Source organism: Mobula hypostoma, chromosome 3 (assembly GCF_963921235.1).
Source record: "Mobula hypostoma chromosome 3, sMobHyp1.1, whole genome shotgun sequence".
Lineage (NCBI taxonomy): Eukaryota > Metazoa > Chordata > Chondrichthyes > Myliobatiformes > Myliobatidae > Mobula > Mobula hypostoma.
Window position 1 is genome coordinate 28751299 of NC_086099.1, and position 60948 is coordinate 28812246.

At 42.7% G+C, this 60948-nt stretch overlaps 1 protein-coding gene across 1 annotated transcript; it reads left to right on the forward strand.

Moving 5' to 3' along the window:
* The first annotated feature begins 8577 nt into the window (after positions 1-8577).
* LOC134343905 (gamma-secretase subunit Aph-1b-like) lies at positions 8578-60504 on the forward strand. The gene is made up of 7 exons (XM_063042814.1): positions 8578-8962; positions 25835-26005; positions 35272-35345; positions 38355-38477; positions 54806-54933; positions 55916-56039; positions 59954-60504. The coding sequence occupies exons 1-7, from the start codon at positions 8850-8852 to the stop codon at positions 59968-59970; spliced, it is 750 nt and encodes a 249-aa protein (XP_062898884.1). The 5' UTR covers positions 8578-8849; the 3' UTR covers positions 59971-60504.
* Positions 60505-60948: the final 444 nt, after the last annotated feature.

A 60948-nucleotide genomic window follows, 5' to 3' on the forward strand; every position in this document is an offset into this window, starting at 1 on the left:
AAATTTGTGCACCTGTATACCAGATATGAGATGCCCACATTTCAGTGGGAAATGGGCATTCAGGGAAATTGCTCACAGTTAAATTTGGAATTTGAATTTAACATTTTGGGAAGACTGGAACATTTGGGGAGCAATCCTAAAAGTTATTTTACTAACAAGAGTGCTTCTTTTACAGAATATAAAACATGTTGCTCAAGACTTTTGACATATTGATTTTGAGTTTGAGATCCCTTGGAAAAAGCAACCAGTGTTTTGTTATGTAAATTGTAAATGGAAATTCAATTTAAATATTGGACTGGTCCAAACAGTATTTCAAGGTTAATTCCTTCACCATCTTAAAGCACATATTTATCTAGCTACTGCTGGATGTTTGAGTTAAAATGTCTTAGTTAGTCAGCCTTGGCACCGCAGGGTTGAGATGTAGCTGTAAAGGTTATTAAAAGTTTCTGTCTTTCTTGCAGATAATCTTCATTGTACTGGAGAATCACATGGGCATCAGGATATTATAACAAATGATCCCAAGGGACCACTTGCATCAAAATAATAAGGGGGGACGTGGAAGGAGATCAGAAAGGAATACCCAAGAACAAAGACACAGACAAAGGAAAAACAAACAAAAAGTGCTGGTGAACACAGCAGGCCAGGCAGCATCTATAGGAAGAGGTACAGTCGACGTTTTGGGCTGGGACCCTTCGTCACGACTAACTGAAAGAAGAGATAGTAAGAGATTTGAAAGTGGGAGGAGGAGGGGGAGATCTGAAATGATAGGAGAAGACAGGAGGGGAGGGGTGGATCTAAGAGCTGGAAAAACGTTGATTGGCAAAAGGGATACCAGACTGGAGAAGGGAGAGGATCATGGGACGGGAAGCCTGGGGAGAGAGAGAAGGGGGGAGGGGAGCCCAGCGGGTGGAGAGCAGGCAAGGAGTTAGTGTATAGTGAGAGGGACAGAGGGAGAAAAAAGAGAGAAAAGAAAGAGGGAAAAATATATATTAAATAAATAAATAACGGATGGGGTGTGAAGGGGAGAAGGGGCATTAACAGAAGTTAGAGAAGTCAGTATTCATGCCATCAGGTTGGAGGCTACCCAGACGGAATATAAGGTGTTGTTCCTCCAACCTGAGTGTGGCTTCATCTTGACAGTAGAGGAGGCGGTGGATAGACATGTCAGAATGGGAATAGGATGTGGAATAAAATGTGTGGCCACGGGGAGATCTTGCTTTCTCTGGCGGACAGAGCGTAGGTGCTCAGCGAAACGGTCTCCCAGCCTGCGTCAGGTTTCGCCAATATATAGAAGGGTGCACCGGGAGCACCAGACGCAGTATATCACCCCAGCCGACTCACAGGTGAAGTGTCGCCTCACCTGGAAGGACTGTCTGGGGCCCTGAATGGTGGTAAGGGAGGAAGTGTAAGGGCATGTGTAGCACTTGTTCCGCTTACACGGATAAGTGCTGGGAGGGAGATCGGTGGGAAGGGATGGTGAGGGGGGGGGGAACGAATGGACAACGGAGTCACGTAGGGAGCAATCCCTGCGGAAAGCAGAAAGGAAGGGGAGGGAAAGATGTGCTTGGTGGTGAGATCCTGTTGGAGGTGGTGGAAGTTACGGAGAATAATATGTTGCACCCAGTGGCTGGTGGGGTGATAGGTGAGGACAAGGGGAACCCTATTCCTAGTGGGGTGGCGGGAGGATGGAGTGAGAGCAGATGTGCGTGAAATGGGAGAGATGCATTTGAACACCACTTTAACATTTTTGAAGATGGCGTACAGTACAGATGGGTGAGAGAACTGGGTGCGGTATATACATGGAGAATGGATGTGGCCAGGAAAGGTATAGAATAGCTTTAAAGTTACTAAATATCATGAGTGCACAGGCAGCAGGAGTGACAGCTGTGGCATTTGTGGTTAGCCACCAAGAATGTTTTCCGTCCGGATCAGTCATATTTTCTGCTAGTATGTACATTTGTAATAGCCTTACGTAGCACTTGGCTCTGTGAGAAGCAAGAGGGTTTGCTTCAAGTGATGGAAAGCCCTTCCGAAGCTGTGGTATATATTTGAAGAGAGAAAGATGCTGTGCTGCAGTATATATTTGAAGAGGGAAAGATGCTCTGCTGCGGTATATATTTGGAGTCATAAAGGGGAAAGCCCACTCTAAATTATCTCCTGAGGGAAATAGGAAGATTGTTGAATTGGCGAAGCAAGCTGCTTTAATTGGGCAAGAACGTCAGCTACATATTGGGGAGATCAGAAGGCAGAAGAAAAAGCAGATTAAGGTAATGGATTTAACTGAGGAGAAAAAAAAGATAAAGAATTATAAAGAAATGTAAAGAAAGGAGCTCTCTTACATACCAGACCAGTGGAAGGGCCTTGGACCAATTTGCAGAGAGATTATGTTGGATCTTTGCTACCCACCCCAGGAGACTACAAGTATATTTTTGTAGTTGTAGATACTTTCACCAAGTGAGTGGATGCTTTCCTGACCAAGATAAACATGGCCAAAGCCATGGCAAAAATCTTATTGGAAATGGTCTTTACTCACTAGGGATTACCTTGGAGTGTGGAATCGGATTAAGGCACTTATTTTTCAGCCCAGATAATGCAAGATGTCATGGGACTTAAGGATCGAGCAGAGATTTTATATACCTGATTGATCACAGTCTACTGGAATTGTGGAAAGGATGAAATGAATACTCAGAACTATGATTGCCAAAATGGTGCAGCAGCATGGAACAACAGGGCAGGTAGTTTTGCCTTATGTATTGATGATAATAAGGAACACAGAAATACAGTACATCAATGGGTTACACCCCTTATAAATTCATGACTGGAAGAGATATGAGAAGGTTGGAGGAGGTGCTAGAATTAGACTTGTCAAAATCTGAAATAGATGGGATTGAGTCAGAAAAATGGGTGCAATAATTGGTACTGATAGTGAAGGAGGCCAATGATGTGGCAGCCCGTCAACAAGGAAAGAAAAGTCTGTTTTGACTCAAAAATTAGTCCCATAGAATTGGGTCAAAGTCAAGGAGTGGTGATCAGAATACACTAACCCACCTCATTTTTAAGTCCAAGGTCTGCAGAACCCCATAAAATTAGACAAAGCAAGTCCATCAGTATATAGGGTCCTGATTTCTCCAGATAAATTTGAATGGTACCATATCTACTACTACTACTACTACTACTACGTTGACTCAAGCCTAGGGGGCTGGTGTCGGGCACAATGATGGACTCTCCACTTCTCCCTCTCCCTCATCAGTGTGTTCAGTTCATCTACATTAGCCGCGCCGCTGTCTTCTAGGAGCATGTTGACCATAGTCTTCGGAGGACGCCCAGGGTTCATCCTCCCATGCTTGGGCTCCCATATGTTGACTACGCTGGCAGGTAGCTCGGGGTGGCGTAGACAGTGCCCTGCTAGTTGCAGTCTTTTCGCCTCGATTTTAGTGGTGAGCATCGGTAGGTCGTCATAGAGCTCAGCGTTCATCATATACTGTTGCCAACTCACGTCAAGAGCCATCCGGAGCATTCGTGTATAGCAACCATCTAGAAACTTCCGCAGAGTCTTGGTGAGTGTCCACGTCTCGCATCCGTACATGAGAATGAACTCTATGACTGGTATAAAGATCCTCTTTTTAAGCCCTCTGGTCAGGTTCCACTTCCAGATTTCCTTCATGTCGTTCATAGCCCTCCACGCCAGTAACATATCAATCAGTAAATAAATTGGTGGGGGAGAAACAGGAATGTTATCATCATTGGCTGGTAACCATTGATGTACATGATGATCCTCATTTCAGAGACTTGAAAATCAATGTACAAAATAATCCTGATTTGGAAAATTTGGGGTTGAAACAGCTGTTCCAAGAAGATGGCAACAGGTATGACCGAGGGGTAGTTTTTCTGTTCCCTCAGTCTGAGAATCAGGGGAGTTTTGCCAAGTAAATAAAGAACAGGAAAAAAAACATTGGCTTCTGTCTCCTCTATACAGAAACAAAATTGGGTGAGAAAAAAAAGATGGATGGCTTGAGTCCAAAGAAATTGGGAGCCTGGACTGAATGGACTAGAAAAACAGACAGAAAATGTGGCCTTAAAATAACTTAAGACTGAGACTGGAAATAAGAGCAGAAATTACACTTGTGTGTTATAGGTTTTAATTCGATATGATGAGAATAATGTAAAATCAACCACCCCACAACCTCAGGAAATGGAACTTCACCAGAGCCTAAATGTAGTGAGATGAAGGGTAAAATAAAAGGGGTAGGATTGGTGTTAGAAGATATGGGGGAATTTGTTACTTTGGTACCAGGATACCAGCACATGTAGGTCATTTTTAATCTAACTGAAATAATGGTGCCTGAATGGTGCTTACTGTATCTACAATGAGAGCAGAATGGAAATAACATCATCTCTCCGCTGATGATCATCACCTCAAAGATGCGTGCTTAACTCATTGCTCTACTCTCTCTACACCTACAACTGTGTGCCGAGGCACTGCTCAAACAGCATTTGTAAATTTGATGATTTCAGATGGTAATAAGGAGTTGTACAGGAGTGAGATAGATCAGCTAGTTGAATGGTATTGCAACAGCAAACTTGCACTCAGTGTCAGTAAGACCAAGGAATTGATTATGGACTTCAGGAAGGGGAGGTCGAGGAAACACACACCGGACCTCAGTGAGGAGTCAGCAGAGGGGAGAGTGAGCAGTTTTAAGTACCTGGATGTCAACATCTCTGAAGATCTATCCTGGGCACAAAATATTTTGGCAGTCACAAGGGCACAATAGCAACTATATTTCATTAGGAGTTTGTGGACATTGGGTATGTCACCAAAGATTCTTGCAAATTTCTACAGATGTACCATGGAGAGTATTTTCACTGGGTACATCACCAGCTGGTACGGAGGAGCCACTGCATATGATTGAAAAAGTTGCAAACTCAGCTAGTACTATCACTGGTACTAGCCACTCCAGCACTGAGAACATCTTGGAAATGTGATGCCTCAGAAAAGCGGCATCCATCATTAAGGACCCCAATCCAGGACATGCCCTCTTCTCGTTGCCAACAGCAATGAGAAGGTACAGGAGCCTGAAGGCACACACTCTATGTTGTAGGAATAGCTTTCTGTCCTAGATTTCTGAGTGGAGAATGAGCACTCACCTCACTACATAAGTCACTATAAATGTTTGCTCTCTTTTGCATGACTTATTTATTTATGTACATTTATATTTCTTATTCTAGTTTTTTATTATGTATTTCAACGTACTGCTGCTGCAAAACAACACATTTCACAACATAGCCGTTGATATTAAAACTGATTCTGAAGTAGTTGATACAGCCCAGCAAAGACCTCACCACCACTGAGTACATTGACATGGAGTGCTATCACAGGAAAGCAGCATGTATCATTAGAGACACGCACCATCCAGGCCGTGCTCTCTTCTCGCTGCTGGCACCAGGGAGGAGGTGTAGGAGCCTCAGAACCCATAGCACCAGGTTCAGGCACAGTCATTACCCCTCAACCATCAGGCTCTTGAACCAGAGGGGATAACTTCACTCACCCCAATTCTGAACTGTTCCCACAACCTGTGGCTTAATTTCTTCTCATGAGCAACACACACAAAATGCTGGAGGAATTCAGCAGGTCGGGTAGCAAATATGAAAATGAGTACACAGTCAACGTTTCGGGCCAAGACACCTCATCAGAACTGGAACGGAAGGGGGAAGATGCCAGAATAGAAAGATGTATGGGAAGAAAGACCAGCTTGGAAGGTGATAGGAGAAGCCAGGTGAATAGGAAAGGTAAAAAGCAGGAGAAGAAGGAATCTGATACGAGAGGAGAGTGCATTATGTGAGAATGGGAAGAAGGAGGGGCACCAGAAGTGATGGGCAGATGAGGAGAAGAGGTAAGAGGCTAGAGTGGGGAATAGCAAAGGGAAGGGGGAGGGGAAGAGGGCCTAACTGCCCATCACCGCCCTCTGGTGTCGCTCCTCCTTCCCTTTCTTCCACTGTTCTCTCCTATTAAATTCCATTTCCACTATCACCTCCCAGCTTCTTCTATCCCCCTTCACCTGCTAGCTTGTACTCCTCCCTCCCTCTCCCACCTTCTTACTCTGTTTTCTTCCTCCTCCTTTTCTAGTTCTGATGAAGGATCTTGGCTCAAAATGCCAATGTTTATTTCCCTCTATAGATGTTGCCAAAGTTCAAAGCTCAGAGTAAATTTATTATCAAAGTATATATATGCTACCATATATAACTCTGAGATTAGTTTTTTTGTGGGTATACTCAATAAAATCCATAATAGAATCAATGAGAGACCGCACCAACCAGGGTGTTCAAACAGAGTGCAAAAAACGTCAAACTGTGGAAATGCAAAAATAATAATAATAATAATAAATATCAAGAACATGAGATGAAGAGTCCTTGAAAGTGAGTCCATAGGTTGTGGGAACATTTCAGTGATGGGGCGAGTGAAGTTATCCCCTTTAGTTCAAGAGCCTGATGGTTGAGAGGTAATAACTGTTCCTGAACCTGGTGGTGTGAGTCCTGATGCTTCTTTACCTTCTTCCTGATGGTAGCAGTGAGGGGAGAGCATGACCTGGGTGGTGGGGGTCCCTGATGGTGGATATTGCTTTTCTGCAACAACGTTCCATATGGATGTGCTCAGTGGTGTGGAGGGTTTTACCCCTGAGGGAATGGGCCGTATCCACTACTTTTTGTGGGATTTTCCATTCAAGGGCATTGTTGTTTCCCTACCTCCACCACACATCCTTAGAAGTTTGTCAAAGTTTCAGATGTCATGCTGAATCTTCGCAAACTTCTAAGGAAGTGGAGGTGTTGCTGTGCTTTCTTCATAATTGCACGTATATGCTGGGTCTCTGAAATTAAAACATTGAGGAATTTAAAGTTGCTGACCCTCTCTAGCTTTGATCCCCTGATGAGGACTGGCTCATGGACCTCTGGTTTCGTCCTCTTGAAGTCAATGATCAACTCCCTGGTCTTGCTGACATTTAGTGAGAGGTTGTTGTTGTGGCATCATCAGCCAGATTTTCATGCTCCCTCCTGTATGCTGATTCGGCCAACGACAGTGCTGTCATCAGAAAACTTTAATATGGCATCAGAGCTATGCTTAGCCACACAGTCAAAAGTGTAAAGTGAGACAAACAGAGGGCTAAGCATCCAACCTTGTGGTGCACCTCTACTGATGGAGATGCTGGTGCCAATCTGAACTGGGGAGGAAATCGAAAATCTAATTGCGCAAGGAGGTATTCATGCCAAGGTCTTGAAGCTTTTTGATTTGTTTTGAGGGGATAATAGTATTGAAAGCCAAGCTGTGGTCGAAAAGAGCATCCCGATGTATGTATCTGCTGTCCAGATATTCCAGGGTTGAGTGAAAAAACAATGAAATCTGCTGTGGAACCGTTGTGGTGGTAGGCAAATAGGAGCAGATCCATGTCGCTTCTCAGGGAAGAGTTGATATGTTTCACCATCAACCTCTCAAAACATTTCATCACTTGCTGAGTTCCTCCAGCATTTTGTGCGTATTGCTGATTTACATTCTGGGTGTCTGCTAGTTGTGAAGGTGTTGCAAGAATGAAAACCACCAAGTGTTTGCACATTAATTGGGAAGAACAACTTGTAATCATATTGAGGCAGCAAAGGCACAAGACAGAGCAGATGCTGTTCTGCTATAAGAACTCAGGGGTCCAGCAGCATCTGTAGAGGGAAATAGACAGTGTCATCTCAGGGGCAGACTTTTCACCCAGACCAGTAGAAGAGTAAAGGCTGATTTGTGCGTACGGGCTACACCATTGTGAGCATTTATACTTGTGCGTTGGTGTGTCTGCGTCGCTCTGCAATTCACCGCCAAACTGCTAGCTGGTGGTGGGGTTCTATGCCACTGTGTTGAGATTCTTCCTGCACTTCAAACAATGGCGATTGAGACTGAGCACATCATGTTGGAGTTGGAGCTAATAAATGTTGAACAAGTTTCTTTTATTTAAATTACTGCAATGCAGAAAAGAGAGGAGACGTCGGAGGAGATGGCGAGTACAACCATTCAACGGATTGAGGAAATGCAATGCTATCAAGCGGACCAAACACAGTTGTTGCGGTCTGCGTTGTTGCGATGCGTAGTTACATTTTAGGAGAGGTGTGCGTTAGGCTACAGCGTAGGGTTCGGCATAGGATACGCGGCTATGCCGTACATTTGACGCAGAAGTATAAATTGGGCTTTAGGTCACCATGTCTGCATTCTGGAGGATGCCATTGTTTGGTTTACTGATTTTCTACCTAGAATTTGACCTTAAGCTAGAGATGTGCCCAAAAGCAGTCCTGATGCAGGGTCTTGACCCAAAACGTCGATATTTCCCCCATTCAAAGACTGCTGGACAGGGCGAGTTCCTCCAGCAAAGTATACAGATTCCAGCACCTCAAGTCTCTTGTGTCTCCAGGTCCCCGAGAGAAGCTGGAACTCCCTTACAGAAGTACAGGTGACCCCTCAGTAACCTGAGGCGATCTCTCCACTCCTTTCACCCTCCCTCACATTCTCACACCAGCTGCGCTCCCTCACCTCTGAACCACCACGTGATGCATCAGGCGGGGTGACGGTGGCCGCGCCGCCCGTCTCCGTGTACTGGTTCGCGTTTCGGATTCTTCCTGGGGACCGACATCGTTTCGATCGGAAGGGTCAGCGGCCGAAATTCATTTCTCCCGCCACCGGAGGGGCGAGGGGAAATCGAGAACCCCTCAGCGGGCGGTACGGCGCCGGTTGTGCGCTGTCGGAGCAGTCGGGTGTGGTGAAGTCATGTTCCGGGTGGCCTGGGGAGTCGGACGGATCTGCGCTGGGACTCGCTGCTGACGAGATGACCGTGGCCGTCTTCTTCGGCTGCACTTTCGTTGCCTTCGGTCCCGCTTTGGCCCTGTTCGTCTTCACCATCGCCAAAGACCCGCTGCGAGTGATTGTCCTGATCGCGGGGTAAGCCGGCTCCCGGCCGCACGCCGGCGCAGCGAGCTCTTTGTTTGTGCCTGCCAACCCCCGTGTTGGTGAAAGGGGGACAAAACGCGCTGACACCGAGCATTTAACAACCTTTGCTGGGGTGTGGAGTTACTTTGTCCGCACCACTGTCAGTGTTCGCCGTTGTGTGCCTTAAGATAAAGGAAAACTGAATGTTTGAACGCAAACGTTCACGTCTTCCTTCATTTCCCCAATAGTTTGTGTGTATGTGTTTCCTGCTTCATAACTCGGTCCCACCCGCCTCTTCCCACACTCTGGTCTTTGGAATTTCATAGAGCCATAGTTTACGAGCGTGAAGGAGGCTGTTCTGCCCATCGCATTCTTACTGATATACGCAACCCATTCGCACTTTCACAATCCGAAAAATTGAAACTCATTGCTAATATGAGAAGTGGTGATGCTGTCACCAAAATCGGACAATACGCGAAAGTACCAAGAAAGCTGGAACCCTAAAAATAGAAAAGAAAACGCAGCATTCCGAACGATCACATGCTCTTTTTCTCCATTGTTCATTGAAAGCAGTTACTTTTTTTTGGCAAGGAAACTTATTGCTTTCTGGTCGTATACCATTTCTATTCCAGTCAGCCTCTCACTGCCCTGTTTTTATACTTGTTTTATCTTAATCAAGTTTGATTATTTGGATTGTTCGGATTCATGACATACCTTTTCTATGATGGGAAAGAATTCTGAAATTCAGCCACAGGCAGTTGTGGGGGCCACACCTTCTATGTATATTTAAGGCAGAGGTTGATAGATTGTTGATTGGTCTGGGCATGAAGGGATTTGGGAAGAAGGTAGGAGATTGGGGCTGAGAGGAAAATTGGATCAGACATGATGAAATGATGGAGCAGGCTCGATGGGCCAAATGGTCTAATTCTGCCCCTATGTCTTATGGTCTTATAGTCTTAAAATTTAAAAAGGAGTTGAACATGTCTAGTACATGATGTTGCTGGATCAAGTGCTGGTGTGTGAGGAAACCTGAGAGATTCAGGTGTCAGTGGAAGAACGCTTGGACCCGGTTGGGGGGGGGGCGGTCACAAAGTTTAGAATATTTTTGCTGAAGGGTAATGAATAATTTAAAATAGTATTTCAAAATTGGTAAATTTAGTGGGATAATTGGAGATTTAGCTGAGTGAAATGAGAACACACTGGAAAAATTTGACAGTGGAACACATTTTTTAAGGAGCTGGCTGTTGATTTAGGTGCAGGTTGTGTACATTTTTACAGGATGGAAGGATATCAGAAACAAAAGTAGGACTCATTAGGTAACAAAGAAGATCAGAATCAGCTTTAATATCACTGGCATGTGTCTTGAAATTTGTTTTATGGTAGCAGTATAGTACAATACATAATCAAAAACTACAAATTACAGCAAATAAATAAATCATTAAGTTAGTAAGTAGTGCAAAAAGAGAGCAAAACAAGAATGAGGCAAAGAATGATGCAGATCAGGTGAAGTCTTCCAGTGCAAATTGGGGTAAATACAATAAATTGAGGGAGAAAATAAAAGAGAAAATCAAAGAAAATAGAGATGGTAAAAAGAGACTATGGGAATAAAATGACAGTTCATGTCAAGGAACCCTAAGCTACTTTACTAGCATTTGAACAGTAAGTGTGCAGGAATATATGGGACAATACATAAGAACATAAGAAATAGGAGCAGGAGTAGGCCATCTGGCCCATCGAGCCTGCTCCGCCATTCAATAAGATCATGGCTGATCTGGCCATGGACTCGTCTCTACCCACATACATCAAAGTTGCTGGTGAACGCAGCAGGCCAGGCAGCATCTATAGGAAGAGGCGCAGACGACGTTTCAGGCCAAGACCCTTCGTCAGGACTAGGTTAGGACTCTACCCACCTGCCTTTTCCCCATAGCCCTTAATTCCCATACTATGCAAAAATCTATCCAACCTTGTCTTAAGTATATTTACTGAGGTAGCCTCCACTGCTTCACTGGGCAGAGAATTCCACAGATTCACCACTCTGTGTGAAAAGAAATTCCTCCTCATCTCTGTCCTAAATCTACTCCTCTGAATTTTGAGGCTATGTCCCCTAGTTCTAGTCTCACCTACCAGTGGAAATAACTTTCCTGCCTGTATCTTATCCATCCCTTTCATAATTTTGTAATTTCATACCTACTGAGAATAAAGAATTTGATGTATTTGTGGAAGATAGGGTAAGCACTTATTGAGCACTTTGCATCTTTTATTAACAGTGAAGAAAATACTGACAAGGGGATTTAAAGTGCTAACATGTGGAACTGAATCCTGCTTAACCTTCAACCTAATTTACTTGGTTTACAAAAAAACCACAACTGTCATGCGGTGTTACAGTCATGATAGAATATTCTCAACCATGTATCATAGCTACCATAAGTCGTTAAAAAGTCATTGATCTGAACAGTCAACTTTACGCAATTATCATTCATTTTGATCAGCTTTTACAGGTTTTTAAACTTTTGTCAAACTGTCCTTCTTGAGTGTTATGTGTGTTGTTTTCTGATATGTGTGATGTTTATGATGCTCTGTGTTATTGATTTATAGAAATGAATATTATCTGATAGAAACATAGGATAGAAAACCTACAACAAAACACAGGCCCTTCAGCCCACAATGCTATGCTGAACATGTACTTACTTTAGAAATTACCTAGGGTTACCCATTGCCCTCTATATTTTTAAGCTCCATGTACCTGTCCCAGAGTCTCTTAAGAGACCCTATCGTATCCACCTCCATCACCGTCGCCGGCAGCTCATTCGACGCACTCACCGCTCTGCATAAAAAACTTAACCCTGACATCTCCTCTATACCTCCTTCCAAGCACCTTAAAACTGTGCCCTCTCGTGTTAGCCATTTCAGCCCTGGGAAAAAGCCTCTGACTATCCACACGATCAATGCCTTTCATCATCTTATACACCTTGTTCAGGTCACCTCTCATCCTCCGCTGCTCCAAGGAGAAAAGACCGAGTTCAATCAACCTGTGCTCATAAGGAACACTCCCCAATCCAGACAATATCCTTGTAAATCTCCTCTGCATCCTTTCTATGGTTTCCACATCCTTCCTGTAGTGAAGTGACCATATCTGATCTAATCTTAGAGGAAAATATTTGTATTCTTTGGCTGATGGTCAGGTGGAAAAACCAGACTGTGAGTATTAACTAGTCCTTATTTTAGAATCAGAATCGGATTTACTATCACTGACATATGATGTGAAATGTGTTGTTTTGTAGCAATAGCACAATGTAAAGCCTTAAAAAATGACTATAAATGATAAAAATAGAATTGTATAGTGCAGAAAGAAAGGTAGTGTTCATGGACTGTTCAGAAATCTAATCATGGCAGAGGGGAAACATTGGGTGGGTTTTCAGACACCTGTCCCTCCTCCCTGATGGTAGTAATGAGAAGAGGACATGTAATGGATGGCACGGGTCCTTAATGATGGGTTCTGCCTTCATAAGCGCTACCACTTGAAGATGCCTTCGGTGGGGAGGGTTGTGCCCAGGGAGCTGGCTAGCCATAGCCTTCTGCAGCCTCTTGCGATCCTGTGCATTGGAGCCAATAGGCTATGATGCAGCCAGTCAGAATGTTCTCCACTGTACATATATAGAAATTTGTAAGTCTTTGATGACACATGAAATCTCCTCAAAGTCTTAACAAAGTAGCACAAACGAGAGAAGGTGCAGATGCTGGAAATCCAAAGCAACACACACAAAATGCTGGAGGAATTCAACAGGCCAGGCAGCAAGAACGGAAAAGAGTAAACAGTGGATGTTTCAGGCTGAATGAAGTAGAGCCTTCTTTGTGATTACATCAATGTGTTGGGCCCAGGACAGATCCTCTGAGATGTTGACACCCAGGAACTTGAAACTGCACTCCCTTTCCACTGCTGACCCCTCAATGAGGACTGGTGTGTGTGCTCTCTCCTAACTTCCCCTCCCTGCAGTCTACAATCAGTTCCTTGGTCTTACTAGTATTATGTGCAAGTTGTTGTATCACCACTCAACCAGCTGACCTACCTTGCTCCTGTGTCTTCTCATCATCATCTGAGATTTTACCAGCAACACTGATGTCATCTGTGCATTTATAGATAGTGATTGAGCTGTGCTTAGCCACACAGTAACGAGTATAAGCAGTGGACCAAGCACATACCTGTGAGGTGCTCCTTTATTGATAGTGAGGGGGGGATGCTTTTGCTGTTCCACACTGACTGTGGCCCCCAATAACAAATTCGAGGACCTAGTATAGAAGCCCAGGATTTGAAGCTTGGATAGTAATACTGAGGGTTTGATGGTGATGAACACTGAGCTGTTATCAATAAACAGCAGCTTGATGTATGTCCTTCAGTTATCTATGTAGTTACTATAGCGTAGGTAGAATTGTAACTGCTTTCTTTTACTAACATAAAGGGGAGGCTACAACTGAATTTGGATGGAGAACTCTTGGAGAAAAAAAAATTCTTTTTGTCTCTGTAGTTTTAATAATTTTCAAACATCATGTTGTCGTCTCTTTGGACAGTCTTTTACCCTTTCATGTGACTTCCACATGTGATTCTACACACTCACTTTGTGTGTTTGTAGTCAGCAGTAAAAAGTTAGTAATTGAGTAGTCAGGTTACAAAAATACACAAAGAAATAAAATGTCAACTGTAATTTTGATCTATTATAGTTCTCACAGTGAAGAATAGATATATATTTGCATTTGGTTTTAAAAAAATTTCACTGTTTAATTATATAGAAGAAAGATAACTAATATTGAATTTTAACAAATAGAAGCATAAGCAATCATTGAAGAATTAAAAACTGATAATTTCATTTCTTTGCTCGAGGAAAAATTGCATTTACATTTCTGATTTGACATTTCCGTGAATGAATTAGGAAATGATCATTAAAAGGTGAATGAGATCACCGAGGGTTAAAAGATCTGCTATCCATTGGTGTAGTTTATATTAATCAAGGTGATGCCAGTTTAATGGATGCATAGTTGAGAGTGGACCTAATTCAAACGAAGTGAGGAGGATAATAATCGGAAGTTTCAATATGGTGAAATGGGTAGTTTAGTGCAGTCAGCTGTGAAGTAATGGACTTGAAAAGTCTATTACAAAAAGTTTGTTACAGACATTAAGTATAGAGATTACTTAGGGTAATAAAAAAGATATTGAATATAGAAACATTGAGATTAGTCCGACCCTTCTAAATTATTGATTAAGCTCCAGTGCTCACTGTTGTGAATAATCCTGTGTTATATGTCAGGAAGAATTTGAAGGACAGGAGATGTATCAAGTACACTATGGGTTAAGAAACCAAATATATTAGACAATGGAAAAGAGAAGACTAAGGTGTGTATAAGATGATTAGAAAATTACAGTTTGTAGTTAAAGGAAAATTATTCACCCAGGAAGTATTGATACTGAGGATCTCATAACCACAGAATATGAGAATATGAATGCTGGAAGTACGTTCATACTGAAGAATTTCAACTCTTGGGAGGCAAGGGATTGTCCTCTTTTATGGGTGGGGATTGTTCTCCATTGTGGGAATCCCTTTTGATATTCAGGCCCTTCCTTGCCTTGGAGAGGTCAGCAGACTCTTGTGAATTCTATTCTCGCGTGCATTAATTGATTCTTGTAAGTGCAGTTGTGGAATACACCTTCTGGTGCTACTTGGACATGTCTTCAGTGATGAACCCGGGGTCATAGGATGTTTTGGGTCTTTAATTATCAGACACCCTTGCCCGGTCGACCCAGCTGGGGGTGATCAGCCCCCGACTTGTGTCCAAGTGGCTCACTAATCCAAGGATCCCCCCTCCGGATCCACAGCCACCGCGAGGCCTTTTCAGCAGCCTTCAGAATATTCTTGGTGGCTGTTCTGCACTGCAGTCCTCTAACCCATAGAACATAGAATAGTACAGCACAGTACAGGCCCTTCAGCCCACAATGTTGTACCGACCCTCAAACCCTGCCTCTCATATAAGCCCCCACCTTAAATTCCTCCATATACCTGTCTAGTAGTCTCTTAAACTTCACTAGTGTATCTGCCTCCACCACTGACTCAGGCAGTGCATTCCACGCACCAACCACTCTCTGAGTAAAAATCTTCCTCTAATATCCCCCTTGAACTTCCCACCCTTTACCTTAAAGCCATGTCCTCTTGTATTGAGCAGTGGTGCCCTGGGGAAGAGGCACTGGCTACCCACTCTATCTAATCCTCTTAATACCTTGTACATCTCTATCATGTCTCCTCTCATCCTCCTTCTCTCCAAAGAGTAAAGCCCTAGCTCCCTTAATCTCTGATCATAATCCATACTCTCTAAACCAGGCAGCATCCTGGTAAATCTCCTCTGTACCCTTTGCAATGCTTCCACATCCTTCCTATAGTGAGGCGACCAGAACTGGACACAATACTCCAAGTGTGGCCTAACCAGAGTTTTATAGAGCTGCATCATTACATCGCGACACTTAAACTCTATCCCTCGACTTATGAAAGCTCACACCCCATAAGCTTTCTTAACTACCCTATCCACCTGTGAGGCAACTTTCAGGGATCTGTGGACATGTACCCCCAGATCCCTCTGCTCCTCCACACTACCAAGTATCCTGCTATTTACTTTGTACTCTGCCTTGGAGTTTGTCCTTCCAAAGTGTACCACCTCACACTTCTCCGGGTCGAACTCCATCTGCCACTTCTCAGCCCACTTCTGCATCCTATCAATGTCTCTCTGCAATCTTTGACAATCCTCTACACTATCTACAACGCCACCAACCTTTGTGTCGTCTGCAAACTTGCCAACCCACCGTTCTACCCCCACATCCAGGTCGTTAATAAAAATCACGAAAAGTAGAGGTCCCAGAACAGATCCTTGTGGGACACCACTAGTCACAATCCTCCAATCTGAATGTACTCCCTCCACCACAACCCTCTGCCTTCTGCAGGCAAGCCAATTCTAAACCCTTGGAACTAATCAGGTGCCAATCAATATTAGGGAAGTTAAAGTCACCCATGATAACAACCCTGTTATTTTTGTACCTTTCCAAAATCTGCCTCCCAATCAGCTCCTCGGTATCTCTGCTGCTACCAGGGGGCCTATAGAATACCCCCAATAGAGTAACTGCTCCCTTCCTGTTCCGGACTTCCACCCATACTGACCCAAAAGAGGATCCTACTACATTACCCACCCTTTCTGTAGCTGTAATATTATCCCTGACCAGTAATGCCACCCCCCTCCCCTTTTTCCGCCCTCTCTATCCCTTTTAAAGCACTGAAATCCAGGAATATTGAGAATCCATTCCTGCCCTGGTGTCAGCCAAGTCTCTGTAATGACCACTACATCATAATTCCGTGTATGTAGCCAAGCTGTCAGTCCATCACCTTTGTTCTTGAACTCCAAGGAGTTTTAGAGTCCGTTGTAATGAATGGCCAGCAAAACCCTGGCACCCAACTTCGACTGGCTCACAGCGAGCTCTCTGGCCATTGCTCCAACATTCTGCAACAAGATCTGTGTATTTAGCCCTCTTGTACTTGTTGGCCTCTATACTCCGGTCTTCCCAGGGGACAGTAAGTTCCAGCAGGACCACTTGCTTTGTAGACTCCGATATTAACACCATGTCCGGGCGGATCGGAGTGGCTGCGATGTTCTCTGGGAACTTGAGCTGCCCCCTAGGTCGACTTGGAGCTGCCAGTCTCGTGCAGTGGCAAGAAGCCCTCCTGTGGTGCTAGGCCGATGTTGAGTCTTCTCCCCCGCTCTTATAAAGGTGATGGACTGTTTGGGAGTATGCTGATTTTTGCTGTCGTGAATTGCTGTGCTGATTGCGTCCGCCATAGGCCTTAGGACTTGGTTGTGGTGCCAGCGGTATCGCCCTTCCCCAAAGTTTTATTTTCCTAAAGCTGCCATTGTGGGAGCAGGTATTGGCATTGCACAGCTGGTGCTAATGGGACTTGGCAACTTCTCTGCTATTGCTCTGCTGCTGCGATCCTGCTTCAGGTCAGAGTGGCTGCTGTGGATACAATGCCATCAGCCAGTTTCGTTGCTTTTAGCTGTTGATCAGGGTCTGTGTTGCTCACACTGTCGTTAGCACAGCTGAGACCTTGTGAGGTAATCTGATCAAAGACTAACGTGATTGTGTGTAACAGCAGCAATTTGTATGTTTCACTGCTTGTGCATACAGATGCAAATATTCCAAACCTTGAGGATAGTTGGTGTGGTTATTTGCCTAACCAGGCTTCAACACTGAACTCTCACTTGTGAAGGAGGATGAAGTTGTGGCAGTTTCTTACTACTAATATCTGGCAGGAAGTACAGAAGCCTTAGGTCCCACACCACCAGGTTCAGGAACAATTATTACCCTACAACCATCAGGCGCCTGAACCAGTGTGGATTACTTCAATCAGCACTACTCTGAACTGATTCTGCCACTTACAGACTCACTTTCAAAGACTCTTTGCAACTCATTTTCTCAGTTTTTTTAATTTGCAGTTTGTCTTTTGCTTGTGCGAAGGGAAGGGCGAGGAAGTCATTGGGGATCTGATGTTTCTATCATTCATTCTATATGGCTCCTTGTTTCATGGATGTCTGTATACACCATATATTCTCTAATATTAAATGAACCTTTGACCTTTTGCACATTGGTTGTTTGTCAGTCTTGGTTTATGTGTAGGTTATCATAAAATTCTATTGTATTTCTTTTTCCTGGAATTGCCTTCAAGAAAGTGAATCCTGCAGGTAGTATATGATATCTCAAAGTTCAGCACTTATATGTTAAGTATTGCTCCATCCTTTCCCTCGCACACCAGCATTTTATACTGGCCATCTCCCGGCTTTCTTTCCAATCCTCCGGAAGGGTTTTGACCTGAAATGTTGACATTCCACTTCCCTCCACAGCTGCAGCCTGACCTGCTGTGCTCCGCCACCACCTTTGTATGTCGTTGGATAAGTCTGAGTTAGATTTTCAGAATGTTTGTATCTAAGCATTTAAACATTTTGTTTAGTTTTAAAGCATTGAACAGTATTTGAATGTTTCCAAAAGTCATAACGGCTTATGTAGCTATCAGAACTTTTCTCAGCAAGTATAGAGTTTTCCTTGTTCCCACATTGCAATGTGCTTTGCTGAAGATTCTACTAACTCATAGAGCCTGCAACAAAACAGCCCATGCAACTTTGCTCAGAGTTGAATGCTGGTTATGGAGGAGGAGCATTGAAGGGGGACTCTTACGCTGCCGAACTGGACAATATTTTGTCTTCACAATCATCACTTCCTTCTCTGCCACTATTACTTAACTGTGGAGTGACCAGCTCTTGAAGTATTCTATCTACATAACTCTCAGCCTTACAGATGCAATCGTGATGCCAGCATAAAGCATCAAGCTTGAACTCATCCAGCCAAAGGGACCTTTTGCAAATATGGTTGTCATGGATACTATCCAACTTCTGAAACAGGTTGTGTGTATGATGTGCCCTTCCATAACTTATCAATTTAGTAGAGCTTTGTCTTCACGTGATTTTTTTTTTGTTTTTATTCTTTAGTAGAGTCATTAATTAGTTTCTGTATCACTTGTAATAACCTTTATTAGCTTTTTAAAAACACTAAAACAGCATTTTAAAACCTACTTAAAATGACTCAAATCTACTTCCCAGTCTGTATTAATTCTTATGCAATCCAAATGACCACATAAACTCTCTTTTTAGTTTGCATTACATTCAAGTTTTTTGCATGCAACATTTTCTTTTGAAAAATCACAGAAAAAATGTACTGAAACAATGTTAGCCATCGTTGGGGGCTGGTGCTTGCATCACACAAAGAAGTGACACCAGCCCTGTCCTTGACATCAACATTGACAGACAGAGCAGACTTTATTTTTCACTGGGGTAAAATATTGACTCTGTTGATCTTTGGCTTTTAGAAATGATGAACGTTTTCTTTGGAACAAGTGTGTTTGCTATTGAATAAATTAAGTATAGATTTGCTTCCATGGAAACTGCCATGGAGTTCGGGTGATTACATTCGGTAGTCATAGGAATTGCATATGGCATTCTTTGAAATGTTTCTGTACGCTGGTTCAATTAGCTTCTGAGTCTATTAACTTTCTAAAGTTCCTCTATAGTAACCAAAAATTTAAAGCTGACTGTGAAACCTGCCAGTATTGTAGTCAGGTGAAAGAATGAAATAAGCTTAACAAGGCTCATTGAGAAAAAATGTGGCATAGCCAGCTGTTTAATGCTTTACAAGGGAGATTATGGTTTTGAATTTTTCATTGTGATCCTCATCTGTTTGAGGAATAATTAATTAATCACCAAATAGCCAACTGGTTGTGTTAATCCTGAACTAGATTAAGAACTGGACCTGGGTTGGCATGATTGCTTCCATAAGACATAGGAGTAGACTTAGGTCATTTGGCCCGTCGAGTCTGCTCCACTGTTCAGTCATGGCTAATCCTTTTCTCCCCTCCTCAGCCCCACTCCCCAGCCTTCTTCCTGTAACCTTTGATGCCGTGTCCAATCAAGAACCTATCAAACTCTGTCTTAAATACACCCAACAACCTGGCCTCCACAGCTGCCTGTGGTAATAAATTCGACAAATTCACCACCCTCTGGCTAAAGAAATTTCTCCGCATCTCTGTTTTAAATGGACGGCCCTTTATCCTGAGTCTGTTCCCTCTTGTCCTAGACTTCCCCAGCATGGGAAACATCCTTTCTACTTCCACTGTGTTTAGGTCTTTCAAAATTGTAAGGTTTCAATGAGATCCCCCCCCCCACCTTCTAAATTCCAGTGAGTCCAGACCCAGAGCTATCATACATTCCTCATATGATAACCCTTTCATTCCCAGAATCATCCTTGAGAATCTCCTATGAACCCTCTCCAATGCCAGCACATCTTTTCATAGATGAGGGCCCCAAAACTGTTCACAGTACTCCAGCTGAGGCCTCACCAGTGCCTTATAAAGCCTCAGCATCACTTTTTGGCTTTTGTATTCTAGACCTCTTGAAATGAATGCTAACTTTGCATTTGCCTTCGTCACCACTGACTCTACCTGCAAGTTAACCTTTAAGTTGTTCTGCACAAGGACTCCCAAGTCCCTTTGCATCTCAGATTTTTGGATTTTCTCCCTGTTTAGAAAATAGTCTGCACATTCGTTTCTGCTACCAAATTGCATGACCATACAGTTTCCAACATTGTATTTCATTTGCCACTTTCTTGCCCATTCTCCTAATCTGATCAAATTCTTCTGCAGCTTACCAGTTTCCTTGACACTACCTGCCCCTGCACCAATCTTCGTATCATCTACAAACTTGGCAAAGAAGCCATCTATTCCATCATCTAAATCATTGATATACAGCATAAAAAGAAGTGGTCCCACCACAGGCCCCTGCAGAACACCACTACTCATTGGCAGGCAACTAGAAAAGAATCCTTTTATTCCCACTCGCTGCCTCCTACCGATCAGCCAATGCTCTAACCATGCTAGGAACTTTCCTGTAGTAAAACTGGTAAAACTGACGCTTTATCAGAAAGTGCACCTTCAACCCAACCCAAACTTGACTCAGTTAGGCAGGTAGTTTCCCTTCTATAACATTTCTGTCAGCATTGTTCGTGTATGTAATTGGCTGGAATTTCATTATTATACATAAAAAAAAGTTTTGGGTAAGGATTGCAAACTAATAGAGCAGAGAGGAGTCTGATTACTTGGTTTTGGTTCATAAAACACAGTTCCTATGTCTGCTTTTAGCTTCCTAAATTTAGAGCAAACCATTGATTTTAAAATGATGCAGACCTTGAAGGATTGTTCTAATTAGTGATCTTGTAGAATATTTAATGATGTAAAATAAATGATCAAAGACTACGGTTGTGCAGTGCAATGCTACGTTTGCAGTAAAGCCATCAACTTCTTGGTGAAATTTGCTTAGGGAATATTACACAATTACTTTTTCCTGATTCAGAGGCATGTGATAAATATACTGCTTGAACTATTCTAATGATTGCCAATGGGAAGGAAATGTTAGCAGTAAGATGGGTTTGTTCCTCTCATGTAATCAGGAGCATATCTTTATTTAATGTATTTAAATATCCAGAGATTTTAACTAATGTTTTTAAGTCAGATTAAATTATGCTTTTGCTGACATCATGGGTAACTATTAACAAGCCCATTCCTTTATCATCCATTTCTGCTATTTGATGATAAACATTCAATTAACAGAAGGAAAAACTGCAATTATCTTAACTTTATTTCAGTACAATGACAACATGCATTTATACAGTGACTTTAATATAACATGCCTGTTGTTTTGGGCCTTCATCAGATCAGAATTGATCCTGAAACACAAAGAAGTATTTGGGCAAGTGATCAAACTTAGGTGCTAACTGATGTTTTTTTAATGTGGAGTACTTTGATAATAAATTTTAATTTTACATATGCGTTGCTATATACTACCTTGAGATTTTTTTTTGTGGGTATTTACAGGAAAATAAAGAAATACAATAGAATTTACGAACAAAATTGATACATGAACAAAGACTGACAAACAACCAATAAACAAAAGAAGACAAACTGAGCAAATATTTAAAAAAAGACTGAAACAAGAAGATGTAAGGAGAGAAGTCCAGATTTTAGTGACCAGCTAACAGTGGAGAGATTAATTTGGATAACCAAAAGACCAAATTTAGAGGCGTTTTAGCATGGTTATTAGAAAAATAAGGAAGTGTGACCATGGGTGAATTTGAAAATAAAGAAGAATTTCTTGGGTTAATTGACCTACAGTGGTTAATTGGGAACCACTGTAGGTCAACACCATGAGTGATTTCAGTAGAATTAAGAGTAGCAAAGATAATGTGTGCAAAAAGAAATAAATATGTTGCTCCCTTTTGGAGCCAAGATTGTTAAAGTAATTAAATTTTTGGCTGAAGGCTTTACTGTCATTGAAATGAAAACATCTTTCAATTAGATTTATCTTTGAAGTCCTGTATTAAATTATATTTCTGCCTTTCACATCATTTAAAAAACATTAATTTTTATGTCAGAAGAAATGTTGTACAAAGTCTCATCCCTGAAGAAGATGGCAGAGATTGTCATCGAAACATCGGTTATAATCAATACCTGTATCCAGCTGGAAGCCCGAGAAGAGTTTATTCGTGATATATGCTGGGAAAACACGATCCTTTTGCTCATGTGAAGAGTTTTGCATATGCAGCTGACCTCATGGGATGGGGAATAGAGAGTCCCATAAACTGATTTCTTTATGCACTCAGTGTTCATGTTATTAGGTATCTTCTGTACCTAATAAAATGGCCACTGAGTGTATGTTCGTGGTCTTCTGCTGCTGTAGCCCATCCTCTTCAAGGTTCGACATGTGTATCCAGAGATACCTTTCAGCACACCACTGTTTTGTAACGCATGGTGGTTTGAGTTACTGTCACCTTTCTGTCAGTTTGAACCAGTCTGGCCGTTCTCCTCTGACCTCTCATTAACATTACATTCTAGATACAGAACTGCTCCTCACTGGTTGTATCTCTGGTTTTTTTTTTGCACCATTCTCTGTAAACTCCAGAGACTGTTGTGTGTTTCTGAGATTAGCAGTTTCTGAGATACCCGAGCTACCCCATTTGGCACCAACAATCATTCCATGGTCGAAGTCACTTAGTTCACATTTCTTCCCCATTCTGCTATTGGTCTGAGCAACAGCTGAACCTCATGACCATGTCTGCATGATTTTATGCATTTGAGTTGCTGCCTCTTGATTGGCTGATTAGATATTTGCATTGATAAACAGGTGTACCAGATAAAGTGGCCACTGAGTGTATCTTGACTTCTTTCTGGTATTGTTCTGCAACATCCTATGTACACAGTCAGCATTACTGATATCCTCTATCCACAGTTGGCCCCAGTTGTCTCCATTTTACCCACTGTGGCTTTGTGACTTTGAGGATTGAGGGCCTCATTGCAGTCAGCGATTGATCATTGAAGTTTGAAGGCTGGCATTTGAGTGTAGTGCTGATGGAATGCTATGTTGTTAAAACATCAATTTTTTCAAATGAAATTCTAAATGTTAAACCCAGGGTGCATCTGCTTCCTCTAATAAACAACACTTCAAAAAACTGGAGGAGCGGTGCAGTTATTTCTGGTGTTTATTTTTCAGTTAAGGGCTAAAAAGGGTCATCTCTCTATCTGTCCACCTCGCACAACAGACAACATGGAACTACAGGCCGGTAGACCTGACATCAGCAGTGGGGTAAATTACTGTAGGGAAATCCGAATGTCAGGATTTACCAGCATTTGAATAGATAACTGATGAGGGCCCATCAACACAGCTTTTTGCATGGGAGATTGTGCCTCAAAATCTTTGAAGTGCTAATCAAGAAGATTGATAAGGGCAGGGGAGTGAACATTGTATGGACCTCAGCATGGCCTTTGAGGTCCCGCATGGAAGACTAGTCTTTAAGTTTGTGGGATCCAGGGAGAGGTAACTAAGCACATACATGAGGAAATCTGCAGATAGCTTCTTGGTTAGGAGTTGAGGGTGTTGGACTGAAGGCTTGTGACTAGGGATGTGTCATGGGATCAGTGCTGGACCTATCATTGCTCATTTGTATAGACTAGATGAGAATGTTAAGGCATATGAATGGTAAAAGACATTAGTGTGAGGTATTGCATTTTGGGAAGTCAAACCAAGTTGGGGATTTCACAGTGAATGGCAGGGCCCTGGGGACTGTTGTGGACCTCAGGGTACAAGCACATTGTTGGCATTGGTGGAATTACACATAGACAGGAAGTTGAAGAAAGCGTTTGGCACTTTGACCTTTAGTTAGGGCATTGAGTATAGCAGTTAGCACATTAGGATGCAGTTACAAGAAACTGGTGAAGTGGTTCCTGGAGTTCCTGGAGTGTTGTGTACAGTTTTGGTTAACTTGTTATAGGAAAAAACATCATGAACCTGGAGATAACGACTATTTATTGTTACGTTGCCATTTACGGGAACCTGCTCTATTCAAATGGGAGTTGTATCTCCCATTTTATAATCATGACTACACTTCAGAAGAGTAAGTCCTTCTGACTATCATTGTCATCAGCGTTTGAAAAGGAAGACACTGGTTACAATCTGAAATTGACAGAAGTCAGCGTTCAACCTGAAATGTTGCAAATTGCCTACAACTTTACTCCGTTGTCTCTACTCCTCTAGTTTTTTTTAACCCATTCCCACTTTGATATCTTGATACTTTTGCTTATCACTGAAGTTCAGTGTAACCTCAGAGGAGAACTTCTGTGCTTGATTAAGCACGACATTACATTTTGGGCCCAACACCCAAGTTTATCAGTTTCAGAACTGAATTTTTTTTGTCAAACAGCTGGTGCTAATGATTGTGCTTTTCCCATTTCAAACTGCTCCAAACCCTTTCTGTTTCTTTACTTGTCCTTATTTCTATTCTCCTTTGTCTTGCATTGCAGCTTAATCTCACCTACCTTCTACGTTATCATAGGACCGGTTGGGCCAAATTGCCTGATTTCATTCCCTGTTACTGACTGACCTATTCTCTGAATTTGTGCACATGACCTGTTAATATTTCTAATTTTTTCCAAGTTTGATTAATTTGATCTGAGATGTTTCTCTTTCTGCAGAAATTACTCAAAACTACCTGATGCGATAGCATTTTTAGCATTTTCTATTTTTCAGATTCAAAGATTCAAAGTACATTATTATCCAAGTATGATACAGATTACAACTCAAAGGTTCATCCTCTTGCAGGCAGCCACAAAACAGAAACACCATGGAACCTGTTCAAGAAAACACCAAGCACCCAATGCGCGATAAAAACACCGGATTGCGCAAACAGCAAAAAGTGAGCGAGCAACACATAGAATATCAAACATCGAACCAGGAGTCCTGTAGTATTCAGTTTAGTAATTTTGATAATTTGCATTATTTTATCTTGAAGTGCATAGAACATGGAACTACAATGTCCATACAACTGTGATGACAGTCGAACAACTTTGCCGCACAAGATCCTTGTCTCACTCTTTCCTGCCTGTTTTGTGTGTGTCCAAATGCTTCTTAACCATTGCTATTTGTTCCATTTCCCATTGTTGTTTACACTTCTTTACGGAAGTTGCCTGTTGTGTTTCCAGCATTACAATTTGAAGTTGACTTTATTGTCATGTGCATAAGTACATGTATGCACAGGTCAGTGAAAACCTCACTTGCAGCAATTAAATCAGTGCTTCAAAGGGAACTTAATGGCTCTAAACAGTTTTGAATTATTCTGAGGTTGTGAAAGATGCAAATACAAATGATTTCAATAATTTAAAAGCCTACTTCAATAATCTAGATATTGTGAAGTGTTGCAATAGGGTACGGAAATGTTAATTTTCTTGTAGTTTCCCTTTCCTATGCTTGCTTCTATTTTTTATGTAGTCACCTACAGTATACTCATGTAATTGTTCAGTGAGTTTTCTAGCAACTACCGCACAGCTGCATCTATATTTTTCTAGAAGCTTCTTAGTAGCGGGTGCCAAACCACTTGAATCTGGCTATTTTATAGGTTAATGGCTATCTCTGGAATTTTAATTATCTATTCTGAGTATAAGACAACCACAAATGCTTTTTTCCTGTATTTCTTTGTTCTTATAACACTTAAGAAAAATGTCTGTTAGCAACAAGTTTAATGCCTCATTCTTGATTTCTGAAGAACCTTGGCATCACACAAGCTGTTCCACCATTTCCTTGTCACCAGAAATCCATTCAGAAAACCAGATTTTTTTAGAAAGTAAAGACACTACAGGTCAAGCAGTATCCATACATAATTGGAGTTTCCACTTCTGATTTTGACCTAATTGAATGATTTTTGTGTTCCAGGGCATTTTTCTGGTTGCTTTCCTTGCTGTTGTCTTCGTTAGTGTGGTTTATTGCTGTAAAAGCTAGCAATGAGAAGGATGCCGGACTACAGAAATCCCTCATCATCTTTGGTGTGATGTTCTCTGTAATTCTGCAGGAAGTCTTCCGGTTTGCTTACTACAAGCTCTTGAGGTATGTCCATTCTGAAAATTATTATGCCCATAATCCCACATGCTGAACTGATAGTTTCATACTATTGTGTAAATATTTTAAGGGTGTTAAGGTATAAGCTTGATTTCTAGAACTTTCCTTATATTCAGAATCTATTTGTACTCACTTTTGAGGTTTGAGTTACCAGGTAAATCCTTTTGGCAAATTATAGTACACATCGTGACAATATACCCTTAGGAATAATGAGTCCTCCTGACGAATTGTCCTAAGGATATCATGCAATGCTTGCAATAAATTTGAAGATCCTGGAAAAACAAAAAGAAATTGGTGCGATTTTGCTATCTGACACCATTTTGACAAAGGCTCTAATATAGCCCTCTCATAATTTGGGTCATTAATGGAATTGTGAACATGACGTTGTCAGGTATTTTTAGCTCTGCTATCTGTCAGCTAAATTTGAGCTCCTTGTTTATCCTTCTGTGATTATGAGAGTCTTAGACGTGTAATTAATCTCCACAGTCGTGTATTAATGAGCCGGACTATTTCGTAACAGCTCATTTCCAGTCCATGTCGCAGGTCTACTCTTCTGTATTGCATTATCTGATTGAGGATAAGAAAGCAGACTGTAGGACGTTAATCTGATGAGTGTGGTGTGGGTGACAACGGATTGAGTACTAACAAATTACAATAAAAATTTAAATTAAGTTATGCACTACTTTGATTAAAATTTTAGGAACAGCTTCTTCCCCTCTGCCATCAGATTTCTGAACAGACAGTGAACCAACGCATGAGCACTATTTCTGTCATCTCCAATGGGATCCCATCACCAAGCACATCTTCTCCCTCCCCTCCCCTCTTCTCTTTCTGCAGCGATCACTTTCCCTGTGACTTTCTTGTTTGGTTATCTTCACCATTCCCCTCCAGCCATTTATCCTTCCAACCACACTGAGTGCTACATCTCCTCCTTCATCTCCATTCAGGGCCCTAAACAGTCCTTCACGTGTGAATCCATCAGCATCATTTATTGCAAATATGAGAAAATCTGCAAATGCTGGAAATCCAAAGCAACACACACAAAATGCTTGAGAAAATCAGCAGATCAGGCAGCATCTATGGAAAAGAGTAAACAGTCTTCTGAAAAAGGTTCTCAGCCCAAAATGTCAACTGTTTACTCTTCTTCATTGATGCTGCCTGACCTGCTGAGTTCCTCCAGCGTTTTGTGTGTGTTGCAGTGTCATTTATTGCATGCAGTACTCCCGGTGCAGCCTCCTCTGCTTTGGTTTGACCCAACACAAGTTAGGGGTTCATTTCACTGAGCTCCTTTGCTCTGTCTGTGGTAACAGCCAGGATTTCCCGATGGCCTACCATTTTAATTCCCCCTTCCCATACTGACTGGAAGTCTGTAATGTGGTGTATGGCAGGGGCTAGCGCTGGAACCTTTGTTTCTCATATATATAAATGACTTGGATGAGAATGTAGTGGTATGATTAGTAAGCTTGCAGGTATCACAAAAATTGGTGCAGTTAGAGATAGTGAAGAACGTTGTCGAAAGATACCAGTGGGACATAGCAGTGCTGGAATGTTGGGTAGAGCAGTGGCAGATAGAACTTAGTCCAGACAGTTTTGAGGTTATGCACTTTGGAACATCAGATTCTGGTGTTAAGTGGCAGTGACCTCCAGTGCCTTGATGTGTAGAGGGACCTTGCAGTGCTAATCTAAGTCCTGAAAGTGGTGACATGTATGGTTTGTGTCAGGAAGAAGGCTTCTGCATAAGAACTATTATGGCAAGTTGCAGCTGTATAAAAATTAGTTTAGATTGCATTTGGTGTGTTGTGTACAGTTTTGGCGGAAGAAAGTGGAACCAATAGAGAGAGCATGGAAGAGATTCACCAGAATGGTGCCGTGAATGGAGCCTGTTGTTATAAGGAGACCATTGCAGAGACTGGCCTTATCATTAATGGAGATTAGAAAGCTGATGGGTTTATAAAATTATGGAGGTATAGATGGATTAGATTCAGTCTTTTTCCCAGAGCAGGAGGGCACAGGTTTAAAGTGAAAGGGACAACATTTAAAGGAGATCTGGAGATAAGTTTTTCCACACAGATTGTGGTTATTTGGAAAGAGCTGCCAGAGGAGGTGATAGAGACAGATATAGTAACAATATTCAAAAGGAATTTGGACAGGAATTTTGATAGAAAATGGTGTAGAGGGATACACGCCTAATGCAGGCAAGTGGAACCAGAGCAAATAGGCATCATAGTCAATATGGGCAAGGGGGAAAGGGATGCCATGGGAGTCCAGGCCTGTGCTGTTTCCTCCTCCATGTGAACTTATATCTAATGGATCTTTTCAAAGAGTTACTTGTTTTTCTTCATCAGGATCATAATTTACTGATACAATAGGTGTATAAGGCTCATTATCTATTGTCTCGAAATCTATTATACAGTAAGACAGTTTGCTGCAGTGGTCATGGTACTTTTACCATTATTTATTATGCTGGGGATTGAAGTTGAGGAACACCTTGGTGCTTGCTATGAATTCAGTATCTACAGCTGGGATGAAATTTGAACTTTGGCAGGATTTATTTTAGATTATGAAAACACGTAGTCCCCTTTTATTGTCATTTAGTAATGCATGCATTAAGAAATGATACATTATTTCCTCCGGTGTGATATCACAAAAACACAGGACAAACCAAGACTGAAAAAACTGACAAAAACCACATAATTATACATGTAGTTACAACAGTGCAACAATACCAGAACTTGATGAAGAAGTCCGTGAGCACAGTAAAGTTCAAAGTTTCTCAAATGTCCCACATCTCATGCAGACGGGAGAAGGAAGAAAAACTCTCCCTGCCGTGCTGACCACAATCTGACTCTGAGTCATCCGAAAACTTCGAGCTCTGATCAACTCTCCGACACCAAGTACTGAGCGCCATCTCTGTCCGAGCGATTCGACCTCTTTCTCGGTCACCAAAAGCAGGCAAAGCTGGGGATTTTGAGGCCTACCCTCCGAAAGATTCCCGACCACACAGTAACGACAGCAGTGGACGGGCGTTTCAGAAATTTCTCCAGATGTTCCTGTGTGCTTTCACGTCTGTCTCCATCAAATCAGAAATTGTCCACGGCCCCTATTTAACAGATACAACATCATTTTTCACCGGAGAGCTGCGCACGCGCGGTGCGCTGCCATCTTCTCCTCCCGCCTAACGGAAAGTAACTAAGAATCCATCACAAGGCAAATTATACATTACTGCCCATTCAATTTTCCTGAATAATTAGAATATTTGTTGAGAACTGAGAAGTGTGTACTGTATGTGTATATTTGTTTTCCACAGATATTTACTAGAATTTTTTGAAACTTTACCAGTGCTATAGGACTATAGTTATAGAGCATGGAACAGTACAGCACAGCTCAGGAACAAGCCCTTTGGCCCACATTGTTGTGCCGAACCAGCTAAAAAGCAAATCAGAAACACTCAAACACTAATTCCTCCTACCTATATAATATCCATATCCCTCCATCTTCCTCACATTCACGAGCCTGTCTGATGTATTTGCCTCTACTACCATACCAGGCAGTGCATTCCAGGCATCTATGACTCTCTGAGTAAAAAACTTAACCCTCACGTCCCCCTCTCAGCTTCAGTGCATGCCCTCTGATACTAGTCATTTCAACCCTGGGAAACAGATGCACCCTGTCTACTCTATCTTTGCCTTTCATAATCTTATAAACCTGTATCAGATCTCCCCTCAGCTTCTGCTGCTCCAGAGAAAACAAACCAAGATTATCCAGCCCCTCGTGATAGCACCTGGCCTCTAATCCAGACAGCATCCTGGTAAACCTCTTCTGCACTCTTTCCAAAGCCTCAACATCCTTCTTATAGTACGGCGACCAGAACTGTAAGCAATATGCCAGATGTGGCCTAACCAGAGTTTTATAAAGTTGCAACATAACCTCTTGACTTTTGAACTCAGTGGCATGACTATTAAAAGCAAGCATTCTATAAGCCTCCTTAACCACATTATTGACCTGTGTAGCCACTTTCAAGGAGCTGTGAACTTGGATCCCAGGATCTGTCTGCTCAGCAACACTGTTAAGGATCTTGCCCTTGCAGTGTACTGTCTCCTTGCATTTGCCCTACCAAGGCGAAACACCTCACATTTATCAAGGTTAAACTCCATCTGCCATTTCTCTATCCATATCTGCAACTGATCTATATGGCCCTGTATTCCTTGCCTGTCTTGTACACTGTACACAACTCTACCAATCTTGGTATCATCCACAAACTTACAAACACACCCATCTACATTTTATCTAAAGTGGTAGCAGTGGAAATTGCTCAATAGGGGGAAGCAATTCAAAAATCACCTGCAAAAATTTTGATTCATTGATAAGAAACTGGAATGCTGAGAGCTAATGAAGCATGATTTGACATTATAATCTGTAAATGTTTACTCGCCATCTATTGCAAGTCTCTTTTCTAATTCCTTCCGTGATTTTTCCTCTCAGGTCTCAGTCATTTTGTTATTTCAATGAATATTTCTCTCAGATATCCTGTTGAATGCCTTCTAACCTGCTTGCAGTGCCGGACTGCACTCATTAAACAGTAATTTTACCCTCCTTTATGTTTGTTCCTTGTCCTTCTTTATTGTTTGACATACAGTAGTTACCAGAGTGGTTTGTCTGTCTTGTTTCGTGACTGTAGTTCATTTCTGTGTGACTTCTCATGTAATTTGTCCAGACTCGTCCAGCATACTTCTAGAACATGTCTCCTTCTTTCTTTTTGAGACTTAAAAGTACGCTGCTGTGCTCCTATTCAAGCACAAGATCATGTAAATGCTGATGATACTGTCTGCTTCATTTCAAAGCCATCCAGGCTGCCTGTTTAGAGTAAGTGTCAAGGCTTCCTTGAGCAAAATGTCAGGTCGATAGAATTAAAACAGAATCCTTAATAAGTAAGATGATAGATGGAGAAAGAAGCAGTTAATATCTTGAGTCAGCAACCTGTCAAAAAGGTGGCACCGTTATAGAGTCATAATGTCATGTAAAATACAGTGCAGAAACAGGCTCTTTAGCCCATCTACTCCATGCCGAATCATTTAAGCTGCCTACTCCCATCGACCTGCACCTGAACCATAGCCCTCCATACCCCTGCCATCAATGTACTAACCCAAACTTCTGTTAAATGTACCGCATGCACCACTTGCGCTAGCAGCTTGTTCCACACACTCACGGCTCTCTTGAGTGAAGAAGTTTCTCCTCATGTTCCCTTTAAACTTTTCACTTTTCACCTTTCACCCTTAACCTTTGATGTTTAGTTGTAGTCTCACCCGACCTTAGTGGAAAAAGCCTGCCTGGATTTACCCTATCTATACCCTTCATAATTTTGTATACCTCTATTAAATCTCCCCTCAGTCTTCTACTTTCCAAGGAATAAAAGTCCTAACCTATTTAATCTTCCTTATAGCTCCGGTTCTGCAGTACTTGCAACATCCTTGTAAATTTTCTCTGTACTCTTTCAACCTTATTTATATCTTTCCTGTAGGTAGGTGACCAAAACTGCACACAATACTCCAAAGTAGGCCTCATCAACGTTTTTACAACTTTCAACATGACATCCGTCTCCTGTACTCAGTACTTTGATTTATGAAGGCCATGTGCCAAAAGCTTCCTTTTGACCCTATCTACCTGTGCTGCCACTTTCAACGAATTATGGACCTGTATTCCCAGATCCCTTTGCCCTACCACACTCCTTAGTGCCCAGTTGCACTTGTCTACATTAAATTCTATTTGCCATTTTTCAGCCCGTTTTTCCAGCTTGTCCAGATCCCGCTGTAAGTTTTGATAGTCTCCCTCACTGTCCACTGCACCCTGATCTTGGTGTCATCTGCCCCGCAAGTTTGCTGATCCAGCTAACCACATTATCACCTAGATTGCTGATATACATAAAAAAAACAACAATGTTCTGATTGCAGAGATTTCAGATTAGATAGAGGGATGAAAAAGGAGGCTATATTAGTTAAAGAATTACAATTCTGAGAATGGCTGGTATGTATACTTGAACAATCATTAAATAAATTTATATGGGTTGAGCTAAAGAGCAAAAAAAAAGGCATTCACATTGTTGGGAAAGTACTGCAGTCCACTAAGAATCAGGAGAACAAATCTGTAATCAAATTTCTGATATTGATTAACTACCAAGGTGGTAATATGAGAGTAATTGAAATTTCCCACAGTTAACAGGTGCATTCACTGTGAAACGTGTGAATAGCACAGATATACTAAATTGAATTCAGTAGAACTGGTACATAGCAAGCCTTATAAGAAAGTGGACAATTCTGAATTTAATATTAGGGAATAAAGCTGGGACAGCATTCTTCTGGTACTTTCATAACTTAGATAGGCTTGTATAAGTATGGACAAGGAAAAAAATAGTAAAAGTTGTGAACTGTCACGAGGCTAATTTTGCTAAACCGAGGCAAGATTCAGCAGAAGTGGTCTGGAAACAGCTGTGGGAAGCGAGGAACTAGAGAAAAAGTGCTAGGTAAGCAAATAGTGCTTAGGGTTGACAGGAACCCTGAACCTGATGGCCAGCCTCCTAGAGCTATAAAGGAAGTGGCTGCAGAGAAAGAGGACGCTTTGTTAAGAAGGCCAGAGAGGATTGGAAAGCTGTAAATGTAACACCACTGCTTGACTAAGGAGGAAGATAGAAAGTGGGGGGTGGGTGTCTATCAGAAACAATATAAACTGTCATTTATAAATTGGGGTCAAAAGAAGTCATGACATCATACAATCTCTCACTTGCCAACTTCCCTCAACATGTTTGTTAGAATTCAAGCAATTATGTGCTGTCTGAAACAGGCTTTTTCTTCCTCTCCTATCTTGCATACTTAATGCTTCCCTCTACTGCAGACTTCAATTTAAACACTTTACAGATCATACCACAGCCTCATTCCACACTATTCTAATGGACTGCTTTCTCCTTGTTCCCATCTGTACTTTTCAAACTCTGTATGTTGTGTATTCAGCTCTCTTTCCATACTGTCATCAGATCCTGCTGTCATCAGGTTCTCCTCTGAAAGAAGGGTCAGCTAACTAAAAAAAAAATCAAGCTCAAAGAGCATTGTAATTTTGCAGCTAATTATAAAATTTTGACATGATCTGTTGGTAATAAAAGAGCTCCATTGGCCTAGCATTTTTTTCCAGTGTTGCTTTTGTGCACAGTATTTCTTGCCATAGCTTGGGTAGCAGCCAGATAATCATCCCATGGTGCTTTATACCTGTAGGTCCTGATGAGGATTAGAGTTTGGGACACAAAATTAGTATCAACTATCTCACTACTATATTTCAGTTTTCAGTCCAAATGATGTGTGAGTTTATTATGAAACATGCCTATGTTTGAGTAAACTGCTGGCATTTTCTGCCCTGTTCATGCATGGAAACTGACTCTGTAAATGTGGTTATTAAACACTACTGGGGCCTCTGAATCTATAATCAGTGTACCAACTTTAAGGAGATGGTTTAAAGGAAATAAAATGATTTTACCTCAAAAATATGTTAAATACTTTTATGGCAGAAGTTTAATTACACAATTCACTTTTAATTTACTACTAGACAATGGGGTGACCTGTTGGTGCACCCTTTGAGAGAAGGGTAATGCTGTCTGATATGAGCAGAATGAACATTAAATTTTCCTGAATGCTATTGGGATCGCTTTGCTTTGGAAACTGAAGTAGAAAACCTCAGTTTATTAAAGAAGAATGATGCGTAGCAAAGCATATATAGCTGCTCCTCATTTAACAAAGGATACTTTTGATCGCATCATTTCTGGTTTATCTGCCACCCTTGTGCCTCTCGTTGTCATTCTGGAGACGTGCAGCCCTTTCATCCCTCGACTCTTCAGCTCTTCTGCTATTTGTCTCTGATCCTGAAGACATGCTTGCCTCTCCTCCTCTGTCTCTTCTTCTCTCATCTTTTTTTTGTCCTGACTCTTTGATCCTGGAGTTGTGCGGCCTTGGCCTCATCTGATTCTTGTTCTCTCTCTCTCCTTGCTGCTTCCCGACGTTTGGTGTCATCCCTTGACCATAATGTACCCCTTCCCTTTCCATGCAGCATAATTAGGCTGACCATTTTTTTTTAATCCTAATGCTGGATTGAAGATATGAAACACTAACACCAAAGGATGCTGATTATTCTTGATGATGTGGTTGGCGCTCTCCTAAATGGATGTGATATAGTCACCGCTGTCCTTTGACTGCGGCAAAGGGTTTTAGGGATGGTGGCAGTTAGATCTGTCCCAATCCTGCACATGCTGATGGTAATTAGCAGAATGTGACCCCTCGAAATCCCTCCCCCTCCCTTCCTCCATCCCAGTATCCCTCCCCCTCCCTCTCCCTTGCCCCCTCCCCCAGCTGCCTATCAGTTCCCTCATGGTTCTGCCTCCTTCTACTACCCATTGTGCTTTCCCCTATTCTTTCTTCACCTTTCCTGCCTATCCCCTCCCTGCTTCCCCTCCCCCACCCCTTTATCTTTCCCCTTACTGGTTTTTCACCTGGCACCTCCCAGCCTTCTCCTTCCCACCCTCCCCCACCTTCTTTATAGGGCCTCTGCCCCCTCACTCTTCAGTCCTGACGAAGGGTTCCGGCCTGAAACGTTGACTGTTTGTTTCCACGGATGCTGCCTGACCTGCTGAGTTCCTCCAGCGTGTTGTGAGTGTTGCTTTGACCCCAGCATCTGCAGATTATTTTGTGCCCTCGAAATAGAGCTGCCCTGCCCTTTTGCTCTAGTAGGTGTCACTGCTGAGGCTGGTGCATCAGGCTGTTGCATTCTGATTTCCATGATGGCTGATCGGCTCTTGGGTGAAAGCCAGGCTGTTGATTTTTGGCGAATGATCAATTTTATACGAATATATAACCCTGAACTTTGCCTGCATTCTGTAAGTTAGCGCATTTTAATTTGATTTAGCCAAAAAAAGTGCCGCTGTAATGTACCGTTTGCGCTGATTGGAGGTCACAGACAGACAGACAGAGCATGAGAGTTTTAGTAGTATATAGATGATTTTCACATGGCCTTGGTAATCTGTTTTAACTCTTTTGAAAAATGGTTTTACTAAGCAAAGTATAAGAAAATAAGGTTAAATTTTAAGCTACTTGAGTTATGTTTCCGCTCTACAGTATTTAACTTAAGATTAAGCAAATTAAATGAAAATAAAAAGAGTGTTTGTTGTTTATCTTCCCATAATGGATTTTTATTTAAATCTGTATATCTTTTATTCCCTTTAGAAAGGCCAATGAAGGCTTAGCAGCACTAAGTGAAGATGGAAAGTCACCTTTATCCGTTCAGCAAATGGCCTATGGTGAGCAATAATTTTATTGGAAAAAAAATACCAGCACCTGCAATTGTTAATAGTACTTTACAGCTTATGTTGAGTCAGATGTTATAGACAAACTTCAGTCAAAGCTCCTGAGATTTAAGGAGCACTTATTTACTGCCAGTGAAGCAGTGTTCCTTGAAAGCTCTTGAGTTAAATTACAGCTTCGTATGGTGTTGCTGTGCATTAGAACAGTTATACCTAGAACTGAGAATGTAGATTAAGAAAAATATGAAAGTATGCAAACAGTAGGTCTTTGAACCCAGTTGCTCCTATGCATTATCTAATGGAATCATTGAGGTGAGGGGCATAATAATTGCTGGCCACAGCTGCTGATTCTCATGTTAAGTTGGGACCCATTGCTGCATTTCTCCTTTCCGTACTTTTTTTGCATAGGAGAAGGGAATTAAGGGTTATGGGGAAAAGGCAGGTAGGTGGAGCTGAGACCATGGCCAGATAAGCCATGAATCTTATTGAATGGAGGAGCAGGCTCGATGGCAAAGATGCCCTATTCATGCTCCTATGTTCTTATGTAAGGACTTTTTGGAGCCGAAGGTTAACAAGATTTTTGGATCTGATGAACTGCATCCTAAGTTCTAAAGGAAGTGACCTCTGAGATGGTAGATACTATGATAGTATTATGCCAAAATTCCACTGATTCTTGAGCAGTTTTGGAAAACTGGAAAACACAAATATAAAACCAATATTCAGGAAAGGAGGGAGACAAGGTTGGAAGTATAGGTCTATAGTCTAGCATCTGTCATTTGAAAAAAGCTGGAATCTGTTATTAAGGAGGGGAGAGCAGGTCATTTAGAAAACCATAAAACAATCAAAACAGAGCCAAAGTAGTTTTATGTAGGTAATTTTGTAAGAATAAAGTGGAACCTGTTGATGTACTTAGATTTCGAGAAGACATTTAATAAGATGCCACATAAAAGGCTGAACCAGATAAGAGCACATAGGTTTTGGGATTAGTTTCGTATTATGAATAAATTAAAGGCTAATAGGAAACGGTACAGGCTTCCCCCACCATCCGAAGGTAGAGCGTTCCTTTGAAACGGTTCGTAAGCCGGAAGGTCATAAAGCGAAGAAGCAATTACCATTTATTTATATGGGGAAAATTTGTGAGCGTTCGCAGACCCAAAAATAACCTACCAAATCATGCCAAATAACACGAAACCTAAAATAACAGTAACATATAGTAAAAACAGCAATGATATGATAAATACACAGCCTATATAAAGTAGAAATACTTCTTTACAATGATTGCCTGCACTGTTCTCCGTAGCGAAAATCTCACGCAAGCGCTGTTGGCAAAAACACTCTCTCCAGTAACCTTTAAGCTATGAAGCTGCCAAATCATACCAAATAACACGTAAAAATACACAGCCGATATAAAGTAGAAATAATGTATGTACAGTGTAGTATCACTTACTGGCCGCCGACCGATACATTGCTGCGAAGCATGCAGCGGTCCAGCGGTAACCGGGATGCACCCAGCACATCTTTAAGGAAAAGAGCTGAATTAAACAAGTTAATTAATTAGGTGCCGCCCAGCACGTAAATGTCGGCCCAGATCAGAGACGACGCAATCGGCAAAAACCTCTGATCTGGGCCGACATTTATGTGCCGGGCGGCACCTAATTAATTAGCTTGTTTATTTCGGCTTTTTTCTCAAAGATGTGTTGGTTGCCTCCCGGCTACCGCTGCATTCTCCGCGAATCGGTATCTGTCCGCGGCCCGGGGGTTGGGGTGGTGGGACACTAAGGTGTCATCTCATCGTCATCCGTTTCCATGAGGGCAGGCAGCTCATCTTCTCCTATGACTCCCTGCCTCGATGTCGAAGGTCGAGGTTTGTCGTCTGCTGTGGTGATTGGAAGGCTTGCTTGACTGCTAGCCTCGTGCATTTTTCTATCATACAGTTCTTTGTAAGCACTCAAACCATCTTGCAAATATGCCCTAAACCGACGTACCCTTTTAAAATAAAGTCGTAGTTTTCTGCAATCATTGCAGCGAAAATCTCACGCAGTTACTTCATGTTCAGTTCCTGGACGACTTCACTTTCAGTCCGTTCGCTACTGCATTCGGTTTCGATTGTTATCCTTTCCTCTTCCAATTGCATCAGCTCTTCATCTATCAGTTCTTGGTCATGGGATGCCAAAACCTCTTCAACATTATCTTCGTCAACTTCCACAAGCCAACCTCACTTTGTGCTTACTTCGTTCACACGATGGAAACGCTTAATTATGTCTAGTTTTATGCTAAGTGTAACACCCTTACGAGCTCTTTTAGGCTTTTCCGATACCTTAGAAACTGATCTTGCAAACGGCTGCTCACAGGCACGTGCTTAAGCAATTGCCGGCGAGAATGCCGTTCCGAATCCGGGGGAGGAGCGGCTGCTTGGGGCGCGTGCTGCTTTTTTTCACGCGCTGCCTTTTTTCGTAACAGTGAAAAGACCTTCTGTTAGCGAAAACTGGTAACTAATGTAGGGCTTTCGTAACAGTGAGGTTTCGTAAAGCAGACGTTCGAAAAGCGGGGGACACCTGTATCAGCATAATTTTTGGATTGGCGATCAATAGTCAGCTGGGCCCTCAATTATTTATTATTTATATTGATGATTTTACTAAAGGCAGTAATTGTCTGTGGAGATCCTATAATTTTATCAGATTGTTTCTGAGTTGAGTTAAATAGAAATGAAAAATGTGCCATTTATGTAATCATTCATTTGTGTTTAGATTGTTGGTACTTAGTTCACAATAATATCTCACATAGCAATCTGGCATTGACCTGTGGTAGTGAAGGATATGACAAAGGTGCCAGGGTGCCTGCTTTCCCTGAGAAAATGGCACAAGGTCAGCTCTTTTGTAGTCAGAAATGTTATGGTTTCTTGCAGTAAACCTGTGCAGCAATTTTTTGATGACTGGCATTATTTCTCATTATATTGTGTGTAATATGCAAAGTTATAAATTAACTTTTGTATTTTTGTGTCTTCAGTGGCAGGGCTTGGATTTGGAATAATGAGTGGTGCTTTCTCTGTTGTCAACATACTTGCAGGCTCTGTGGGACCAGGAACAGTGGGAATCTTTCATGATTCTCAGTATTACTTCTTAACATCAGGTAACTTTTAGTATTTCAATCAACTGGTGTTACTTTAAGAAAAACAACTTTTGCTTGCTTGCTTAGAAATGTTTTATTGGTTATTGAAAATCAAGCAATGAATTATTTAAAAGACTGTTCCAATCTATTCCAATAGCCAGACCTATTAAAATGGTTGGGAAAGCATTGGAGATGCAAGTTGTAAGGAGCCTGGATGAGTACCATAGGAAATCATGAATGCTAACTTTGTTAGAAGAGATTGCCACACACACATTCATGTAGGTATCACTAATGCAAACCTGATAAATGGGCATGCCATATTATTGGTGTAGTTCCAAGCTTCTGATCTTTGCTATCTAGGAGTATGTGTGCAAAGGTCCAGACAACGCAATTGTAGTTATATCATCCTTACTTTATAGGTTGGTTGATGACATTGCATTGCCATGAAGAGGTGTTTTCTTCATATAAATTTCATGGGCTAACATAGCGTTAGTACTTCCCTGTTTATATGTTCCGACAGACATTTCTTCTTCACAGTTATAGCTGATAAATCCAGAGTTGCTAATCCGTCTGGATTCTCCTGGAGTTTCCAGGGATCATTTATTGGCCGGGATTCCTCTGGAATTAACCCCAAGAACAAATTCATAGGCGCTTTTATCAGATACAATTTTGTTAATGATGTTTTGGCATTTTCTTAGATAGTTATTGGAAATATGGATCATAGGGAAGTGCAGGAGAGGTTGTTTGACCCAAAGTCATCCACTCAATAGTAAAGAGTTTGCTGAGGGGCAGTGACAGAGCATGCCACATAAACAAAATTTGACAGCAGGCCTGGTATAAGTAGGTGATCAAAACTTTGGCTGAAGAGGTAGTTTTAGGAGCAGTGGTGAGGTTAGATGTGGTTGTAATTTTACAGCTTAGGGACTTGACAGCTAGAAATGCAGCTACCAGAATGGGAGATGAAAATTTGGGGTAAGAATTCAATGAGTACAGAGATCTTGGAGAGCTGCTGAGTTGGAGAAAGTTACTGAAAAAGAGAAAACAGTACATCTGTATTTACCTTTTTTTATTTCTTGCATGGGATATAAGCATTGCTGGAATCTCCCACAAAATGGCATTTAGATTAGATTAGATTCAACTTCATTGTCATTGTGCTGAGTACAGATACAAAGCCAATGAAATACATTTAGCATCTGACTAGAAATGCAAAGAATAGTGTTATTTACAAAATAACTGCGAATAAAAAAAGTGCTACAGCACACAAATATAAAAGTACTGGGACAGTACAATATGGATGCAATACTGCTTAGCGCTGTGATGTGAGGTTCAGCAGGGTCACAGCCTCAGGGAAGAAGCTGTTCCTGTGCCTGCTGGTGCGGGAGCGGAGGCTCTTGTAGCGCCTACCGGATGGGAGGAGAGTAAAAAGTCCATGGTTAGGGTGAGATGCATCCCTGATAATGCTTTTGGCCCTGCCCAGGCAGCGTTTATGGTAGATGTTCTCAATGGTGGGCAATTGGGTGCCGATAATCAGCTGGGCAGTTTTCGCCACATGCTGGAGTGCTTTGCGGTCCGATACGGGACAATTGCCATACCACACTGAGATGCAGTTGGTGAGTATGCTCTCAATGGTACAGCGGTAAAAGTCCGTCAGTATCCTAGGACAGAGGTGAGCTTTCTTCATGCTCCGCAAGAAATAAAGGCACTGTTGCGCCTTTTTGATCAGGATGGAGGAGTTCAGGGACCAGGTGAGATCCTTGGAAATGTGGACACCAAGGAATTTGAAGCTTGATACACACTCCACTACAGTTCCGTTGATGTAGATGGGAACGTGAGTATGACTCCTGGCATGCCTGAAGTCCCCAATGATCTCCTTGGTCTTCTGGGTGTTAAGGGCCAGATTGTTGTCGGCACACCACGTGGCCAGGTGCTGGACCTCGTCCCTGTAGGCCGTCTTGTCATCCCCTCTGATTAGGCCAACCACTGTGGTGTCGTCTGTGAACTTGATTATGGAGTTAGAACCGTGTACAGGAACACAGTCATAGGTGAAAAGGGAGTACAGAAGAGGGCTCAGCACACAGCCTTGAGGCACACCGGTGTTCAGGGTGAGAGTGGAGGAGGAGAGGTTGTCTAACTTAACAGATTGGGGTCTGTTAGTCAGAAAGTCCAAGGTCCAATTGCAGAGGGATATGCTGATACCAAGCTGGCGAAGTTTGGTGATCAGCTTGGAGGGGATCACAGTATTGAATGCCGAACTAAAGTCAATGAACAGCATTCTGATGTAAGAATTGGGGCATTTGTGATATACTGTCCCTTTCCAAGTGATGTGATCACAGTAAATTTTGCACTGAATTCAAATAAACAAGATAAAGTCAAAGGACCAAATCCAGGCATAAAGCTGTCAAATGTCACAGGCCAAAAAGGTCAAAATGAATTTTATTTCAAGACAGTGACGGTTAAGCAGATGGCTTGATGGTGTAGTAGTTAGCATAATTCTTTACAGCGCTGGCTGTAAGTTTGGCATTTAATTCCTGCCATAGTCTGTAAGAGACTTGCCCATGGTCGCATAGGTTTCCTCTGGATGCTCTGGTTTCCTCCCACAAATTCGTATGAGTTAGGGTTAGTAAGTGGTGGCCATGCTGTGTTGACACTGGAAGCCTGTTGATACTGTAAGCCTGTTGATCATGTTGGACTGTGTTACTAACGCAAGACATTGCATTTCATTGCATTTACTTGTGTGTGTGGCCTCCGTTGGTTGTGGTCGACCATAGGTACTGCGCCTCTGGTGGTCACTGGAGCGAAGCTGGAGTGGCCTCTCCAGGGCGCAAGCCAGGGCAGAGTTGATATGGAGATCCGTCTGTTGCCCATGCAGTGGGCAACATAATGATGACAGGTCCAAAGGAATGACAAAAGTCGATACAGTTTGGTGCCAGCAGCATCGCAGGAATTGCCGTGCCGGTGCTGGGTACAGCAGTCAGCTGCCTTCGGGACTCCGACTCCAGATTTTTCCTTGGGGTTTACTCCCAAAACCTTTCCCATGAGGGGGATTAGCTGCAAGGCAGCGGAGGTTTGAAACAGGAGTTTCCCTCTCCTAGATGAGCTACCATCCGTGGATAACAAGCCCCATCCGCCCGGAGCAACTGGTTTTAAGGTGCCAATGGCCCGCCTTTGCCCCTTCTCCTGTCAGTGAGAACAGCTCCGCCAGACATAAGAACTATGCCACACGTGAAGGCCAGGAGTTGGACTTGGTTGTCAGAGGCTGTTTGAGATTCATGCCATGAAGAGCATTTAGTGGGAGCTCGTCCCCACTACAGTACCACCCTTCGGCTATGGCTACCTTTGGAGCCTATGACTTGTAATGGGACAAATAAGGCTAATATTTTTTTTTATTAAGCCAAACCATTATGGAAGTATTTCTGTTCAGTATATAGCTGGAAGAATGGGCTGAAATCTAGCAGATGCAATTCAATACAGACAAATATGAGCTGTTGCACTTTGGGAGGACAAATCAGGGTAGGACTTACACAGTGAAAGGGCAGGGCACAGGGGATCTGGGAATACAAATCCATTATTACTTGAAAGTCGTGCCCTAGGTAAATAGGGTCATAAAGAGAGCTTTTGACACCTTGGCTTTCATAAATCAGAGTACTGAGTACAGCAGTTGGGATGTTATGTTGAAGTTGTATACAACACTGGTGAAGTCACATTTGGAGTATTGTGTTCAGTTTTGGTCACCTATCTACAGGAAAGATATCAATAAGATTGAAAGAGTACGGAGAAAATGTACAAGGATGTTGCTGGGTTTGAGAACCTGAGGTATGGGGAAAGATTGAATAGGTTAGGAATTTTACTTCCCTAGAATGTAGGAGATTAAGGGGAGATTTGATGGAGATATATAGAAACATAGAAACATAGAAAATAGGTGCAGGAGTAGGCCATTCGGCCCTTCGAGCCTGCACCGCCATTTATTATGATCATGGCTGATCATCCAACTCAGAACCCAGCCTTCCCTCCATACCCCCTGACCCCTGTAGCCACAAGGGCCATATCTAACTTCCTTTTAAACATAGCTAATGAACTGGCCTCAACAGTTTGCTGTGGCAGAGAATTCCACAGATTCACCACTCTCTGTGTGAAGAAGTTTTTCCTAACCTCGGTCCTAAAAGGCTTCCCCTCTATCCTCAAACTGTGACCCCTCGTTCTAGACCTCCCCAACATCGGGAACAATCTTCCTGCATCTAGCCTGTCCAATCCCTTTAGGATCTTATACGTTTCAATCAGATCCCCCCTCAATCTTCTAAATTCCAACGAGTACAAGCCCAGTTCATCCAGTCTTTCTTCATATGAAAGACCTGCCATCCCAGGAATCAATCTGGTGAACCTTCTTTGTACTCCCTCTATGGCAAAGATGTCTTTCCTCAGATTAGGGGACCAAAACTGCACACAATACTCCAGGTGTGGTCTCACCAAGGCCTTGTACAACTGCAGTAGTACCTCCCTGCTCCTGTACTCGAATCCTCTCGCTATAAATGCCAGCATACCGTTCGCCTTTTTCACCGCCTGCTGTACCTGCATGCCCACTTTCAATGACTGGTGTATAATGACACCCAGGTCTCGTTGCACCTCCCCTTTTCCTAATCGGCCACCATTCAGATAATAATCTGTTTTCCTATTTTTGCCACCAAAGTGGATAACTTCACATTTATCCACATTAAATTGCATCTGCCATGAGTTTGCCCACTCACCCAACCTATCCAAGTCACCCTGCATCCTCTTAGCATCCTCCTCACTGCTAACACTGCCACCCAGCTTCGTGTCATCCGCAAACTTGGAGATGCTGCATTTAATTCCCTCATCCAAGTCATTAATATATATTGTAAACAACTGGGGTCCCAGCACTGAGCCTTGCGGTACCCCACTAGTCACCGCCTGCCATTCTGAAAAGGTCCCGTTTATTCCCACTCTTTGCTTCCTGTCTGCTAACCAATTCTCCACCCACACCAATACCTTACCCCCAATACCGTGTGCTTTAAGTTTGCACACTAATCTCCTATGTGGGACCTTGTCAAAAGCCTTTTGAAAATCCAAATATACCACATCCACTGGTTCTCCCCTATCCACTCTACTAGTTACATCCTCAAAAAATTCTATGAGATTCGTCAGACATGATTTTCCTTTCACAAATCCATGCTGACTTTGTCCGATCATTTCACCGCTTTCCAAATGTGCTGTTATCACATCCTTGATAACTGACTCCAGCAGTTTCCCCACCACCGACGTTAGGCTAACCGGCCTATAATTCCCCGGTTTCTCTCTCCCTCCTTTTTTAAAAAGTGGGGTTACATTAGCCACCCTCCAATCCTCAGGAACTAGTCCAGAATCTAACGAGTTTTGAAAAATTATCACTAATGCATCCACTATTTCTTGGGCCACTTCCTTAAGCACTCTGGGATGCAGACCATCTGGCCCTGGGGATTTATCTGCCTTCAATCCCTTCAATTTACCTAACACCACTTCCCTACTAACATGTATTTCGCTCAGTTCCTCCATCTCACTGGACCCTCTGTCCCTTACTATTTCTGGAAGATTATTTATGTCCTCCTTAGTGAAGACAGAACCAAAGTAATTATTCAATTGGTCTGCCATGTCCTTGCTCCCCATAATCAATTCACCTGTTTCTGTTTGCAGGGGACCTACATTTGTCTTTATCAGTCTTTTCCTTTTTACATATCTATAAAAGCTTTTACAGTCCGTTTTTATGTTCTCTGCCAGTTTTCTCTCATAATCTTTTTTCCCCTTCCTAATTAAGCCCTTTGTCCTCCTCTGCTGAACTCTGAATTTCTCCCAGTCCTCAGGTGAGCCACTTTCTCTGGCTAATTTGTATGCTACTTCTTTGGAATTGATACTATCCCTAATTTCTCTTGTCAGCCACGGGTGCACTACCTTCCTTGATTTATTCTTTTGCCAAACTGGGATGAACAATTGTTGTAGTTCATCCATGCAACCTTTAAATGCCTGCCATTGCATATCCACCGTCAATCCTTGAAGTGTCATTTGCCAGTCTATCTTAGCTAATTCATGTCTCATACCTTCAAAGTTACCCCTCTTTAAGTTCAGAACCTTTGTTTCTGAATTAACTACGTCACTCTCCATGTTAATGAAGAATTCCACCATATTATGGTCACTCTTACCCAAGGGGCCTCTCACGACAAGATCGCTAATTAACCCTTCCTCATTGCTCAAAACCCAGTCCAGAATAGCCTGCTCTCTAGTCTGTTTCTGTCCTGTCTCAGTGGACTGTGCTGCTGCCATTCAGAAAAACAATTTTCATGACATATGTGAGCGATGATAAACATGATTCTGATATGGGTCTCTATTGTGGACCTAGAGTTGAAAGGGGACAGGGAGAGTGGAATCATAAACGCAAACACGAGGAAATTTGCAGATGCTGGAAATTCAAGCAACACATATCAAAGTTACTGGTGAACGCAGTAGGCCAGGCAGCATCTCTGGGAAGAGGTACAGTCGACATTTCGGGCTGAGACCTTTCGTCAGGACTAACTGACAGAAGAGCTAGGAAGAGATTTGGGAGGGGGAGGGGGAGATCCAAAATGATAGGAGAAGACAGGAGGGAGAGGGATGGAGCCAAGAGCTGGACAGTTGATTGATTGTCCGCCAGAGAAAGTAGGATCTCCCAGTGGCCACACATTTTAATTCCAGATCCCATTCCCATTCTGATATGTCTATCCACGGCCTCCTCTACTGTAAAGATGAAGCCACACTCAGGTTGGAGGAACAACACCTTATATTCCGTCTGGGTAACCTCCAACCTGATGGCATGAACATTGACTTCTCAAACTTCCGCTAATGCCCCACCTCCCCCTCATACCCCATCCATTATTTATTTATTTATATACACACATTCTTTTTCTCTCTCTCCTTTTTCTCCCTCTGTCCCTCTCACTATACCCCTTGCCCATCCTCTGGGCTTTCCCCCCTTCCCCTTTTCTTTCTCCCTAGGCCTCCTGTCCCATGATCTTCTCATCCCTTTTGCCAATCAACTGTCCAGCTCTTGGCTTCATCCCTCCCCCTCCTGTCTTCTCCTATCATTTTGGATCTCCCCCTCCCCCTCCCATTTTCAAATCTCTTACTAGCTCTTCTGTCAGTTAGTCCTGACGAAGGGTCTTGGCCTGAAACGTCGACTGTACCCCTTCCTGGAGATGCTGCCTGGCCTGCAGAGTGGAATCATGGTTGGGAAAGGGACTAGGGAGAGTGGAGGGAGTGGCAAGCAGCAGAGAAACATTCTGATATGATCACTAAACCAGTTGTTTGGAATCAAATGAGTTTGCCTGGTGTCTTGGGGCTGGGTGCATCGGCACCTGTGCCACCCCTCGACCCTGGCACTCCTTCTTTGCCACCTGTCCCACACCCCTTTGTGGCACTCCACATTGTCAAATATAGTACTGTGCAAAAGTCTCAGGCACTGTAGCATATATGTATGTACCTAAGACTTTTTGCACAGTACTGTATGTCTTATGGTTTTGTAGAAATGTACATAAAACGATGATAGTGATTACTATTATGATAGGAAAAATAAATTTTGAATTATGCATCTATTAAATTATATTCCAGTTTACATCACTTGTATTCTCGCATTTTTGAATTTCAGATTTTCTCAATTTGCATTATATCTTTTTATTTTGCAAAACAAAAGGGTCCTGTGACATAGTTTTCATATATACTCAATGAACATTTCTATTTAGTCAAAGTGGATGATATAAAGCTGTGGAACGATTATGTAGAATATATTTATAAATTTTATCTTTTTACTGTACTTCTTGCCTCTGAGGGAGCTGATAAAGGCTTAAGTCAGTTCTTTATGAGAAAACCATTAGGAGATCCTTAATGAGAATTGGACAAGGTTGTGTCAGTAAGTGGTGATTCTCTGTATGCAGCTCTGATAGGAATCATGAAATATACCTGTCACAGTCATGGGTATTTCAGTAAGCAGCATCACCTTAAAATGATTTAAAAAGTCGCGGATCCTGGACTACAGACTTGGGTTGTGAGTACCGTTCCCCTTTAAGAAAACGTAAGCATGAAAGATGAGTCAGTCTACAGGTACAATTAAAATGCAGAGGCCTTAGACCCCCCCCCCCACTCCAAACTATCCTTCAGTCTCTAATTGAAGACCTCAGAGCAAGACTGCCGTACTAGAGGATAGCAAGAACTGCTGTGTACTTTGCTTCACAGAAGCATGGCTCACTGCTGCTATTTGGACGCAGCACTGCAGCCCTATGGCTTCGCCATTTTCTGAAAAGACAGGACCCCTCAGTCTTTTAAAGGTAGTGGAGGTGAAGTATGCTTTATGATAAACTCATCATGGCGCACAGACGTGGCAGTTCTGTCTCAATCCTGCTTACCTGACCTGGAACATCTCACGATTAAATGTCGTCCATTTTATCTGCCAAGTGAGTTTTCTACCATCATCCTGGTAGTGGTGTACATTCCACCTCAGGCCAACATCACATGGGTACTGGAGGAGCAGAGCACCGTGATCAGCAGTCATGAAGCAGCAGACCCGGATGCCTTCCCTATCATTGTGGGGGATTTCAAGCAGGCCAACTTGAAGAAGTCTCTGAACAACTGCCACCAACATATTACCTGTGGAATCAGAGGAGCCAACACATTTGACCAATATTATACCACCATCGAGAAAGCTTACAGTGAATCCCACACACACACTTTGGTAACCATCACCTGACTATTCTACTCCCAGCATATAGGCAGAGACTAAAGATCGCAGCACCTTTGATGTGCACCAAGAAGGTATGGTCAGGATATGCTTTGAGTCAGTGGACTGGATAATATCTTTGATTGAATACACCACAGTTGTCATCAACTTCATCAAGATCTGTGTGGATGAGTGTGTGCCTTCGAGAACGTATTTAATATACCCATACCAAAAGCCATGGATGAACCAAGAGATTCGTAGTCTTCTGAGAAGCTAGATCTGTGGCATTCAAGACCAGTGATCCAGAACTATACAAGGAGGTTATTTTAAGGGTGCCAAAACAATTCTGGTTGAAGTTAGAGACTGAATCAGATGTATGTCAGCTCTGGCAGGGTTAGCAGGCCATTACTTCCTACAAAGCGAAACCTAAAATCATGACTGTGTGTGATGCTGCAGTCCCAGATGAACTCAATGCCTTTTATGCTTTGAAGAGGAGAATGAAACTATTCCTGTCCAAGGATGCTGACTTCAGAACATCTTTCAAGAGGGTGAACCTCGCAATGCATCAGACCCTGATCATGTACCTGGTAGGGCACCAAAAACCTGTGCCAACTAACTGGCAGGAGTTTTCAAGGACATCTTCAGTCTCTCACTGCTGCCGTCAGAGGTTCTCACCTGTTTCAAAAGGATGACAATCATATCAGTGCCCAAAAAGAATACAGTGAGCTGCCTCAATGACTGTCGCCCAGTGGCACTCCTGTCTACTGTGCTGAAGTGCTTTGAGAAGTTGGTCATGGTCAGAATCAACTCCTGCCTAAGCAAGGACCTGGATTTGCAATTTGCCTATCGCCACAAGTCGAGGGAACACATACCAGTCCTCATTGAGGGATCAGCGGTGGAAAGGATCAAAAGTGTCAAGTTCCTGGGTGTCAACATCTCTGAGGATCTATCCTGGGCCCAACATGTTGATACAATTCCAAAGAAGGCATGACAGCAGCTATATTTTATGAGCAGTTTGAGGAGACTTAGTATATCACCAAAGACTGGTAAATTCCAAAGCATTCTAACTGATTGTGTCACTGTCTGGTATGGAGGGGCCATTGCATAGGATTGGAAAAAGCTGCAAAAAGTTGAAAACTCAGCCAGCTCCATCATGGGGCAACAGCCTCCCCAGCATTAAGGATGCCTTTAAAGGTGATGCCTCAAAAAGGTGACATCCATCATTAAGAAACCCCATCACCCAGGACATTCCCTCTTTTCATTGCTACCATCATAGAGGTGCTTTAGGAGCCTGAAGACACACACTCAGTGTTTCAGGAAACTTTCTTTTCCTCACCAGATTTCTGAATAAATAAATAACAGCTTGTAGCGATGTGCTACACACAGCGCTAGAATAACCACACGGAGTCGGTGAGTTAGAGTTGCGATGAAAGAGGTTTATTCAAACTTCGCGGCCCGCTTTAAAGCCTTCCCGTTCCCGCCCTCCCTGGGTGGGACTACTGTGGGGAATGCATATTCCCAGACCCTTTCCGCGCGGGATTGTCCCCCTGCTGGTGAAGATGGCCTGGCGCCCTTTTTGCTGCCGGCCCTCTGCCTGCGCGCGCTGTTTCGTGAGCCGGCTCGTGGGTGCCAGAAAGTGGGTCGCCACATAACCCCCCCCCCCCAGAACCGGCGATACCTCCCCCAATGTCCACAGTCTGGATTGGCCTCTGTTTGGGAGGTCTGCCCCTGCGCCGCAGTGCCTGAGCCTGGACCGGTTGCGCCAAGTCCACATGGGCCGGTTTGAGTCGGTCCACCGTGAAAACCTCCTCTCTCCCCCCAATGTGCAGCACGAACGTGGACCCGTTGTTCCTGATCACCTTAAACGGCCCCTCGTAGGGCCGCTGTAGCGGTGCCCGGTGTCCGCCCCGTCGTACAAAAAGAAACTTACAGTTCTGCAGGGCTTTGGGTACGCAGGTCGGGCTCTGTCCGTGCTGTGAAGTCTTGAATGTGCGGCACAGGGTAGCGGTCTGGCGTTGTAGCCTCGTTCAGTCTGCGGTAGTCACCGCATGGTCTTCAGCCCCCCCGTTGCCTTGGGCACCATGTGAAGGGGGGAGGCCCATGGGCTGTCGGACCGTCGTATGATCTCTAATTCCTCCATCTTCTTGAACTCCTCCTTCGCCAGTCGGAGCTTGTCCGGGGGAAGCCTTCGAGCATGGGCGTGGAGGGGTGGTCCCTGGGTCGGGATGTGGTGCTGTACTCCGTGTCTGGGCATGGCTGCCGTGAACTGCGGTGTCAGTACTGATGGGAAAACCGCCAGGACCCTGGTGAATTCATCGTCGGACAGCGTGATGGAGTCCAGGTGTGGGGCTGGCAACTGTGCTTCACCCAGGGAGAACGTTTGAAAAGTCTTGGCGTGGACTAATCGCTTCCCTTGCAAGTCGACCAGCAGGCTGTGGGCTCGTAGAAAATCTGCCCCCAGCAGTGGTTGGGCCACGGCAGCCAGTGTGAAGTCCCACGTGAACCGGCTGGAGCTGAACTGTAGCCGCACCGTGCGGGTGCCGTAGGTTCGTATTGTGCTGCCATTAGCGGCCCTCAGGGTGGGTCCCGGTCCTCTGTTGCGGGTGTCGTAACTCGTTGGAGGTAAGACGCTGATCTCCGCTCCGGTGTCGACCAAAAAGCGGCGTCCCGACTGCTTGTCCCAGACGTACAGGAGGCTGTCCTGATGGCCAGCCGCCGTAGCGATCGGCAGCGGCTGGGCCTTGGCGTTTCCCGGGAATTTGCAGGGCGGTCTGCAGCGGCGGGCCTCCGTGCCCCACCGCTGGTGGTAGAAACACCATTGTTCGTTGGGCTCCTCACTCCCGTCGCCGGGTTTTGTAGGCTCTGCTGCCGGGCCTGGTCTGGTCTGTCGTTGAGCACGCGGCTTGGTGATCTGTGCGACGGATGCCCTTCTCTCTTTCCTGGCATTCCACAGCACATCTGCTTGGGCCGCCACCTCCCGGGGTTTGCTGAAATCTGCGTCGGACAGCAGCAGGCATATGTCCTCGGGCAGTTGCTCTAGGAACGCCTGCTCAAACATGAGGCAGGGTTTGTGTCCTTCAGCCAGGGCCAGCATCTCGTTCATTAATGCTGACGGCGGCCTGTCTCCCAAACTATCCAGGTGCATTAAGCGGCGTGCTCGTTCGCGCCGTGAGAGTCCGAAAGTCCTTATGAGCAGGGTTTTAAATGCTGTGTATTTGCCGTCCTCCGGGGGCGACTGTATAAACTCCTCAACTTGTGCAGCAGTCTCCTGGTCGAGGGAGCTCAGCACGTAGTAGTAGCGAGTGGACTCCGAGGTTATCTGCCGAATGTGGAATTGTGCTTCTGCTTGTTTGATCCATAAATGGGGTCGCAGCGTCCAGAAGCTTGGCAGTTTTAACGAAACTGCGTGAACAGATGCAGCGTCGGTCATCTCTGGTCCAAATATCGTTTGGGCCGTCGGGGTCACCAATTGTAGCGATGTGCTACACACAGCGCTAGAATAACCACACGGAGTCGGTGAGTTAGAGTTGCGATGAAAGAGGTTTACTCAAACTTCGCGGCCTGCTTTAAAGCCTTCCCGTTCCCGCCCTCTGTGGGTGGGACTACTGTGGGGAATGCATATTCCCAGACCCTTTCCGCGCGGGATTTTCCCCCTGCTGGTGAAGATGGCCTGGCGCCCTTTTTGCTGCCGGCCCTCTGCCTGCGCGCGCTGTTTCGTGAGCCGGTTCGTGGGTGCCAGAAAGTGGGTCGCCACAAGCTGACTATTTTTTGCTCTCTTTTTTCATTATTTAATTATATATATATTGAAATTTATAGTGTTTATTATTATAAGACATAGGAGCTGAATTAGGTCATTCAGCCCATCGAGTTTGTTTCTCCATTCCATCATGGCTGATCTCAGATCCCACTCAAACCCTTACATCTGCCTTCTCCCCATATCCTCTGATGCCTTGACTGATTAGGAAACTATCAACTTCTGCCTTAAATATACCCATGGACTTGGCCTCCACCGCAGTCTGTGGCAGAGCATTCCACAGATTCATCACTCCCTGGCAAAAAAGGAAAATCCTCCTTACCTCTGTTCTAAAATGTTGCCCCTCAATTTTGAGGCCATGCCCACTAGTTCTGGATACCCCCACCATAGGAAACATCTTCTGCGCATCCACCCTACCTAGTCCTTTCAACATTTGGTAAGTTTCAATTTAATCCCCCTGCATTCTTCTAAATTCCAGTGAGTACAGGCCCAATGCTGCCAAATGTTCCTCATATGTTAACCCCTTCATTCCTGGAATCATCCTCATGAATCTCCTCTGGACTCTCTCCAGTGACAACACATCCTTTCTGAGATATGGGACCCAAAACTGTCGACAGTACTCCAAGTGCAGCCTGACTAGTGTCTTACAGAGCCTCAGCATTGTCTCCTTGCTTTTATATTCTATTTCCCTTGAAATAAGTGCCAGCATCACATTTGCCTTCTTTACCACAGACTCAACCTGTAAATTAACCTTCTGGGAGTCTTGCATGAGGACTCCTAAGCCCCTCTGCACCTCTGATGTTTGAACCTTCTCTCCATTTAGATAATAGTCCACACTATTGTTCCTTTTATCAAAATGCATTATTATACATTTCCCAACACTGTACTCCATCTGCCACTTTTTTGCCCATTCTTCCAATCTGCCTAAATCCTGCTGCAGTCACATTGTTTTCTCAGCACTGCATACCCCTTCACCTAGATGTGTCAACCACAAACTTTGCCACATAGCCATCAATTCCATTATCTAAATCATTGACAAACAGTGTGAAAAGTAGCAGTCCCAATACTGACCCTTGAGGAACACCACTAGTCACTGACAGCCAAACAGAAAAGGCCCCCTTTAATCTTATTTGCTGCCTCCTGGCTGTCAGCCATTCCTCTCTCCACACCAGTATCTTTCCTGAAACGCCATAGGATTTTATTTTGTTGAGCAGCCTCATGTGCGGCACCTTATCAAATGCCTTCTGAAAATCTAAGTAAATGACATGCACTGCCTCTCCTTTGTCTATCCTGTTTGTTACTTCCTCGAAGAACTCTAATAGATTTGTCAGGCAAGATTTCCTTTCACAGAAACCATATTGACTTTGACTTATTCTATTATTAGTCTCCAAATATGCTGAAACCTCATTCTTAATAATACTCTCCAGCACTTTCCCAACCACTGAGGTTAGGCGAACTGGCCTATCCTTTCTTTTGCCTTCCTCCCTTTTTAAAAAGTGGAGTGACATTTGAAATCTTCGAGTCCTCCGGGACCATGCAAGAATCAAGTGATTCTTGAAAGATCATGACCTGTTATCTCTTCAGCAACCTCTCTCAGGACTCTGGGATGTAGCCCATCTGGCTCAGGTGACTTATCCACCTTAAGACCTTTGAGTTTGCCTAGCACATTTTCCTTTGTAATAGCAATGGCATTCACTCCTGCTCCCTGACATTCGTGGACCTCTGGCACACTGCTAGTGTCTTCCACAGTGAAGAGAGATGCAAAGTAGCCATTAAGTTGATCTATCATTTCCTTGTCCCCCATTACTACATCACCAGCATCATTTTCCAGTGGTCCAATATCAACTCTCACCTCCCTTTTACTCTTTATATGACTGAAAAAACTTATATTATCCTGCATTATATATTTGGCTAGTTTGCCCTCATATTTCATCTTTTCCCTTATAGCTTTTTAAGTTGCCTTTTGTTGGATTTTAAAACTTCCCACTTATCCAACTTCCCACTCACTTTTGCTACCTTATCTGCCTTTTCCTTGGCTTTTATGCAGTCCTTAACTTCCCTTGTCAGCCTCGGTTGCCTAGCCCTGCCATTTGAGAACTACTTCTTCTGTGGGGCATATCTATCCTGTGCCTTGGAAAAGCCATCTCTGCTCTGCCATCATTCCCACCAATATCCTCCTCCAGACCACCTGAGCAAGCTCCTCTCTAATGTCTCTAATTTCCTTTATTCTATTGTGATACTGATACGTGTGACTTACGCTTCTCCCTCTCAAATTGTAGTAGGCATTCACTCATATTATGATCACTGTTTCCTAAGGGTTCCTTTACATTAAGCTCCCTAATAAGATCTGGGTTATTACACAACACCCAATCTAAGATGGCCTTTCCCCGAGCAGGCTCAAGCACAAGCTGCTCTAAAAAGCCATCTTATAGGCATTCAACAAACTCCCTCTCTTGCAATCTGACACCAATCTGATTTTCCCAGTCCTTTGCATGTTGAAGTCCCCCATTACAATTACTGTATGTCATTATCCTTATTGCATGCCTTTTCCAGCTCCCTTTGCAATCTCAATCCCATGTCTTGGCTACTATTTGGAGGCCTATATATGATTCCCATTATGGTTTTTTTTATCTTTGCAATTTCTTAACTCCTCCCACAAAGTTTCAACCTTCTCTGACCCTATTTCACTCATTTCTAAAGATGTAATTCCATCTCTTTACCAACAGAGCCACACCGCCGCCTATGTCTTCCCGCCTGTCCCATCTATACAAAGTATATCCTTTGATGTTAAGCCCCCAACTATGACCTTCTTTCAGACATGGCTCAGTGATGCACATAATGTCATGCTGACCAATCTGTAATTGTGCCACAAGTTCTGGACGAACTCATCCAGCTTATTCCGATTGCTACGCGCATTTAAATACAGCACCTTCAGTCCCTCATTTTTCGCCCTTTTGAATTTTGCCTCTGTGGTACAATTTAACTCTTTGCTTGGTCTGCATTTGTACCCAATTATTGGCTTGTCCTTCCTTACATTCATGTTACAGCCGTCATCTACTTGTAAACTCACTGGCTCATCCTCAGCTCTGTCATCTTGGTTCCCATCTCCCTGCCATATTAGCTTAAACCACTCCCAACAGCTGTAGTAAACCTGCCTGCAAGAATATTGGTCCCCCTTGGATTCAAGTCACACCTGCCTCAGAAGAGGTCCCATTTACCCAGTGAATCCCTGTCCCCTGCACCAATTCTTCAGCCACGCATTTATCCGCCACCTCATTCTATTCCTGTCCTCACTGTTGAGTGGCACAGGCAGTAATCCTGAGATTACTACCCTTGAGGTATTATGTATTACAAAGTACTGCTACCGCGAAACAACAAATTTAGTGACACTGATTCTGATTCTAACCAGAAAGCTACACTAAAATTGCCCTGAAAATAATGTTCATTGGGTTCAAGAATGGCTGATTATAGTATGCAACTGGGGTGGGGAAGGCAATTTTGTGTAATCAAACGTTGATGGGCTCATTTTAAAGGCTTTTTAGATAACCAAATAAAATTTGCCACATCGTTGTCATGTTGAGAATATTACAAAATTCTGGGACTCCTCTTAATCTTATTCAATCACTGTTTCAAAAATAAGGGGTCGCTCATTGACGATAAAGTTGCAGTTTAATAAAATCTCTGAGAAGGACATGAAATTTTGGAACTTATTTATTCAAAGGCCACAGAAAGCAGGGTCTTGAAAAGGAATCTATCGAAGAATTAATACTTTCTATTGACAAAATACATGTTTATGTAGCAGCTAGTCATTTTCTTGCTGTATGTTCTGCTGTGGTTTAACTTTTCCCTGTATTTATTTTGCAGCTTTTATGACCATGGCCATCATATTACTACATACATTCTGGAGTGTTTTATTCTTTGATGGATTTGAGAAGAGGCGATGGTTGGCTGTAGTGGCAGTTATTTCAACACACTTGCTAGTGTCAGGACTGGTAAGGTTTCTACCTTAGCATCTGTTTTAGCAATAATCCATCGAAATACATTAAATGTAAAGAATTGAAATATTGAAAAAGAATTCACTGTTTATGCCTTACTTAAATTTCCTCCTCTCTATTCTCATCATAACCCTTTCATTTTTATCTATGCTATCCTTAAATAAATCCCTACTACTTGCCCAACCCTCGGATTGAGGTATCATGCGTGGTGGATTTTATTTCTTTTCTACAACTCAAATAATTGTGTGTGCTGCTGAAAGTTAACAAAGACCAGTGGTTGACTCACCATCCTGTTTTAAGTAATTTCATGATAGCTAGTGTTGGAATATTTTCTAAATTGTAAGTTCTGCATTGAGCTATTGAACATTGTTTCCTCTCTTGAACTTTGGAATGGTGAGTCAACTTGGCATAAAGTGAATTTACAGAGAACTCTATTTTAAGTGCTGAATGGATCAAGAGGCCATATTGTTGGTAACAATGCTGAATATAAAGTTTAAAGTCAGCTCCATGCCATTTTATACTCTAAATAAAATAAAACAAATCAGATTGATTTCTGGTTTCTAGATTTCTTGTTTGGTGAAAGAAAGCACGGATATGTAGGGACTTCCCTGATCTATATACTTCACTATTACACCCTCTGGTTCTTTAATTTTTTTTGTGTCACTATTAAAATTCTCTATAAAATTTGCTTGGAAGGTCAATTTTTCTATGGCATGTATACTTTATTTTACTGTTTCGCAATTTCGTTTTTTGTTTTACACCTTAGAAAATCAGCAGTGATGTACAAAGTTGAATATCGTAAGTAACTACCATTTTATTTAGAGATACAGCACAATAATAGGCCGTTCCAGCTTCACAACCTGTGCCACCCTATTGTACTCATGTGACCAATTAATCTACTAACCCATACATCTTTGGAATGGAGCACTATTGCTACTAATGGGTTTGTAACTATTGTTTGTTCTATTCTATCCTACAGACATTTTTGAATCCAATGTATGAAGGCAGTCTTATCCCAGCATATCTAATTATGGTTCTTATGGCAGTTTGGGCATACTTTACAGCAGGTGGATCATTGCAAAATCTTCAAAACTTCTTCATGTGTAAGTTGATTATTCCAATTATATTGAAAATAAAAATCATACAGAGAAACATTGCAGCATCTTAAATAATAGAAGAAGAAGAAGAAAGCCCTTAACTCCGAGTGGAGTCATTGGGATTCCGTCATGACGGCATTTTTTTTTTAGCAGGCTTTCTTATTTTTATGAGGCTGAGTTGCTAGCGCGACACTCAACCCAGCACGGATGGAAAGCGTGCAAGGGAGCCAGCTAGATTCGAACTCGGGAGCCTTCGTTCCGAAGTCCGGCGCTGATGCCACTACACCACCAGCTGGCCCATCTTAAATAATAGCTGCATGTATTGTAGGAACTATTTATAGAATACTTTGTACAACAAAGGTCACCACTAGAGAATAATAGAGGTTTGCAAAATGATTTAGATCAATTATGCAGTAGAGAATGAAGGCAAAACATATTCCCTGCTTATCTGTGAATGTTGTGTTCTGGATGCTGAACTAAGGTATATGTGCAAAATTTAAAATTACTTTTTAATCAAAATAAAGTTAAACCATTAGTAAGAGAGTAAGGAAATAAAATATACTTGGCCTTTTGAAATGCTTTCAATGTTAAACTGTCTAAAATATTGAAACCACAATTGTACATAATTTTTAGATAGCGTGTGCTGATTATTATTATATTATTGTGTAATCATGCTTGGGGTGCAGTTTCCAATTTGGCCACTAAGCTTCACTGGCATTGATATGAAGGATGCAAAAGCAGTGGAATGTGCTGTTCATCACAGTGTAATTTGCTATTCATTGCTGTAGGAGACCAGAGTAAAATGTTTACAGTAATAATACTGAGCATGTGAGACAAGTACCTTCAGGGAACCAATAGTAAATGTGATTTCAGGAAGTTTACGAAACAAATTAACAGAGAAAATAGGCCCTCTATAAATTTAGAGGGGGGGGGAGTGGAATGACTGCAATGTAGCTAATAGTAGAAAATGCAGAGATCCACAAAAAGCATGATCTGGTTGACTAAGGCAAATCAACATCAAGGCTACAAGCTACATCAAAAATGTGTTGTTTCTATTCAATCATTGCAACCAATTTGCACATGGCAAGACCCAGAGAGGTAGGCAGCCATTTATTGTTGTGGTAATTCAGTATAAGGTACATTTTTAAAGATTTATTCATGGAATGTACAAGTCACTGTTACCTGTTGCCCTTCCTTCAGTTGATTGAGACGTGAGCCACCTTCTTGACCCTCTTCATTTAAGGTGGTTAGAGGCCAGTAATGCTAGTCAGAATCAGAATCAGGTTTATTATCACTGGCATCTGTCGTGAAATTTGTTAACTTAGCAGCAGCAGTTCAATGCTATACATAATATAGAATTAAATAATAATAAATAAGAAATAAAAATAAGGTACAGAGGAGGTGTCAGGGGTAAGTTTTTTTATGCAGAGAGTGGTGAATGCGTGGAATGGGCCATCAGCGATGGTGGTGGAGGCAGATACGATAGTGTCTTTTAAGAGACTCCTGGATAGGTACATGGAGCTTAGAAAAATAGAGGGCTGTGGGTAATCCTAGGTAATTTCTAAAGTAAGTACATGTTCGGAACAGCGTTGTGGGCTGAAGGGCCTGTATTGTGCTGTACGTTTTCTACATTTCTATGTTTAAATCAATTATAGTATATGTATATTGAACGGATTAAAAATCAGCAAAAACCAGGAATAATATATATTAAAAAAGTGAGGTAGTGTTCAAGGGTTCATTGTCCGTTTAGGAATCGGATGGCAGAGGGGAAGAAGCTGTTCCTGAATTGCTGAGTGTGTGCCTTCAGGCTTCTGTACCTCCTACCTGATGGTAAAAGTGAGGAAAGGGCATGCCCTGAAGCTCTAGGTCCTTAATAATGGACACGGCCTTTCTGAGACACTGTTCCCTAAGAATATCCTGGGTACTTTGTAGGCTAGTACTCAAGATAGAGCTGACTAAATTTACCACACTCTGCAGCTTCTTTTGGTCCTGTGCAGTAGCCTCCCCCATATCAGACAGTGATGTAGCCTGTCAGAATGCTCTCCACGGTACATCTGTAGAGGATCTTGGGTGTATTTGTTATTGTATTATCAAATCTTGTAAAACTCTCAATAAAGTATCGACATTGTCTTGCCTTCTTTATAACTGCATCAATATGTTGGGACCAGGTTAGATCCTCAGAGATCTTGACACCCAGGAACTTGAAGCTGCTCGCTCTCTCCGCTTCCGATCCTCTATGAGGATTGATATGTGTTCCTTCGTCTTACCCTTCCTGAAGTCTGCAATCAGCTCTTTCATCTTACTGATGTTGAGTGCCAGGTTGTTGCTGCCACAATACTTCACTAGTTGGCATATCTCACTCCGGTACGCCCTCTCGTCACCATCTGAGATTCTACCAACAATGGTTGCATCATCAGCAAATTTATAGATGGTATCTGGGCTATGCCTAGCCACACAGTCATGGGTATATAGAGAGTAGAGCAGCGGGCTACGCACACACCCCTGAGGTGCACCAGTGTTGATTGTCAGCGAGGAGGAGATGTTATCACCAATCCGCACAGATTGTGGTCTTCTGGTTAGGAAGTCGAGGATCCAATTGCAGAGGGAGGTATGGAGGCCCAGGTTCTGTAACTTCTCTATCAGGATTGTGGAAATGATGGTAATAAGTGCTGAGCTATAGTGAGGAACAGCATCCTGACATGGGTGTTTGTGTTGTCCAGGTGGTTTAAAGCCATATGATGAACCATTGAGGTTGCATCTTCCGTTGACCTATTGTGGCTGTAGTCAAATTGCAATGGGTCCAGGCCCTTGTTGAGGCAGGAGTTCAGTTTAGTCATGACTGACCTCTCAAAGCATTTCATCACTGAACATGTGAGTGCTACCGGGCGATAGTTATTAAGGCAGCTCACATTATTCTTGTTAGGCACTGGTATAATTGTTGCCTTTTTGAAGCAAGTGGGAGCTTCTGCCCGTAGCAGTGAGAGGTTGAAAATGTCCTTGAATACTCCCGGTCAGTTGGTTGGCACAGGTTTTCAGAGCCGTACTAAGTACTCCATCGGGGCCTTCTGCCTTGTGAGGGTTCACTCTCTTTAAAGACAGCCTAACATCAGGCTCTGAAACAGAGATCACAGGGATCTTCACAGCTGTAGTTATATTCTCCCTTTCAAAGCGGGCATAGAAGGCGTTGATTTCTTCTGGTAGTGAAGCATTGCTGCCATTCAGGCTATTGGGTTTCGCTTTGTCAGAAGTAATGTCTTGCAAACCCTGCCAGAGTTATTGTCCATCCGATGTTGCCTCCGACCTCGTTCAAAATTGTCTCTTCGCCCTTGAAATAGCCCTTTGCAAATCATTCCTGGTTTTCTGGTACAGGCCTGGGTCGCCAGACTTGAATGCCAAAGATCTAGCCTTCGGCAGACAATGTACCTACTGGTTTATCCAGGTCAGTAGGAATGTCCAGCTTTCTGATCCAGCAGTAACAAAGGAATGATGTGTTGTGAGCCTGAGTGAGAACTGAAAGGGAATTGGGAGTACTTGTACTCCTACTGCCCTCAAGGTGGCACAAGTTATGAATTTTGGTGGTGCTATGGAAGAAGCCTTAACTGGTTATTGTAGCTGGTAGATGCAAATAAAAACATAGTCTTAATTACTTTAACTATGAATCTATAGAGTTTTCACATTAAAAAGATGTGTTTGGTGTATTTAAGGTAATCTGTCTGACCTATAAATTATTTGAGACCCTGGACAGGACAGATAATTAGTGCTTGCAATGCTGGTGACATCCATATCCTTTGAATAAGTAAAATAAATCAAATTATTATTGCAGTAATGGATTAAACTGGTCTTCCATTAGGAAGACTTCTGTGTTCTTCACATACTTCTCTTTGTGATATATTAGAAGTCTTGTCTCTCTTTCACTTTAGGTAAGTCAAGCAAATAGAACTGCTGCACAGGCTGGCTCCTGACTGAAACACATACCACCTTGATGGACTCGGATTTTGCCAGGATTTGCTGGAATACTAACAGAAGCCTTGAACACAGATGAAGCAATACCACAATAGATGTTATGTACTGGGGACAGTTCTAGACGAGAAAGGAATCCATCATTCTCCTGGTTATGGGACTGTTTGCACACTTGTATGCATGTGTGCAACCAAATTTTTTTTTTACTGAACAAAACGGTTTGCAATTACCAAGCATTGTGCCACGTTTGGGAGAGGGGTGTTTTAGGTATTGAGGTAACTGATGGGCTATTGCTTTTTATTACTTAGAAATTTAATTCTTAATTAACCTGGAAAATTAATCTCTATAAAATTTGTTATGCAGTGCTCAGTATACCAGGTTAAAACTACCACATGTATTATGGACTTGAAACTGTTCATGTACCAGGATTTTCTTACAGCTTCTTTAAAAAATCATTTTTGACATTATCATGAGACATGTTTGTCAACAAGTTCAAATAATAAAGTCTGATTATGAAATGTTTGATCTTGAGCATATTTTAGTTGTATTGTTGCAGTGTTATTTGGTGTCATGAGGCAATAGAACTAATCCAATCATTCGGATGGGAAAGAAAGCTTTGTGGTTTTCATCCAGATGCTGCTCGGGGAGGGGTTCCCAACCTGGGGTTCATGGACCTCTCAGTTAATGGTAGAGGTCTGTGGCATAAAAAAGGTTGGGAACCCGTGTGCTAGAGGCATTGTAACTAGATTTGTGATTTGGCTGTACAACCATGTTTAAGTCAGAGACTCAGACACCATGCAAAGATGTTTTTCAGCTAACAAGCCTATGCTGACTGTCAAGTGCCTATCAGTGCTATTTCCATTCACCAGCACTTTACTGATATACTGCTATGTTTTGTGATTTGGGTGCTAGTTCAGATGCTTCTAAGGTGTCAAGGTCTTCATCGACGTCAACG

What these genes read in the sequence shown, in the direction of transcription:
- LOC134343905 (XM_063042814.1), top strand. Translation starts at nt 8,850, where the DNA reads ATGACCGTGGCCGTCTTCTTCGGCTGCACTTTCGTTGCCTTCGGTCCC. An exon ending in GCTTACTACAAGCTCTTGAG is followed by an intron (nt 26,006 to 35,271) that starts GTATGTCCATTC and finishes TATTCCCTTTAG; the next exon opens with AAAGGCCAATGAAGGCTTAG. An exon ending in GTATTACTTCTTAACATCAG is followed by an intron (nt 38,478 to 54,805) that starts GTAACTTTTAGT and finishes TTTATTTTGCAG; the next exon opens with CTTTTATGACCATGGCCATC.